Source organism: Stomoxys calcitrans, chromosome 3 (genome assembly GCF_963082655.1).
Source record: "Stomoxys calcitrans chromosome 3, idStoCalc2.1, whole genome shotgun sequence".
Lineage (NCBI taxonomy): Eukaryota > Metazoa > Arthropoda > Insecta > Diptera > Muscidae > Stomoxys > Stomoxys calcitrans.
Genome location: NC_081554.1, coordinates 181,363,977 through 181,436,065, shown reverse-complemented (window position 1 = coordinate 181,436,065; position 72,089 = coordinate 181,363,977). Strand labels below are relative to the sequence as shown.

The 72,089-nt window shown below is 39.2% G+C and overlaps 4 protein-coding genes across 4 annotated transcripts; 2 read left to right on the top strand and 2 right to left on the bottom strand.

The window, feature by feature from the left end:
* Positions 1 to 10,428: 10,428 nt before the first annotated feature.
* On the top strand, positions 10,429 to 12,207 carry LOC106087527 (uncharacterized). The gene has a single exon (XM_013252584.2). It carries the CDS (start codon positions 10,429 to 10,431, stop codon positions 12,205 to 12,207), a length of 1,779 nt encoding a protein of 592 aa, XP_013108038.2.
* Positions 12,208 to 16,515: 4,308 nt separating this feature from the next.
* LOC106087528 (uncharacterized) lies at positions 16,516 to 18,375 on the bottom strand. Its single transcript, XM_013252585.2, has one exon. The coding sequence runs from the start codon at positions 18,373 to 18,375 to the stop codon at positions 16,516 to 16,518; it is 1,860 nt and encodes a 619-aa protein (XP_013108039.2).
* A 22,400-nt stretch (positions 18,376 to 40,775) lies between these two features.
* Positions 40,776 to 42,839, top strand: LOC106087534 (uncharacterized). Its single transcript, XM_013252592.2, has one exon. It carries the CDS (start codon positions 40,846 to 40,848, stop codon positions 42,703 to 42,705), a length of 1,860 nt encoding a protein of 619 aa, XP_013108046.2. The 5' UTR covers positions 40,776 to 40,845; the 3' UTR covers positions 42,706 to 42,839.
* An 8,022-nt stretch (positions 42,840 to 50,861) lies between these two features.
* Positions 50,862 to 52,637, bottom strand: LOC106087529 (uncharacterized). The gene has a single exon (XM_059365718.1). The coding sequence runs from the start codon at positions 52,635 to 52,637 to the stop codon at positions 50,862 to 50,864; it is 1,776 nt and encodes a 591-aa protein (XP_059221701.1).
* Positions 52,638 to 72,089: the final 19,452 nt, after the last annotated feature.

The window sequence follows — 72,089 nt, the reverse complement described above, 5'->3', positions numbered from 1 at the left end:
CATATTGTACTTCCAATCACTTCTATCAGGAATAGTGGTACATTATTTTGCTAAGGCAAGACAATGTGTTATCCGCGCTGCCTGGAACATCGCGCATGGTATCAAGGATAACACAATGTCCGTAGGCGCCACATGATATTGTAATAGGGAAAGCTCTGCACCCGTTTGAACATGACGAGGAAAGTACGACCTGACACTGCAAGGAAGCTGGACAATGAAAAGCTTCAAACAAAACAGACGGCAACGGCAACCGACCCAACTGCTTGATGAAAGCACTCCTTGTTCCGATGATATAATGGCGCTGTGGAAAACCTTTGCCAACTCCATGGAAAATGCCGCAAAATCCGTACTTGGGTACCGGAAGCCTCCCCCAATAAGCCCATGATACGACCAAGAGTATCGAGATGCTGCTGAAGCCAATAATGCGTCATGTAGAGCAACCCTGCAATCAGTAAAGGAGAGTGAAGAAACGTCAATTCCGCACAAAGAAAAAAGAAATGGAAAGACGTGAGTGTGAGCGAATTGAGATGTACAAGAGTCGGAATGAAGTGAGGAAATTTTACCAAAGAATTAAACATCAAGCCGATGGCTTTGGTGCAGGCACAGCCTCCTGCAAAGACAAAGAAGGAGTTCTGGTAACTGACACGCATAGCATGCTGAGGATATGAAAAGAACATTTTACCCAACTGCTAGTGTCCGACGATGGTTGAGAAGAGCATACCGTAGAACCAATCCCTGATGATGGTATAGAATGTTTACCTCCTAGTCAGAATGTGATTCAAGTAGCAGTGACCCGATTGAATAACAACAAGGCAGCAGGAGCCGACGGGTTGCCCGCTGAACTATTTAAGACCGGAAGGGATACGCTGATAAGGCGTATGCATCAGCTTATCTGCGCAATCTGGCTAGAAGAACGCATACCCGATGATTGGAACCTCAGCATACTATGTCCCGTACACAAGAAAGGAGACAAGACGGAATGTGTCAACTTCAGAGGAATATAAGATACTCCCTTCGCATACAAGATACTACCGAGCGTACTGTGTGAAAGATTAAAACATAAAATCAATGAGATAATTGGGCCCTATCAATGCGGCTTTAGACCAGGTAAATCCACACTAGACCAGATATTCACACTGCGCTAAATCCTGGAAAAGACCCGAGAAGGACAAATCAACACCTACCACCTCTTTGTTGATTACAAAGCCGCCTTCCATACTCCTTTACGTTCAAAGGTATTTCAAGCCATGTCTGAGTTTGGTTTCCCTTCAAAATTAATAAGACTCTGCAGGATGACACTTGCTGATATGCATTCCTCAGTAAGAATAGGAAAGAATCTCTCCGAACCATTTAATACCAAACGAGGTTTCAGACAAGGAGACAGCCTATCGTGTGATCTCTTTAATATTCTGTTGGAGAAGATTATACGAGATGCAGATGTGAAGAATGATATGACACACTAATCACAAGAGAACATATGCTACTCGCCTATGCCGATGATATCGATATCATAGGTCGGTCACCGGAAGTAGCAACTGCAGCCTTTGAAAGAATCGAAAGAGAGTCTGTGAAAATGGGTCTGGCAGTAAATGGAGATAAGACGAAATGGATGGTCTCCACTCCCAAAAAGCCTTGTACAACCGAGCAGATAAAGAACATGGAGAAAGTTGGGAACCACAACTTTGAGATAGTCAGTAACTTTATCTACCTCGGCACCGCCATAACCGAAACGAATGACACCAATTTTGAGATAAAGCGAAGAATAATACTGGCAAATAGATGCTACTTTGAACTAAGTAAGCAGTTTAGAAACAAAGCCACCTTTCGACAGACGAAGACTACACTTTACAAGACACTGATACTACCCGTGCTGTTATATGGTTCTGAAGCATGGGTACTTGTGAAAGCAGATGAGGCAGTGCTTGGAGCATTTGAGAGAAAGATTCTTCGTAAAATATATGGACCAGTTTGCGTTAACGGAGAATATACGACGACGTATCAACCACGAGCTGTATAAGCTGTATGAAGACGATAGCATAGTTACACGCATCAAAATACAACGGCTGCTTTGGCTAGATCATGTTGTTAGAATGGATGAAGAAGCTCCAGCAAAGAAGTCTTTTGAAGGCGGTACACGCAAACCGGTGGTACACGCAAACCGGGAAGACCAAAAGCCCGATGGAAAGATCAAGTTGTGGGAGACACCTCGAAACTTGGTGTCAGAGATTTTAGAATGAGCGCCGAAGATCGAGGCGCTTGGAACGCTATTCTACGTTCGGCTAGTGGAAGAAATATTCTGTCATAGCCAATTGAAGTAAAGTAAAGTATCCTCCCGAGGAAATAGGTGCCACTGTAGGTAAAGGTAACTTGTATCTCCTGCTGAAAAGAACTACTTCTGTCCTGAACGTATTTACATCTAGACCACTTTCGGTAGCCCACTTCCCTGACGTATTTAGAGCTTCCTGTAGTATATCTCTAAAGTGCTGAGGAACTTTCTACTGACCATAATAGCCACGGCATCAGCATACGCATGTATGTATGGTCTGAATCGGTACATGCAGTTGGCCCCAACAGAGTCTCCTTGCCTTCGAGGTTTTATTATTCATTTGTGAGAAACCATGCCTTGTAAAAACTTCTCCCCAAAGAAGTGTCGCACTGAGGCAAGCCGTTTGGACTCTGTTATAAATAGGAGACCCCTTATCATCGAGCTTAAACTTGAATCGGACAGCACTCATGGATATGTGAAAAGTTTGCCCCCTGTTCCTTAATGGAAAGTTCATGGGCAATATTGAATTTGCAAGATTGAGGTGATACAAACGGAATGGCCAAATTAGTAGATGTCCCTCCTATGGTGAAGGTGACAAAAATATTTTTATTTAACAAATCCTTGCTTTCTATTAAATATAAGTACCCATATAGAACTCAATAAAAAATATAAAACCACTTGCCAACCAACCAGTGGCAACTATTACCCATATCCAAAAGTAATCCTCAACGCTTAGTATTTTGCTACTCGCCAGTGCATCGTCATCGTGTAGTGTAACATTCTTCAGTTTAACCATATCATAAAATGTGCTAGAATACCAGGCCTTGCTAAATCCTAAATCATTGATGCGATTTATCAAATAGTCCAAGGGCTCTTTGAGAGGCGAATGAGGAGGTAGAACAATGCCATAGGGTATGAACTCTATAAACTGAACACCGCTGACTATGCAAAATTTCTTTTGAGCATAGAATTGTTGCCGTAGCTCGAAAAGTTTCCATTTCTTGGAGCTGACAATGTAACCATAAGAGTTGTTAAATTGCCTAATGTGTTCATAACTCAAGGTGGCATTTTCAGTGATAAGCAAAGCATTTCCAAACAGAGGTAAAAGTGTTTTCATAGTCCCGGCAGTTACCGCTGGTAAAAGAATTTTCGTGTTTGAGTGCCTCAAGTCGTCATAGCCATCAATTTTATCATGGTAAGGTGGGGTAGTGAATAGGGTATTTATATTGGCTGAGAACTGTGTGTAAATATTGAGTCCAACAAATGAGACCAGCAGGTAGACAATCTTCAAACTGCGCCAAGGAGCATGGCGGGAGGCAAAAGATTGGCCTAAAACTCCAGGCATAATTCTCGCGTTTAGTATGAAATTCAAGCGATGCAACAAGCCATCCATAGCGTAGTCTATAAGGGAGTGAGCGAAGGATAGTACCAAGCAGCATATGAGAATAGAGACAAAAAAATATCCATTCAACAGCAGGCCAAAGACTTCCTGTATAGTCAGAGGCGTGGCACAGGGTACAATCAGTAGGGGTTTGCTTATTTCATAGTACATGGAATTTCGCAGTGTATCATTCTCGGTAAGAAATGTACCCAGAGCCATGGGTATGTCTAATTCTTCAGTCCTGGTCAATTCATTGAGGTGGCGATAGGGGACAATTTGCTCCGAGTTCAATGGCTTGTACATCTGCAAGCGGCAATTGAATTTCTCAGCAAACAGCAGTATAAGCCTTGACACATAGCCATTGATTTTCAAATGTCCTGTGGCATCGTAATAGATTAAGGCTCCCGCTGGATCCTGGCTGGTGTAGGTGATCAATGAGGCATTCTGCATGTTACGCCAGTTATGAGGATAATACATGCTATCCAAGGACTTTTGAAGCCAATGATATTTGCGATAAGGCTGAAGAGTGTAGTATTCCTCCTCATACCCCTGCACAAACACCAGGAAGACCTTGGTTATTTTAAAACTTTCACATGCAAGCAGCAGCTCAGTTTTAAATTCCTCTCTATGGCTGATGTTGGGGACCAGAACCAAGATTCTGGTTTGACGTCGATAATCCAAAATTTCTGCCGTTGCTTTTAGCAACTTGTAATCCAAAAACCCATTGGTCAAGAAAACGGTTAACAATCGACTGTTGAATTTTCTGCGGAAAATGAAATCTTGGCAGTGGTAGCCTATCACCAACTTAGGTTTGGGATATTTAAAAGTTTGCTCAATTCAGCTGTCTTCCAAGGATCCTGGGTATATAAAAAGCATTGAGGCAATAAAATCTTCCTTATCGATTTCAGAAATAAGTTGCAAAAATGGATTGACCCCATTGGTGAAGTTTTCGTTCTTGGGAAGTTTTAAGCCAAATTCTTCCTTTGATGCCATTGAGCGTAAAGCCTGATGAAATTGTAGAAAAATCAAAATAGTTAAGTGCCAGTGTACCATTTTAAATCAATTTTCCTTTCAACAGCTACAGCCTTAAGTTTCAAGAGTACAATGTTGGGTTTTTTTATTAGTCATATTAATTATTTTTTGCCCCATGACCATCAATCTTTTTGTATGCCAATGTTTAGGATCAAGATAGCAATAGTCGTTAATTACCCACAGCACAACATTTAATAAGTAACAACAAGTAATAGCGTGCTAAGGTTCAGCCGGGCCGAATCTTATATACCCTCCACCATGTATCGCATTTGACAAAATATTCCCTTTTGCATGCATTTGAACCAATTGTCTAGGCACTTTTGCCAAACATGCATTCTGAACGCATCAACAGCTTCTTCTTCGGGTGTCGAAAACTGGAAGGGAATAAAAAGAAGTCACGCGGTACCAAGTCGGGACTATACAACGGATTACTCATGACATTTGTATTTTTGGAGCATTACATTCGACCAATCGACACGGGCCTTTTTTTGAGCGATTGACAAATTGTGTAGGATCCAAAGAGAAAAAAAATTTTTTGACGGTCTAGTGTTCATGCAATGTTGAAAGTATGCTGGTCCCACTAATGCCTAAGGCAATCTCACCATAGGTCACATGACGATCTTGCAATATCAGATGGCGCACAGCGTCAATGATTTTTTGGAACAGCAACTAATTTTGGACGACCTTCACAAAATTCATCTTGGAGTGAAGTACGACCTCGGTTGAATTCACCATACCATCGATAAACACTGGCCCTTGAGGGAGCTTCATCGCCAAAAATTGATTTATCATCGATGCACTGTTGTCGAGTTAATCCAAGTCGAAAGTTGAAAAAAATAATAGCACGAAAATTTTCACGATTTAATTCCATTTTTTTGGGCGAGATGAATCTTTAAAGTTACTGTAAAAAACACAAATAGCGCTCGTATGTCAAAACCTTTTGCATTCGTATAAACTTAAAAATGTCAAGCTTTACGATAGAGCTATCAGTTGACAGATTGCAACACAAGGGTTGTCCAGTCCCGAAATATAAAAGTCAACCCTCGTATTTATGAGTGCCACCCGATGCAAGTTTAAGCTCAATGACAAGGGTTCTCCTTTTTATAGCCAAGTGCGAACGGCGTGACGGAGTAGTTCTTACATGGCATAGTACCTCACAAATGTCGCCAGCATAAGGAGGGGATAACCATCGCTGAACATTTTGATACCCACCATCGAAAGATGAGGGTATATTCATTTTTCGTCATTCCATGCTGCAACATTGACCCCATTGAGTATATATATTCTTGATCATCGTAAAAATCTTAGACGATCTAGCCATGCCGTCTGTATGTCTTTTCGTCTGTCTGTCTGATTAAATCACGCTACAATCTTTAAAAATAGAGATATTGAGCTGAAACTTTTCACAGTAACCATAAGCAGGTTAAGTTCGATAATGGGCTATATCGGACTATATCTTGATATAGCCCCCATATAGCGATCTATATGCCGATTTAGGGTCTTAGGCCCATAAAAGCCACTTGTATTGTATTATCCGATTTTCTTGAAATTTGTGACAGTGAGTTGTGTTGGGCCACATTCTTCTCTAATTTGGCCCCGATCAGTCCAGATTTGAATATAGCTGTCATATAGATCGATCTCTCGATTTAAAGTCTTGGGCTCATATAAGGCGCATTTATTGTTCGATGTGGCCGAAATTTGTGACAGTGAAATACAACTCACTGTCCCAAACTTCGGCGACCTTCGACATCCTTCTTCAATTTGGCTCAAAACGGTCAAGATTTGGATATAGCTGACATATATACCGATCTATCCATATAAAGTTTTGGGCACATAAAAGGCGCATTTATTGTCCGATTTTGCTGTAACTAAATATGTTACAGCAATTTCAAACTCACCTTGATTTTTTTTAGCATTTTTCGGAAATTAATTATGCGATTTTAAGCTTGTTTTTTGAAGAAAAAACATAGGAGTTGCACTAATCCGAATTTTTTGCCATTATCTTCAATACTGCTCAATACTCAACTCGAAAATTTTTTTCGCATCAAAAATTGCAAATTTTCATAAGGGGTTAGCCTTTGCTAAAAAAATGCAAAAAAAATAAAATGTGAAATTTTAAGTAATTTTGTTAATTGTTCGAATCTTCTTCGAATTTCGAAATGCTGGAAAATTTTCGAAATTCGAAAAAATTAAGGAGTTACAGCGTTTTTGGTCTTGAAAACGACCTTGAATTTTTACGCCCAAAAAAAAAATTTGGTTTTAGCAATGTTTTTCACAGAAAACTTTACAGTATTGCTTCATCCAGCACCTCTACGGAAAGAATTTTTCCTCACGAATCCAACGGAATCCAACGAATCCAAAATTGTGAAGATTGCAAAACTAATGAAGTTACAGCACTTGGAAACTCATGTTGTTTTTTTTTTGTATTTTCTGGATATGAATTATGCGTTTTTGACGCAATACTGTATAGTTTTTAAGGAAACTGAAAAGAGTATTGCTTCGTCCAACACCATTACGGAAAGACATTTTCTTCACGAATCCAACGGTGTCCTCAGAATTTTGAAATTCGCAAAACTAAAGATGTTACATCAATTTGAAACTCAGCTTGATTTTTTTAGCATTTTTCGGATATTAATTATACGATTTTGAGCTTGTTTTTTGAAGAAAAAACATAGGAGTAGCACTAATCCGAAAGTCCGAAGTCTCCGAAATTTAGAACAGTGAGTAAAGCTAAGCCCCTCGACATATATCTGCAATTTCGCTTAGATTTGTTAAGATTTGGTTATAACTACCATATAGACCGACCTCTCGATTTAAAATCTTGGTCCCATAAAAGGCGCATTTAATATCCGATTTCACTGAAATTTGACACAGTGACTTATGTTAGGCTTTTCGACATCCGTGTCGTATATGGTTCAGATCGGTCTATATTTGGACTCCGACCCCTAGATTTGACTTCTTGAGTCTTTGACATCTTGAACCTTGAGGCTTCAATTTTCATTCGATTTGAATAAAATTTGGAACAAAGGCTTGAGTTAAGACTTTCTAATACGATACGAATCGGTCAATAAACCATTAAAGTCCCCTTAAAAACCGATCCCCAGATTTGACTTCTTGAACCCTTGGAAGCCTCAATTTTCAACTGATTGGGCTGAAATTGGGAACATAGACTTGCGTAACGACTTTCAACAACCATGCCAAGTATGATCCAAATTGGTCTATAAACAGATATAGCCACAATATAAAGCGATCGCCGGATTTGATTTCTTGAGGCCTTTGAAGCCTCAATTTTCATCGAATTTGACTGAAATTTGTAACAAAGACTTGAACTAAAATTTTCAACATCCATGCCAAGTATGATCCGAATCGGTCTGTAAACAGATATAGCCCCCACATAAACCAATCGCCGGATTTAACTTCTTGAGTCCTTAGAAGCCTTAATTTCCATCTGATTTAGCTAAAATTGGGAACAAAGGCTTGAGTTATGACTTCCAACATCCATGCCAAGTACGATCCGAATCGGTCTATAAACAGTTATAGCCCCCATATAAACCGATTCCCGCATCTGACTTCTTGAGCCTTTAGAAGCCTAAATTTTCATTCGATTTGACTGGATTTGAAACAAAGACTTGTGTTATGACTTTCAACATCCACGCCAAGTACGATCGGAATCGGTCTATAAACAGTTAAAGCCCCCATATAAACCGATCCCCGGATTTGACTTCTTGAGCGCTTAGAAGCCTAAATTTTCATCCGATTTGACTAAAATTTGAAACAAAGGCTTGAGTTATGACGCCTGAATTTTTATCCGATTTGGTCTTGAGTTTTTCAACATCAATGTCGAGTATGATCCGAATCGGTCTACAAACAGATATAGCCCCCATATAAACCGATTACCGGATCTGAATTCTTCACCCCTTAGAAGCCTCAATTTTCATCGGATTTGGCTGAAATTTATAACAAAGACTTGAGTTACGATTTCCAACATCCATGCTAAATATGATCTGAATCGGCCAGTAAACAGATATAGCCCCCACATAAACCGATCCTCTATTTGACTTCTTCGCCCTTTGGAAGACTCAATTTTCATCCGATTTAGCTGAAATTGGGAACAACGACTTGCGTTACGACTTTCAACATCCATGCCTTAGAAGCCAGAATGTTCATTCGATTTGACAGAAATTGGGCACAAGAACCTATTTTATGACTTAAAACATCAGTGCCAAGTTTTATCCGAATCGGTCAATATGGTGATATAGGCTGCCCCAACTACCAATATCCCGATATGACTTGTTCAGACCAAAACAAGTAAAAGCATGCCAAGTTCGGCCGGACCGAATCTTGTGAAGCCCTTAAAAGCTTAATTTATTATCCGATTTCGCTGAAATTTATTGAAATTTGGTTTAGTGAGTTGCTATTAGCCTCCCGCTAACAGCAAATAACAAATAGGGTTCTGATCGGACTATATTTGGATATAGCTCCCATATAGACCGGTCTGCAGATAAAGGGTCTGATGCCCACAAACAACGCTTTATTTATTACACGATTTCGCTGAAATTTTAAACAGTGAGTAGTTTAAGGCCACCCGCCATCTGATCCAATTATGGTAAAGATCGGACTGTATTTAGATATAGCTGCCATATAGACCAATTAACCGATAAAGGGTCTGAAGCCCATAAAAGCATTATTTTTTAACCGATTTTAACCTCCCAACATAGGACCCAAATATGGTTCAGATCGGACCTTATTTAGATAAAGCTGCCATATAGACCGATCTGCCCATAAAGAGTATGAAGCCCATAAAAGCTTTATTTTTTATCCGATAACACTGAAATTTGAAACAGTAAGTAGTTTGAGGCCACCCTCCATCTGACCAAAATATGTTAGAAATCGGACTGTATTTAGATATAACTGTCATATAGACCGATATGCCGATTAAGGGTCTGAAGCTCATAAAAGCTTTATTTATTGTACGATGGTGGGGTATCCAAAGTGCGGCCCGGCCGATCTTAATGCCTTTTTACTTGTTTTTTCTGGTTCATTAGGGGGTGGAATAAACAAAAAAGGTTTGGTACTAAAACCAATAACGGTCTGGTGATAAAACCAATAACGTATTGGTATTAAAACCAAATACCATTTCGGTAATAAGGCTAGTACCAAACGGTACTAATCATTTTACGTTTCATCCGTACCATCCGGTATTGGTTTTGTACCATACGGTGTTGCTTTGCCATCAATACCGTATGGTACTGTAATTGGTATTAAAACCAAATACCATTTCGGTATTAATGCTAGTACCAAACGGTACTAATCATTTTATGTTTCATCCGTACCATCCGGTATTGGTTTTGTACCATACGGTGTTGCTTTACCATCAATACCGTATGGTACTGAAATGAGCACAATTGGTATCAACTTTTCGCTGGGTGTATTTTGTAACCACTGTGCCACATTCAATTTGAAAGCTATATTTACCTACAGGAAACTAAGAATTATAACACATTCATTAATTTTCGGCCTTCTTAATATTCGATGGATATCGTAAATTGTTGACAATCAAAATATTTCGGTTGGTTGTTTGCTCTCACAAACTGGTAGACCCTTAAATAGGTTGCTTGTTATTTCAAACAGTTGAAAATTATTAACCCCAGCATAGTAGTGACAATAGCTAGATGAATAAGTCAATTTGGAGAAAAAGCAAGTCACAATGGAGTTGTGGCACAAAATAAGTCAGTGTCTGCTCTTAACTATGGCCTTTAAAATGCATTATACAGCCACAAAAAAATTTGCCTTGAGTGTGGATGAATACTCTCGCAGTGCTGACTATAATGGGCTTTTGCAAAATGTATTTAAGCAGCGACCATTTTCTTCCATACTACTGCTGCAACGCCAAAAGGACTATGAGGATATACACCATCAGGCTTTTTATCAGTTTGATATACCGAAAGTTATCATCAGCCAGGAACAGACATTTGCCTTCAAAGATTTCTACAACTCTGAAATGTTAGTGATTTTCATAATGTCTCAAGGCTTGGACTTTGAGATGATGCAGACTGCTGCCGACACCATGAACTATATGCGCCAAAGCAGAATTCTAATGGTAGCGGAAAATATAATGGATGAGAATAACTTCAAGAAGGAATTTTTGCTAGTATGCCAAAGTCTAAAAATGACCAATGTGTTTTTGGTTTTTTCTTTGGAACCAAAAGAAAAACTTGCTGAATATTTCACACTCAATCCCTATCCTGTATACCATTTGAGGAAATGGCTCAACAAGGATATCACCTTTTTCCCAGATCATTGGCGCAATATGCATAACAAATCCCTGAAGACTTTTGTGGATCAATCTTCTAAAGGCAATCTTGTTTTCAAGGATCTAAAAGGAAATATCCAAATCACTGGCTATGTGGCCAACTTGATTCTATTATTTGCCCAGTATTATAATGCCTCTCTGAGTATGCTCTACCCCTTGGTTGTGGGAGACAAGTTGCATTTTGATGTTGTGCATCAAATGGTTTTGGATAATCTATTGGATGTGCCCATAGCTATGACTCCCATGGCACGTACCTTGACGCGCAATGCCACAGATTTCTATGAAATCAATCAGCTGATAATGATGGTGCCACTCTCCCAGCGTTTGACGGTGCACGAGATATATGGTGTTCTGATGAATGGCTATTTCTTTGCTTATGTCTTATTGGGCTCGTTGCTGTTGTCCATAGTTCATTGGCTAATCCATTATATGGGCTATGGTGCCAGTGACGGCCTTGATATGTTGTTCAATAGCAAGGTACTTCCTGGAATTTTGGGTCTATCATTTTCCTCGCCACCCCATCCTGCCATTAGTATGAAAATTGTTTACTTGCTGCTGGGTTTTGTTGGCCTATACACTACCACTTTGTTTGGGGCCACCAATAAAACCCTCTTCACCACTTATCCTAGCCATGGGGAAATTCAAACCTTTCAGGATCTCATGCATACATCCCTCGAACTATTGGCCGTTGAGCAAGATGTCATACATTTCTATCAAATGACCGAGGGTGCTCCAAAAGTTCGCATCAAACTGGGTAATGTATCCTATGTGCAAGAGCAACGTACGAAACTCAATCCTGCGTTTTGTTATAGCAGCACCTCAACATTCTATGATACACTCAGGCGCCAACAACAGTTTTGGTCACGTCCCACTTTCTATGCCCCCAAGGATATGGTGCTGCTGAGTTTGCTGCCCTGGAGTTTTCCGCTGCAATTTAATTCGCCATACCTGCAACCTTTAAACTATCTAATTCATCGGGTGCATGCAGCCGGTTTGGTTCAGGCTTGGCGCAACAGTTTATTCTATGATTTGTTGAAGCTGAAAGAAATCTCCATAAAAGACCGAAATCCTTTGCCAGGCCCAAGGGTGCTTAAGGTGGACGATTTGTTTTGGGTTTGGATGATTATGGTCATTGGCTTGGCAGCAAGCACTTTGGTTTTGGTGTTTGAGTTGTGCCATGCTCGTCAAAGTCGGTTGTGGGTTAGTGGCACTTAAAGGGAAGATGTGTAGTGTATGAAGACTTTTCACTGTAAATTACTGTTAGTAATAAGAAGTCATTTATGAAATAAATATTTTTCCATTCACATATAGTTGTTGCCTCTTATGGTTACCATAAAGGGATGGGGGCTTTTAGTATTTTTCAAATTTTCTCTGGCTACTTGGTACTAAATTTTACACCCTCAACACCAGCATTGCCGTTTTGGGGTTTTTCTAACCAATATGGTAGGGTTTACTTTCAACTTTAAGAGTTTGGTTGGATGAAGGGCCCGTTTAGATTTTTAACGAAATTGTATTTTTATACCAATCACCATGGAATAGGGGGCATATTCAGAGACGTCAAGAAAAGCGTTGTGCAAATTGGTCAATAAATGCACTTGCTGTGACTCTAGAAGTTAAAATCGACCGATATATTTTTATGAGAGCTATATCTAAATCTGAACCGATTTCCATAAAACTCACCAGTAATGTCGAGAGTCAAGAGAAAATCCTTCCTGCCAAATTTCGAGAGAATCGGATAACAAAACACTATTTTATTGCTATAGCTATATTCAATTCTGAACCGATTTTTTTCCAATTTCAATAGGCTTTGTCTCGGATGGAAACTACTACCTGTAGTTTGTACACAAATTAACATGGACGGACAGATAGACGGACATAGCAAAATCGAATCAGAAAGTGATTCTGAGTCGATCGGTATACTTATCAATCGGTATACTTATCTCTTCCTTCTGGGTGTTACAAACAAATTCACTAAGTTAGAATGCCCTGTACCACAGTAGTGGTGTAGGGTATAAAAACGAAATTGTTGCGCTTTGTTTGTTTGTCTGTTTCATATAGAATCGAAAACAGCTAAACCGATTAAATTTTCACAGATGGTAGAGTTTGAGGCCCCGGTGAAAATAGGGTACTTAATTTTTTGATATCCGAAGGGGGGCGGACCCTCCCCCCTTAGCACAATATTCAAAAACGCTATATCACGGAGATGGGTGCACCGATTTAAGGCATATTTTGCATTCAACCTTATAGAAACAAGAAATTGGTGTAACATTTTTGGATCATCTTAACTGGGGGGGGCGCCCCATCCCAAAACCCACCCGAACGGACATGCTTACCAACTGGGCCAATATGGGTATCAAATGAAAGGTATTTAAGAGTAGAGTACGATCTTGGCATGAATGAGTCAACTGAACCCCGGGGGTACACCCTCCCCCCCCCCCCCACCCACCACAAAAAAAACACCACCCAACAGGACTCTTCTACCGCCTTGGGCAATATGGGTATCAAATGAGAGGTATTTAAGTGAAGAGTACGTACGTGGCATAAACATTTCACCTTAAGTGTCGGGGGTGAAGTTGAGTACATATCTGTTATAAGAATTTGGTCCAAGATGTCTTCGTGTCCTCTCCAACCTGAAAAACCCCCAGAACGGGAATGAATGTCCAAGGTCACAAAATTGTTATGAAATGAAAGGTCGTTGATAGTTGACTACCAATCTGATATACACATTTGGGACAGAGTGTCGGACCGGCCCAACCACCGAATACGCTTCATTAAGACGTGTAGTTCGATCGGGATAATATGGGAATTAAACGAAAGGTGTATGACAGTAGAGTTCGCATCTACTGTTGACCTATGGATCTTTAAAAATGTGGTATCCCAAGTGGTAGTTCTGAAATAAACCACACATATATACCGACTATCGCAATATATAGCACAAATGTGGTTTTTGGGAGTAGAGTATGAATCTGATATCCTCTTTCGAGGCAAAAGGTTTGGCTACTCCGTTTCACCATTAAAATCCACAAGAATGATGTACCATAGATCTAACATCCAAACTTTAATGGGTGGACCCTCCTCTAACCTATTTTCCAAAACGCCAGTTCTAGGAGATGGGTAGAGCGATTTAGGCGAAATTTAGTTTGTTTATAATAACTCAAAACAAGAAATTTGGTATACGTATTTAAAGTTGGATGTCTAGGGCAACTGCCCCCTTAAAGCCCGTCAAATGGAAATTTGAACCAATAATGACAATATTAGGCTCAAAAGAAAAGTATTTGAGACTATAGCGCGAATATGATGCACTGGGGTCCATCTCACCCCCAAAAACACCCTCATACCGGACATATTTACCGACCATAGCAATATAAAGCTCAATTGAAAGAAATTTGGGAGTAGAGCGCCAATTTGATATCCACATTGGGGCGAAATATTTTAAAGGTCGTACCAGCACCCCCAAACAGGACTTTTTTCATGACCATGCCAGATAAAATAAGAGAGCGAAAGATGGCAAGGCGGAGCGGGCCCAGTCCAGCTAGTAAAAAAAATTTAAAATTTTGCCCATCAACATTCCTCTAAGGAACAGGGGCAAACTTCTCACATATCAATGAGTGCAGTCCGATTCAAGTTTAAGCTCAATGATAAGGGGCCTCCTTTTTATAGCCGAGTCCGAACGGTGTGCCGCAGTGCGACACCTCTTTGGAGAGTAGTTTTACATGGCATATTAGCTCACCACAAATGTTGCCAGAATTAGGAGGGGAAAGCCAACGCTGAAAATTTTTTCTGATGTTCTCGCCAGGACTCGAACCCAGGCGTTCAGCGCCGTAGGTGGACCTGCTACCCTCTGCGCTACGGTGGCCTCCAGTTCAGCTAGTATTATAGTATAATATACCTAAGTCAATTAACGGAACAAGATGTTTTTGGATAATGGTCAAAATTTTTCGACAGTAGCCTTGAAAATATAACATTATATGGCATATTCATGCGAAATTTCAGCCAAATCGAATAATAGTTGCGCTCTCTAACGGCTCAAGAAGGCAAGATCCGAAGCTATATCAGGTTATAAACCGATTTGGACCCCATTTTGCACAGTTGTTCAAAATTGTTAAAATAAAACTTTACTTGCAAAATTAATTAAGAACTGCGCCCTCTAGCGGCTCAAGAAGTCAAGATTCGAGATCTGTTTTTATGGAAGCTATGGAAGTTATAACAGAACAGTCATGCAAAATTTCAGCCAAATCGGATAAGACTTGCGCCCTCTAGCGGTTCAAGAAGTCAAGATCCGAGATCGGTTTATATAGCAGCTGCTTTAGGTTATGAACCGATTTAGACCGATTTGGCTGAAATTTTGCACAGAGTCTTCTGTTATGACTTCCAACAACTGTGCCAAGTCCGATTCAAATCGGTCAAGAACCTGATATAGCCATACCATATAAACCGATCTCCCGATTTGATTACTTGAGCCCCTGGATGCCTCAATTTTCATGCGATTATGCTGAAATTTTGCACACACTATTCTGTTATAATTCCCAATAACGGAGTCAAGTATGGTGTAAATCTGTGTATAACCTGATATAGATCCCATATAAACCGATCTCCCGATTTGATTTCTTGAGCCCCTAGATGCCTCAATTTTCATCCGATTTGGCTGAAATTTTGCACACACTATTCTGTTATAATTCCCAATAACGGAGTCAAGTATGGTGTAAATCTGTGTATAACCTGATATAGATACCATATAAAGCGATCTCACGATATGACTTCTTGAGCCCCTGGAAGCCGCAGTTTTCATTCGATTCGATTGGCTGAAATTTTGTACATGGTGTTCTGTTATGACTCCCAACAACTGTGCCAAGTACGGTTCAAATCGTTCAAGAACATGTTATAGCTACCATATAAACCAATCTCCCGATTTGACTTCTTGAGCCCTTATAAGCGGCGATTTTTATCCGAATTGGCTATAACTAGATATAGCTCCCATATTTTTGCAGAATTCATTGTGGAGGGTTCCCAAGATTCGGCTGGCACACTTTTACTTGTTCTTTCTAATTTCTCTCACCTTTTAGTTATCACCATGGCCAAACTGGCCTTCGAGTAACCCACCCACCTTTAAGGTGGGCTCCCCACTCGACCTTAACCTAAACTTTGACTTTAGCTTATAGAATTAATAACAGCAAGACTGGATTGTTGGGATACTGGTTGGCACGCACTTAGGTCATGGATTGGTACTTCTCCGGCAGAGGCACATACATGTGGTTCCTTACTCCCTACTCTTTGCCTTTTCCTTTGCCTCTTTATCTCCTTTTTTCGCCTCTTTTTCGTGTCTGGCAACGTTCAGCTTGTTTCTTTATAACCTTAAGGTTACCACAATAGGCCAAACTGGCCTGCTAGAGAACTTACCTTAACGATGGGCAACCCATTTAGTTTTAACCCAAACCAGGGCTTCAGCATACAAACATAATTTCAGGGAATTTTTAAAAATTTTCATAGAATTTTCTCTCTCTCTGTTCTGTTAACAACAATTTCCTATTTATTTTCATTTAATTTGGTTTTCCTCAAGATTTCAGCTTTAGAGTTGATCGATCGCCTTTGACGACAACCCATAAAATATTCCAGGAACATCACCAACGTGCTGCAGCTCAAACCAATGATACCAATCATCCAAATCCAAAAGAGGTCCATCACAGTAAACACACTGGGACCTTGAGGAGGATTGGGATCCTTGATGAAGACCTGCTTTAATTTTAGCAAATCCGAAAATAGACTATTGCGCCAAGCTTCAACTAAGCCCGCAGCGTGAACTCTATGTATGAGGCAATTCAAATCATCCTTGTAGGGCGAATTGTATTGTAGCAGATAACCCCAAGGCAGCAAATCGAAAAGCACCATATCTTTGGGAGCATGAAAGGTGGGACGGGACCAAAACTTCTGTTGCCTCCATACAATGTCAAAGGTGGTTGAGGTCGCCCCATAGCAGTATGAGGGATTGAAGTTAATGCGCTGTTGTTGTATGTACGACAGGTTGTCCGACAATTCCAGCGAATCTTCAATCAATTCCAAATTAAAACGAAAATGTCCAACATCCTGCCTGGCATAGAGTAGCTTGATGGGAGATTGCCTAAGATCTTGGAAAGTACGAATTTCCCGATGACTGGGGGGTGAGGTGAAGAGCGTATTATTGGTGGCCGCAAATAGAGTGCTTAGATATAGGCCTGCAAAACCCACCAAAAGGTAAACGATTTTGAGACTTATCCTGGGATTTGGTCTTGAAGAAAACGATAGGCCCAATATGCCTGGCAAAACTTTGCTGTTGATTAGCAAATCCAGAAAGTGTCTCAAATCATAGCCCAGGTAATCGATTAAACTATGCACCATAGACAGCATTAAGGAGGTCAGCGGTATGCAGGCAAAAAAGTATTCATTGACCAAAACCCCAAATATCTCGGGCACAGTGAAACGCTGGGCCAGAGGCACCAAAATCATTATCCGATTGATGTCATAAAAATCAGTGCCATTGCGCGTCATGGTAATGGGTATGGGTGTCAGAGACATGGGCACATCCAATAGATTATCCATCACCATTTGGTTGATGAACTGAAAGTGCGTTTTGTCACCCACCTGCAAAGGGTGCAGCATACTGAGGGAGGCATTGTGGAGTTCAGCAAACAATAAAACCAGTTGGGCTATAAAGCCATTTAGTTGAAGATTACCCTGCGCATCGACATAAACAAGATTTCCCGCTGAGGATTGATCAATGAAAGTTCTAAGGGTTTTGTTATTATAATTCCTCCAACTTTGGTTAAAATATTGGCTAGAATTCTTGGAGACATGCAACCAATGATATGCCGCATAGGGTTTGAGTAAGAAATATTTCTGCTCGTCTTCATGCTGGCCATCAGAAATAACCACAAATACATTTGTCATTTTGTAACTCTCGCATAATAACAATAACTCTTGCAGGAACTTAGGCTCATCCTCTACATTCTCTGCTAGCATTAGAACTCGCTTTTGGCGCATGAAGTCTATTGTCTCTGCTCCAGTCTGCAGCAGCTCCAAGTCCAGATTATAGGTAAAAAAGAAAATCACCAAAATCTCGCTATTGTAAAAATCACAGTAGGTAAAGTTTTGATTTTCACTCATGATGACTTTGGGCAAGGATAATTCTAGGAATGGCTGTAGATGATGTTCTTGGCTTTTATGTTGACTATGCAGCAATAACAATGAATCGAAATGTTTCTCCTTATATATATCCAGCAATAGACTTTGGTAGTTTGTTTGAGGCATATTGTCGTTAGTTATGGTAAACTTTTCGCTTAAGTTGGCAGTTGTATGCCCCACTATTAACACAAATAGGTAGTAGTGAATATTGCTCGGCGCCATTGCCATTGCGACTGTTGTCCTTTGATAATTATTTCCGTAATTTAGCTTTAGAGACTTTGGCATAAACTAAACAAAATCATATCTTAACGCCGTAGACAATCTGAGGCCATGATTTTCAAAATTCCCAATTAATACACTTTGAGAAGAAACATAATATTGGGTTGCCCAAAAAGTAGTTGCGGATTTTTTAAAAAAAAGTAAATGTATTTTTAATAAAACTTAGAATGAACTTTAATAAAATATAATTTTTTTACACTTTTTTTTTCTAGAGCAAGCTAAAAGGAACAGCTGATAACTGACAGAAGAAAGAATGCAATTACAGAGTCACAAGCTGTGAAAAAATTTGTCAACGCGACTATATGAAAAATCTGCAATTACTTTTTGGGCAACCCAATATAAATATATGTAATATGTAATATATGTAATGGGTTGATTTGTAGGTGCTAAGTTCGGCCTAGGCGAATCCTATATATACCCTCCACCATGGATCGCATTTATCAAACTTTTTGGCCGGTATCCGTTTCAGGAAAACAAAGGATAATGGATATAAATTGTCATCTATTGCAGCCATATCAGATTATGGACCGATTCGAACCATATTTGGTTTGGATGTTGGTGAGCATAGTAGAACTCAAACTTTGAGCCAAATCGGAAAAGAATAGCGCTTTTTGGTACTCAGGAAATAATATCGACAGATCGGTTTATATGAGGGCTATATGAGGTTATAGACCGATTCAGACCATATTTGATACGCACGTCATAGAAAAAGTTGTTGTACAAAAATTCAGCCAAATCAGATAAGAATTACGCCCTCTTTAGGTTTGAGAAGTATAATCGGGAGATCCATGTATATGGGAGCCATATTAGGTTATGAACCGATTTGTAGCATACTGAGCATAATTGTTGGAATTCAAAACAAAAGATCTCATGGGAAATTTTAGATAAATCAGATAATATTTGTGCGCTCTAGAGCCTTAAAAAGTCAAAATCCGATATCGGTTTATATGGCAGCTATATGAAGACATTGACCGATTTAGACCACTTACAATTCCAACCAACCTACATTAATAGGAAGTATTGGTGCAAAAATTCAAGCGCCTAGCTGTATTCCTTTGGTGTGTTAACAACGGAATGATGAAAGAGGGTATACAAATCATATAGCAAACCAGTAGGGCAGGGCAAAAGTGAGACGGTGGCGACTGTATAATACCCTACACCTACCTTATAAGTACAATGTGGGAGCTATATCCAATTCTGAACCAATTTGGATGGTCTTCGGCGGATGCTTTCAGATGGGTTATTAAACAATCCCTACCAAATTTCGAGCAAATATAATCAAACGGTATTGCTAATTACCCAAAATCTGACGAACATATATATGAGAGCTATATTCAAATCAGAACCGATTTGAAACAAACTTTTCGGATATTGTGGTAGTTGACGACGAAAGCGTTGTACAAAGTTTTGGAAAGATTGGTCAATAAATGCGCTTGTAGTGACTCTAGAAATGAAAATCGGGCAAAATACATATATGACAGCTATATCTAAATCTGATCCGATTTCTATAAAAATCACCAGTAATGTCCAAAGTTATAAGAAAATCCTTCCTGCCAAATTTCGATTGATTCGGTTGACAAGTGAGCACTTTATTGCAATTTTTCTCAAAATCAGACGAACATATATATGGGAGCTATACCCAAATCTGAACGGATTTCGAGCAAACTTCTCAAATAATATGGTAGTAGTAGAGGAAGGCGTTGTGCAAAATTTTGGAAAGATTGGTCAATAAATGCGGATGCAGTGATTCTAGAAGTGAAAATCAAGCGATGTACATATCTGGCAGCTATATCTAAATCTGATCCGATTTCTATGAAATTCATCAGTAATGTCGAGAGTTATAAGAAAGACCCTACAGCCAAATTACAGGAGATTCGTTTAACAAATGAGCACTTTATTGCAATATTTCTCGAAATCGGACGAACATATATATATGGGAGCTATATCCAAATCATAACCGATTTCGAGCAAACTTCTCTAATATTGTGCTACTTGTCAAGGAAGGCTTTGCGCAAAATTTTGGAAAGATTGGTCAATAAATGCGCTTGTAGTGGCTCTTGAAGTGAAAATCAAGCTATATACATATATGGCAACTATATCTAAATCGGATTCGATTGAATTGGTTAATAAATGACCATTTTATTGCATTATTACTGAAAATCGGATGAACATATATATGGGAGCTATATTAAAATCTAAACCGACTTTTTCCAATTTCGATGGGCTATGTCTCTAGGTTGAAAAACATGCTTGTACCAAATTTGAAGATGATCGGATGAAAACTGCGACCTGTAGTTTGTACACAAATTAACATGGACAGACAAACAGACAGACGGACAGGGGGACATAGCATAATGAATCAGAAAGTCATTCTAAGTCCATCGGTATTCTTATCAATGGGTCTATCTCTCTTCCTTTCGGGTGTTACAAACAAATGCACTAAGTTATAATACCCTATAACACGGTAGTGGTGTAGGGTATTAAAAGTAATCTATGTAAAATTCTAAGAAATTTCTCCGAAGAAACCATGTATCTAAAATCAAACTCTAATCCGCCCCTCCCGACTTGGAAAAAGCTAATATTTCTAATATTTCTTTTGCAAAGGCGGGCATATACATTTTCTAGTCGAGAGGAGCGGATTAGGATTTTATTTTAAAATGAACACACCCTTATATTGGGTTGCCCAAAAAGTAATTGCGGATTTTTCATATAGTCGACGTTGGAAATTTTTTCACAGCTTGTGACTCTGTAATTGCATTCTTTCATCTGTCAGTTATCAGCTGTTACTTTTAGCTTGATTTAGAAAAAAAGTGTAAAAAAAGTATATTTGATTAAAGTTCATTCTGAGTTTTATTAAAAATGCATTTACTTTCTTTTAAAAAATCCGCAATTACTTTTTGGGCAACCAATATGATTATATATATATCCATTGTGGTGGGTATCCAAAGTTCGGCACGGCCATACAAAACATGTTTTTAATTGTTCTAAATTCATTTCATGATAGACATAATGAAATTATGTGAATGATATTGCAAATAACACATGGCGTATTGAAATAATAACTTCATAATAAGCACCATTGTTTAACATACCAACAATGTTGGTCACTAATAAGCAACTCTAGTTGGGGTGTACGGGATATGAAAACTATGTGCATATGTAATGCTAAGAATTAAGAATGATAAATTCATGTTTAACAAATATATTGGGACATGCCTGTCATTCTTGCTGTCTGTCTCTCTGCTTGTGTGTCTATCTTTGAATTTTTGTAGTTAAGAAAATTTTTGGCTTTTAAGAAGATCGAGATGATTTTTCAGTTCTTGTAGTACTATAGGAAAACCATTATGCAATCAATCTTCGCAAGACTTTGGGAAAAAGATTATTTGAATACTTATGGTGAGTTACGCAGAAGAAGAAAACCAACGTTCAACTCTATAACAGCTATTCGTGTTAACTCATATGCTTTGGGATTATATGGTTGCCCAAAAAGTAATTGCGGATTTTTTAAAAGAAAGTAAATGCATTTTTAATATAACTTAGAATGAACTTTAATCAAATATACTTTTTTAACACTTTTTTCTAAAGCAAACTAAAAGCAACAGCTGATAACTGAAAGAAGAAAGAATGCAATTACAGAGTCACAAGCTGTGAAAAAATTTGTCAACGCCGACTATATGAAAAATCCGCAATTACTTTTTGGGCAACCCAATAGTACGGTAGTAACATTTTTGACCTGGGCCCGCTCCGCTGGGCCTTCTTTTACTTTAAATGGAACAAAAGTTTCCTTGGAATATTTATTTTCGACAATTAAAGATCTTTTACTGAAATACCATGCTACGAAAATAGTATATCGCTTGATTAACAGTTTAACCATATAAGTGCCTTTATCTGAATCTCATATCTTTATTGGTCTACGAATTTATTTGGATGTAAGGTGTACTCCATTCTTAAAATACTTTATTTCAGCCCGATATTCTCATGATGTTTGATTTAGAGATCTTTTCGGGGGAGAGGTGGTCCCCCAGATACTTGGCCCTGGAAAAATATCAGCATCGTGCTCTTCTTTCAAATATCATTTATTTAAACCCCATATTGCCATTGGTTTAGGGGAGTTTACACGATGAGGCGGCCCCAAAATAGGTTATGAAATTCGTTTTCTAATATTAAATACCTTTCATTTGAGCCACATATTGGCATGGTCGAATTTTTTTTTTCCTTTTGGGTTGTTTTGGGAAAGGGATGATGCCCTAAATACAAGGTTCTACATTTGGATATTAAATACGTATTCTACTCCCAAATACCTTTATTTGAGCCCCATATTGCGATGGTCAGTAAAAAATTGCTGTTTGTAGGGTATTTTGGAAAAGGGGTAGACTCTCAGAAAATTGGTCCCGAAAATGGGTATCAATTCTTACTCTTCCCCCCATTACCTTGTATTTAAGCTCCACATTGACATGGTAGGTAAATAAGCCCGATTTGGGGGTGTTTTGGGGATTAAGGTGGTCCCCCCATATTGCAAATTCAAATTTTGCCCATGAACATGCCACTAAGAAACAGGGACAAACTTCTCACATATCAATGAGTGGAGTCCGATCAAGTTTTTAAACTCAATGATAAGCGGCCTCCTTTTTATAGCCGAGTACAAACGGCATGCCGCAGTGCCACACCTCTTGGGAGAGAAGTTTTACATGGCATAGTACCTCATAAATGTTGCCAGCATAAGGTGGAGAAAACCACCGTTGAAAATTTTTTTCTGATGGTCTCGCCAGGATTCGTTCAGCGTCATAGGCGGACATGCTAACCTCTGCGCTACGGTGGCTTCCAACATTATCCAAGATGGTCCCCCTACATAAAGCCCTGAAAATATATCAGCAACGTGGTCTATTCTCATATACAATATCTATATATCATTTATTTGAAACGTATTGCCATTGCCCTCAAAAATTGATATCAAAATCGTTTTCTAGTCTCATTTAAACTCCTTATTGCAAAAGTCAGCAAATATGTCCGGTTTGGGGTATTGACCCGTCAAAACTATAAATATTTAGTTCCACTCTCTTTAAGAGCCAAATTGTCTTGGTAAATACATCCTATTTGGGGGTTGTAATGGTGGTGGCAAGTCCTCTAGACAATTGGTCCCTAATGTTGATATCAGACACGTGGCTATTCCCAAATACCTTTAATTTGAGCCCCATATTTCCATAGTCGGCAAACATGACCGGCTTGGGGGTGTTTTGGTGGATGGATGGCCACTCAGTTAATTTGCCTTGAAAATATATATCGGATTCGTGTACTACTCTGAAAACCCTCTTATTTGAGCCTCATATTGCAAAAGTCAGCAAATACTTACTATTTGGGTGGAGTTGTGGGGGTGGCGTGGCCCCATAGACACTTTTCCCAAATATTGATTTCAGATTCGTGCTTTACTCCCAAAGACCTTTCATTTGATCCCCATATGGCTATGGTCGTAAATTTGTCCCCTTTGGGGATGTTTATGGGGAGGGGCGGCCCCCCAAACACTTGGTCCCATATTTGGATCAGATTCGAATTCTACACTTAAATACCTTTTATTTAAGACCCATATTCCCATGGTCTGTAAATAAGTCCTGTTGAGGGGTGTTTTGAGGAAGGGGTAGGCCCCCAAAAACATTTGGATATTAGATTCGTATTCTACTCGCAAATACCTTTCATTTGAGTCCCATGTTGCCATGATCGGTAAATATGTCCGATTTAGGGGTGTTTTGGGGGTTGGGTGGTGTTGTGGGGGAGAGGTGTCCCCATAGACACTTTTCCCGAATATTGATATCAGATTTGTGCTTTACTCCCAAAGACCTTTCATTTGAGCCCCATGTGGCTATGGTCGTAAATGTGTCCCCTTTGGGGGAGGTTTTTGCGGAGAGGCGGCTGCCCAAACACTTAGTCCCATATTTGGATATCAGATTCAAATTCTACATTCAAATACCTTTTGTTTAAGCCCCATATTCCCATGGTCAGTAAATAAGTCCATTTGGATATCAGATTCGTATTCTACTCGCAAATACCTCTCATTTGAGTCCCATATTGCCATGGTCGGTAGATATGTCCGATTTAGGGGTGTTTTTGGGCTTGGGGTGGTCCCCCTAGCACTTGGTTCGACAAATGGATATCAGATACGTTTTCTTATCCTTAATACCTTTCATTTGAGTCCCATATTGTCGTGATTGGTCTAAATATATGTTCGGTAGGTTTTAGGGTGGGGCAGCCCCCCTGGGTACCCCATCCGAAATTTGGATACCAAATTTTGTATTTTTAGGGTATGAGAGCACACAAAATTTTGCTTAAATCGCACCACCCATCTCCCATTAGTATAAGCGGGACAAAATTTTGCACATGTCAGTTTTTTGGTCCAAGGACGAACGCTATTGACTTTGAACAAAATCGGTTCAGATTTAGATATAGCTCCCGTATATATCTTCCATCCGATATGGCCTTTGAAGGCCATAGAAGTCACAATTTTAGCCCGATCTTTACAAAATTTTGCACAAGATGTTTTATTTGTCGTTGCAATGTGTGTGCAAAATTTTCTAAAAATCGGTTCAGATTTAGATATATCTTCCATATATATCTTTCATCCGATATGTCCTATTAAGGCTGTAGAAGCCACAATTTTGGTCCGGTCTTTGCAAAATTTTGCATGAAATGTTTTGTTTGACGTTGCAATATGTGTGCAAAATTTCATAAAAATCGGTTCAGATTTATATACAGCTCCCATATATATCTTCCAACCAACAATTACTCTGCTTCCATGGTGCACATGATTCTTTGCACCTGTTGAAAGTTGTATTGAGAGCCGTTGCCGTTGTCTAGCATTCGAAGCCATCAATACATTTTAAAACAGATGCACAGAATCATATGAACCATGGAAGCAGTGTAATTGTCGCAGAAAAAAGAGACTGTCATTACACGAAAACAACAGCATTGACTATAGTACGATTTGGCTGAAATTTGGTGTGCATATGGTGTTCTGTTATGACACTCAACAACTGCTCCAAGTATGGTCCAATTCGGTCTATAACTAGATATAGTTCCCATATTTTTAGCAGAATCCATGGTGTTGAATTCCCAAGATTCGGTCCAGCTGAACTTAGCACGCTTTTACTTGTTTGCATTACAGTCTCCTACGAAAGGCAACTCTTGCCCTATACACCTGCAAGAGAACCATTGGCAAAAGTTGGGCATATACTGCAGTTGTCAAACCTATAATACTATATGGTGTTGTGGTCTGGTGGACGGCGCTTCAAAAGTCCACCTACTGCTCAATACTTAAACGGATCCAAAGGATGGCTTGTTTGTGCATCAAAACCGCACTGAGGACGGCACCATCTGATGCACTGAATACTACATCTAATTCCTCTGGACATTGTGGCTACCCAAATTGCCGCGACCACTGCCGTGAGGTTAAGGGAACTTTCTCATTGGTCATGAGGCGGCTACGGACACTGTGTTACCCTTGATACAATATCCAATGTCCCAGGCAGTGTGGATTACACCCTACCTGAGCCGTTTTTTGATAAAAATTGCTGTACCACTATTACTATAACAGAAGTTATATGACTTTTATACGGATTTTTCCAAACTAAACGACCAGGTGGGCTTTGGGTTGTACTCTAAAAATCTAGAACTGGTCATATCGAAAAGGTTACGCGACCACTGCAGTGTGTATCAAGCGGAGGTCCTTGCAATTAAAGAAGTGATGGTATGGCTAAGATATAATGCCATTACGACGATTGGCATAATGTGTCTTCTCAGACAGTGTTCTGGATGCCGGGCCACAGAGATATCCCAGGGAACTTTAAAGCGGATGAGCTTGCAAGACTAGGAACTACCCTAAACATTCCAGGGGTACTGGAATCTGTGGCATACCCACATGTAAGCAAAATTTTTAGGGCCAGGCCCGAATAACAATGAATGATGGATGGTCACAAAGAGGGGGCTGTGAGCATTTCAAAACTATGTGACCTAATCTAGACTTGAAGAGGTTAACTGCTTTGCTGTCATTGCCTAGAATAGACGTCTCAGTCATTGTGTCCCACATGACAGGTCACTGTCTAATCAGAGAACATGCTGACAGACTGAAGGTTGCCAGCAACAATTTTTGTAGAAGCTGTGAGGACATGGTAGAAGAAGAGACTATAGAACACCTTCTGAGTGTTTGTGTCCCCCAGTAGCAGTCAGAAGGAGTTCCACTTTAGGCTCTCAATTCTTTGAGAACCTGTCTGATTTAGTGGATGTGAACATTCGCAAGTTAATGGGCTTTTTAAAGCGATTTGGATGGTTCAACGGTAGGAAGTAGAAGGCATCTTCCTTCCACAGACCACCATAGCGCAGAGGTTAGCATGTCCGCCTATGACGCTGAACGCCTGGTTTTGAATCCTGGAGAGACCAACAGAAACATGTAAGAGCGTGCAAAGTTCGGCCGGGCCGAATCTTATATACCCTCCACCATGGATCGCATTTGTCGAGTTCTTTTCCCGGTATCTATTCTTAGGCAAAAAAGGATATAAGAAAAGATTTGCTCTGCAATTAGAGCGATATCAAGATATGGTCCGGTTTGGACCACAATTAAATTATATGTTCGAATAAAAATTGCATCCTTTGGAGGCTCAAGAAGTAAAATAGAGAGATCGATTTATATAGGAGCTGTATAGAGCTATAGACCGATTCAGACCATAATAAACACGTATGTTGATGGTCATGAGAGGATCCGTCGTACAAAATTTCAGGCAAATCGGATAATAATTGCGACCTCTAGAAGCTCAAGATGTCAAGATCCCAAATCGGTTTATATGGCAGCTATACCAGGTTATGAACCGATTTGAATCTTATTTGGCACAGTTGTTGAAAGTAAGAATGAAATACGTCATGCAAAAGGAATTGCGCCCTCTAGAGGCTCAAGAAGTCAACACCCAAGATCGGTTTATATGGCAGCTATATCAGCTTATGGACCGATTTGAATCATACTTGGCACAGTTGTTGGATATCTTAACAAAATATTTCGTGCAAAATTCAAATCGGATAAGAATTGCGCCCTCTAGAGGCTCAAAAAGTCAATATTCAAGATCGGATTATATGGCAGCTATATCAGTTTATAGACCGATTTCAACCATACTTAACACAGCTGTTAAAAGTCATAACAAAACACCGCATATAAAATTTCAGCCAAATCGTATAGGAATTGCGCCCTCTAGTGGCTCAAGAAGTCAAGATCCCAGATCGGTTTATATGGCAGCTATATCAGGTTAGGGTCCGATTTGAACCGTACTCGGCATAGTTATTGGATATCATAACAAAACACGTCGTGCAAAATTTCATTCCAATAGGATAATAATTGCGCCCTCTAGAGGCTCAAGAAGTCAAGACCCAAGATTGGTTTATATGGCAGCTATATCAGGTTATGGTCCAATTTTAACCATACTTGGCACAGTTGTTGGGTATCATAACAAAACACGTCGTGCAAAATTTCATTCTCATGGGATACCACTCTAGAGGCTTAAGAAGTCAAGACCCAAGATCGGTTTATATGGCAGCTATATCAAAACATGGACCGATATGGCCCATTTACAATACCAACAGACCTACACTAATAAGAAAATTTCAAGCGGTTAGCTTTACTCCTTCGGAAGTTAGCGTGCTTTCGACAGACAGACGAACGGACGGACATGGCTAGATCGACATAAAATGACGCGACGATCAAGAATATATATACTTTATGGGGTCTCAGACGAATATTTCGAGTAGTTACAAACAGAATGACGAAATTAGTATACCCCCCATCCTATGGTGGAGGGTATAAAAATTTTCAGTGGTGGTTTTCCCCTCCTAATGCTGGCAACACTTGTGATGTACTATGTTATGTAAAACTTCTTTCCAAAGAGGTGTCGCACTGCGGCACGCCGTTCGGACTCGGCTATAAAAGGAAGGCGCCTTATCATTGAGCCTAAACTTGAATCGGACTGCACTCATTGATATGTGAGAAGTTTGTCCCTGTTCCTTAGTTGAATGTTCATGGGCAAACTTTGCATTTTGCATCTTCCTTCTTCTTTTCCTGTGGTATCACAATGGACGAAAACGTCAAAGTGAGTCAGATGGCAGACTGCCACTTAAACCTATTCAAACCTCCACCGATAATAAAGCTGTTTCCAAAAACTTTGAGTAAGTTTGAATAATGATCATATTTATTGGGTTGCCCAAAAAGTAATTGCGGATTTTTTAGAAGAAAGTAAATGTATTATTAATAAAACTTAGAATGAACTTTAATCAAATATTATTTTTTTACACTTTTTTTCTAAAGCAAGCTAAAAGTAACAGCTGATAACTGACAGAAGAAAGAATGCAATTACAGAGTCACAAGCTGTGAAAAAATTTGTCAACGCCCGCTATATGAAAAATCCGCAATTACTTTTTGGGCAACCCTAATTGAGTGCCTTGTAGGCAAATAAATGGCACCAATTCTTAAAGGGATGTTTTCTTTTAGAGTTATAGACATACTAGCTACTTGGAACATTTCACTTTCGATCTTGACTTCTTCGTAGTGATTTATGTTGTTGTTCAAGGTAATTGAGGCTAATATGAAAGAATAAATCGATATAAAGAAAAGGAAGACATTTCAGTATTTGTAAAGGGTGATTTTTTGAGGTTAGGATTTTCATGCATTAGTATTTGACAGATCACGTGGGATTTCAGACATGGTGTCAAAGAGAAAGATGCTCAGTATGCTTTGACATTTCATCATGAATAGACTTACTAACGAGCAACGCTTGCAAATCATTGAATTTTATTACCAAAATCAGTGTTCGGTTCGAAATGTGTTCATTCACCGTAACGTTGCGTCCAACAACATCTTTGAAAAAATACGGTCCAATGATTCCACCAGCGTACAAACCACACCAAACAGTGCATTTTTCGGGATACATGGGCAGTTCTTGAACGGCTTCTGGTTGCTCTTCACTCCAAATGCGGCAATTTTGCTTATTTACGTAGCCATTCAACCAGAAATGAGCGTCATCGCTGAACAAAATTTGTCAAAATTTGAACACATTTCGAACCGAACACTGATTTTGGTAATAAAATTCAATGATTTGCAAGCGTTGCTCGTTAGTAAGTCTATTCATGATGAAATGTCAAAGCATACTGAGCATCTTTCTCTTTGACACCATGTCTGAAATCCCACGTGATCTGTCAAATACTAATGCATGAAAATCCTAACCTCAAAAAAATCACCCTTTATAAGGAATGAAATCACACAACCTTAAGCTAATACTTACCTTAGTTGTGGTAATCTTCTACTCATAGAAAGTCCTTTGCATGTCCATTTAACAATTGCTCATTAAAAAAACCAATGTAAGTAAGTGGCTTAAAGCCGTTTACATTTTATTTCATTCCATTCAATCATTGAGTGCTGCTACACTTATTAGTATTGTATTGTGATAATAATGATAAAATATGATACTTTTTATATGTTACTCAATGCATGGTGCATAAGAGCATATCTTTCTGCTCTTCTCTGACGCATGTCCCTAATATATTCCTCATCATTGAAAAATTGTGAAGTAAACAGCTCATGCAGATCTATAAGAATGCTCAATAATAAGAAGAGCAAACACAATATAATTGCAGACATGATGACAATCTTGATGAAATCCTCACTATGTATGAAAGCATCCATCCCGGATATGCTTAACTTGCGGCCTTTTTGTAATTCGTAATCATTGTAAATATCCATCCATGCATTTGGTGCTGTATAAGGATTATGAACATTGTGCTCCGAAATATTTTTCAAAATCTCAATCAATTTATTCACATATTCAATATTGTCTTCAAAAAGGAAAATAAAATTCAATTTATTGCGACCCTGTGATTTAGAATATTTTTCATTGATATCCTCTTTATACAGAGCTTCATCTCTCAGTTCCACAATGGTTTCATTGCTCATATATCGCATATGAAAAGTTATATTGTGAAGAAAAGTGTCATGCAGATATGTTGTTATGTTATTAAAGGAACAGGGACTTTTAGCAATATCGCTGATGTAAATCACAACATTTGTTACATTGCAATTATCACAGTTAAGTTCAATATCCTTTGAAATTTCTGCCTTAACATCATTACTATCATCATCGTTTAGTTTTTTCATAATCATTATGTTCATTGACCATTGATTAGACAAAGTTTCTTCCAGATTAAAAACAAAGTTCAGCAACACTATGGGCCACTTATCGGATTCGGCTTGTTCCGAGTGTAATGGTAACTTGTATTCCATTTCCTTTTTGATTGATGCATAGCCAGAAATATATTCTTTTAAAAATTTTGTTGCCTTTTGGGGCCCATATAGAATTTGAAAATCACTGTCATTTTCTTTACAAGAAGTTGCATTGAATAACTCATCAATGCTGTCATTAATCCATAAACTATTGTCCATTAGCCAAGTTGAAGTTGTAACAATAGATTCACTTTGCTCCATTACGGTAAGAAATGAAGAGAAATTGAAGATAACCCAGCAAAATGACATTTGCATTGCGTTTCTTTAAAACTTTGCTAATACACTGTCGAGGGTTTGCTTTGAACTGATTATTGAGGGATTGAGAATTCAGCTGTTCTTTATTCTATGCCGCATAAAAGAAATTGCAGAGTAATTAACTTTGACACAAATAACACTGCAACAGCTGTCTTCAAGGCAATATTTTTATCATAACGTCAGCGAGATATTCAATTTTAATAGTTTCTTTTTATTGTAAATGTTCTACTGACTCATTTTCATACCCACAGCTAAAGGATGGGTAAGAAACTTATCTAATCATTCCATTTGTAATACATGGAAAATCTAAGAAAAATAAAGGCGAGCTGTTAAAGGTGCAAAACAAATATGGGTGGAATTTTATAGCTAGGTGGAGAATACTTCCGAGGCCTGTAGTCTAAGGGAGATTCTATCCTCGAAATCAATTGCGGTGGGATATATTCAGAAGTCAGAGAATGTATGGATAATATCTAGTGAGAAAACTCTTGGTGATACATATTTCGCAGGAAACTCTACAACATAAAACGCACAGTGTAGCCAAATCAAAAAAAAATTGGAAATTATTCAGAAACTTTTGAATGAATAGAGATTTGGACATAAAATTTAATATTCTCATTATTCAAAATTTGGGACCCTTATCGGATTCTCCCTTCAGAATGATTCAAATGCTTGATGAACGCTTCAGTAAGTTAAGCGATAAAAATCGGTTCACAAATCACAAAACACGGGGTCAGACTAAAAGAATTTAAGACAGCCCCGGAGGAATTTTTCAACTGAGGTTAACAATTTTCAAATAAAATTAGAGGAAGAACGTTATACCTTTTAAACAAGTATCTTAAATATATATAACTCAATTTGTGTTTGTTTGTTTCGCTTAGACTCAAAAACGGCTAAACCGATTACCTTGAAATTTTCACAGATTGTGAAGGTTGGTCTGGAAGAAAACATAGGCTATATAATTTTTTGATATCAGAAAGGGGGCGGACCCTGCACCGTTTCACCAAAAACACCACCCAAAATCAAAAATGGACCGATAAGGTCAATATGGGTATCAAACTATGCGGGAGTAGATAACGAATCTGGCATACAAATTCATGTCGAAGTATAGGGGGTTAACCCACCCCCACAAAAACGCACATTACTCAATCACGGATATATGGATCTCGGTTTGTTTGTTCCGAATAGACTAAAAATCGGCAGAACCGCTGTTCACGAAATTTTCGCATATTGTGTAGGTTGGTCTGGAAGGAAACATAGCCCAAATAATTTTTCGATATCGGAAGGCGGACGAAATCTCTCCCTTATGCCAAAAACACCACCCAAAATCAAAAGTGAACCGATCGGGACAATATAGGTATCAAAAGAAAGATATTGAAAAATAGAATACGAATATGGTATGGTAAATTTGAGCCTTAGTACCCCCCCTCCCCCCAGACAGACAAATTGGACGTTTATGTCAATATGGGACTCAAATGAAAGATATTCGGGAGTAGATTTTGAATTTGGCATACAAAATCAGATCGAAGTATAGAGGGTCACGACATCCCTCAAAAACGCTATTAGACCCATTATGATCAAATGAGACTTGGCTGAACCAATTTTCCTAACATTTTCATAGATTGTGAACGTTAGTCTGCAAGGAAACATAGGCTATATAATTTTTTGATATCGGATGGAGGCTAGAACAGACGTCTCGGTCATTGTATCAGTCAGGACAGGTCACTGTCTGATCGGAAAACACGCTGACAAACTGAAGTTTGCATGTAAGGGCTTTTGCAGAAGCTGTAATCTTGAGCTCCTATCGTCCGATTTGGTTGGTGATGACTTCCCATATGTATGGTAAGTATGGTTGAGGTGTATCGTGATATGGCTTTTATACACTGATCTCCTGAATAGCCTCCTCGGGTCCAATAAATTTTATATTTGGGCTGATTTGGTAGAAATTTTGTATGAACAGTACATAAGTGCCCTTCAACTAAATTCAATTTTGTAAATTTTTCAGTAAAATAAATGATGATAGGTTCCAAGAGTCGGCGCGGCCAAACTTAGCACATTTTTATACCCACCACCGAAGGATGGGGGTATATTCATTTTGTCATTCCGTTTGCAACACATCGAAATATCCATTTCCGACCCTATAAAGTATATATATTCGTGATCAGCGTGAAAATCTAAGACGATCTGGACATGTCCGTCCGTCTGTCCGTCTGTCTGTTGAAATCACGCTACAGCCTTTAAAAATAGAGATATTGAGCTGAAATTTTACACAGATTCTTTTTTTGTCCATAAGCAGGTTAAGTTCGAAGATGGGCTATATCGGACTATATCTTGATATAGCCCCCATATAGACCGATCCTCCGATTTAGGGTCTAAGGCCCATAAAAGCCACATTTATTATCCGATTTTGCTGAAATTTGGGACAGTGAGTTGTGTTAGGCCTTTCGACTTCCTCTGTTAATTTGGCCCAGATCGGTTTAGATTTGGATATAGCTGCCATATAGACCGATCCTCCGATTTAGGGTCTAAGGCCCATAAAAGCCACATTTATTATTCGATTTTGCTGAAATTTGGGACAGTGAGTTGTGTTAGGCCTTTCGACTTCCTCTGTTAATTTGACCCAGATCGGTTCAGATTTGGATATAGCTTCCATATAGACCGATCCTCCGGTTTAGGGTCTTAGGCCCACAAAAGCCACATTTATTATCCGATTTTGATGAAATTCGTGACAGTGCATTGTGTAAGGCCCATCGACATGCTACGTTAATTTGGCTCAGATCGGTACAGATTTGGATATAGCTGCCATATAGACCGATCCTCCGATTTATGGTGTTAGGTTCATAAAAGCCACATTTATTGTCCGATTTTGCTGAAATTTTGGACAGTGAGTTGTGTTAGGCCCTTCGACATCTTTCTTCAATTTGATCTAGATCGGTTCAGATTTGAATATAGCTGCAATATAGACCGATTTCTTGATTTATGGATTTGGGCCCATAAAATGCTCATTTATTGTCCGATGTCGCCGAAATTTTGGACAGTGAGTTAAGTTAAGCCCCTTGACATACTTCTTCAATATCGCACAGATCGGTCCGGAGTTGGATATAGCTGCCATATAGACCGATATCTAGGTTTTAGATTTTCGGGCCATAAAAAACGCATTTATTGTCCGATGTCGCTGAAATTTGAGACAGTGAGTTTGGTTATGCTCTTTGACGTCCTTCTTCAATTTTGCCCAGATCGGTCCAGATTTCAATATAGCTGTCATATAGACCGATCTCTCGATCTAAGGTTTTGGGCCCATGAAAGAGTCATTTATTGCCTGAAATTTTGGACAGTGTTACAGTTACGCTCTTCGACACTTTTATGCAACTTGACCCAAATCGGTCCAGATTTGGATATAGCTACCATGTAGACCGATATCTTGATTTAAAGTCTTGGCCCCATAAAAGGCGCATTTATAATCCGATTTCACTGAAATTTGACATAGTGACTTATGTTAGGCTTTTCGACATCCGTGTCGTATATGGTTCAGATCGGTTTATTTTTAGATATTGCTAGTGTACTTATTAGTATTTGGTCCAAATCGGAACATAATTTGATATAACAGATATGGGACATAAGGTATGAAATTTTCACCGAATTTTGATGAAAAGAGGTTAACATATATAACCAAGGTGGTGGGTATCCAAAGTTCGGCCCGGCCGAACTTAACGCCTTTTTACTTGTTATTCTTATGTTTTATATAACAAATCATTATTATTGCGTTGCCCAAAAAGTAATTGCGCATTTTTCATATAGTCGGCGTTGACAAATTTTTTCACAGCTTGTGACTCTGTAATTGCATTCTTTCTTCTGTCAGTTATCAGCTGTTACTTTTAGCTTGCTTTAGAAAAAAGTGTAAAAAAAGTATATTTGATTAAAGTTCATTCTAAGTTTTATTAAAAATGCATTTACCTTCTTTTAAAAAATCCGCAATTACTTTTTGGGCAACCCAATATAAAATGCATCAAGCTGGTATTAATGCTAGCTTTACCTAAGAAATCTTGGAAATATAATAATTGCCAACTACTGAATGAATAATTCTGAGCCCCATATAAAGAGCACCAAAACCAAACTTGCATACGTGACCCTCGATGTTGAGTTAATGGTATGAAATAATTACTCCAATAAATCAATACTTCGTAATACTACTTAGACAATGGTACCTCATTTACAAAACAATTAACACAAGAATTGTTGATGCATGAAAGAAAAACTGTGGTGCAATTAATTGCATATAATTTTTTGTCTTTTTATAAGCATATACGTATTTTCCATAACTCAAGGGTTGCTCAAATTGATGCAGTTCTTGGCTTTCAAAAGGACCTTGACAAACCTTTTTCCACGAACTATTCGGAAATGGTTTCCAATAGACTTTAGTATACTAGTCTTTAAATGTTTTCCCAGAGCTGCTTCTTCTCCTATTTAAAGAGATAAAACATTGTCACACACTCGGTTGCATATCATGAATGTAACTGGGAGCGTATGACGAATATTAGTGTCGGGTAATAAAACTCATACGCTACGGTGGTCATGAAAGCTTAAAATTTCAATATTAAATAATGGCACCATGATTATTAGAATTTTATACACTCCATCAAAGGCTGGGAACATGTTATGTCATTGAGTTTGTAACTCATCTTATTTTTATACCCTAGCTATAGCGGTAGGTATATCATCCTATGGTGGGATGGGGGTATACTTATTTCATCATTCCGTTTGTAGCACCTGGAAATATGCGTCTAAGATCCCACAAAGTATATATATTCATGATCGTCATGGTATTTTGAGTCGATCTAGCCATGCCCGTCCATCTGTCCGTCCGTCCGTCAGTCTGTCGAAAGCACGTTAATTTTCAAACTAGTAAAGCTAGGCGCTTAAAATTTTGCACAAAAACCTTTTTTGGTGTAGGTCGGTTGGGATTGTAAATGGGCCAAATCGGTCCTTGTTTTGATATAGCTGCCATATAAACCCATTTTGTGTCTTGACTTCTTGGGCCTCTAGAGGGCGCAATTCTCGTCCCATTTGACTAAAATTTTGCACGTAGTGTTTTGGCACCACTTCCAATAACAGTGTTAATTATGATTCAAATCGGTTCATAATCTGGTATAGTTGTCATATAAGCCGATGTTGACTTCTTGAGCCAATGGAGCGCGCAATTCTCCTTCGATTTGGCTGACAAATTGTTTTGTTATGACTTCCAATGACTGTGCTAAGTATGGCGCAAATCGGTACATAACCAGATATAGTAGCCATATAATTCTACCTGGGATCTTGACTTCTTCAGCCTCTAGAGGGCGCAATTGTCATCCGATTTGCAGAAATTTTGTATAACGGCTTCTCTCATGACATTTAACATACGTGTCTCATATGGTCTGAATCGATCAATAGCTTTATACAGCTCCTATGCAATATCCTTTTTTGCCTAAGAAGAGATGCCGGGAAAAGAACTCGACATATGCGTTCCATGGTGGAGGGTATATAAGATTCGGCCCGGTCGAGCTTAGCACGCACTAACTTGATTTTTTTTTTTTTTTCATTTGTTACTTTCATTTTATATCCACACCACTTCTGTGGTACAGGGTATTAGATCTAAGTGCATTTTTGTTTTGTAACACCAAAAAGGAAGAGAGATAGGCCGATTTATAAGTATACCGATCGACTTAGAATCAATTTCTGATTCGATTTAGCTATGTCCGTCTGTCCGTCCGTCTGACCATGTTAATTTGTCAGGACGCAATTTTCATCCAACCGTCTTCAAATTTCGAACGGGCATCTTTTTCGGCCTAAAGAAAAAGTCTATTGAAATTGGAAAAAATCGGTTCAGATTTTGATATAGCTACTATATTTATATTCGTCCGGTACAGAATTAGATATAGCTTCCACGTTGTACCTAAAGTGTCGGTTTAGGATATTTTCCGTCCGACTTTTGCCTTTCCTTACTGGTTTTATTATGACTTATATTCATAGATGTTGTGACAGTGGGAGAAAAACCTTTGGGCACAATTTTTTTCGGTTGATAAATGCGCTTGCAAAAGCTCTAAAAGTAAAACTCTGGCGATACTTATATTTTAGCTTAGCCGATTTCTATAAAATTAACCAGTAGTGTCGGGTGAATCCCTCGTGTAAAATTTCGTGGGAACCGATAAAAAATTACGATGTTATTTCGATAGGAGTAACGTTGGGAGATTGTTCCTCCTATTGGTTAAACAAGTCCGGCCGGGTCGAATCTTATATTCATGGATCGCATTTGTTGAGTTCTTTGCACTGTATCTCTTTATAGGCAATCAAAAGGATCATGGATAAGAATTGCTATGCTATTGGAGCTATACCAGGTCATGAACCGATTCGGGTCATACTTAATTTTGATATTGGAAAGCATATTTTCAGCCAAATCGGAAAAGAAGCGCGCCCTATACGGGCCAAGTCATAGACCGATTCAGACCATATATATCAGTTAAGTTAAAGGTCATAGAGGAAATCGTTGCCCAATATTTCGGTCATATCGAATGAGAACTGCGCCCTCTAAAAGCTCAATAAATAAAGGATGATTTTTTAGCTATATTTGGCCACATAGGTTTAAACAGCTCACGCACGTTTCGTGTTTTGTTTCACTTCAGTTTGGTCTATAATATAGCCATGAATCGTCTTTGAAACGAGCAATGCTTATACATTATTGAATTTTATTATCAAAATGCGTGCTCTGTTAAGAAAGTTCATTGCCATTTTATGGACGAAACTCCATTTTATGGAGCTCCAAGAGCTACCAATGCATTCAGAAAAAGTTACAGTTTGATAAGGTTTGGTAAGATGATGCGAATCGTAACGCAACTGTAAATGATGAGAGCTATCATGAGATGATATTCAGCTTTTTTATACCCACCACCGACGGATGGGGGTATATTCATTTTGTCATTCCGTTTGCAACACATCGTAATATCCATTTCCGACCCTATAAAGTATATATATTCTTGATCAGCGTAAAAATCTAAGACGATCTAGACATGTCCGTCCGTCTGTCAGTTGAAATCACGCTACAGTCTTAAAAAATAGAGATATTGAGCTGAAACTTTGCACAGATTCTTTTTTTGTCCATAAGCAGGTTAAGTTCGAAGATGGGCTACATCGGACTATATCTTGATATAGCCCCCATATAGACCGATCGGCCGATTTAGGGTCTTAGGCCCATAAAAGCCACATTTATTATCCGATTTTGCTGAAATTTAAGACAGTGAGTTGTCTTGGACCCTTCGACATCTTCCGTCAACATGGCTCAGATCGGTTCAGATTTGGATATAGCTGCCATATAGACCGATCCTCCGATTTAGGGTCTAAGGCCCACAAAAGCCACATTTATTTTCCGATTTCGCTGAAATTTGGGACAAGGATTTATGTTAGGCCCTCCAACATCCTTCGTTAATTTGGACCAGATCGGTACAGATTTGGATATAGCTGCCATATAGACCGATCCTCCGATTTAGGGTCTTAGGCCCACAAAAGCCACATTTATTAACCGATTTTGCTGAAATTGGGGGCAGTGAGTTGTCTTAAACCCTTCGACATCCTCCGTCAACATGGCTCAGATCGGTTCAGATTTGGATATAGCTGCCATATAGACCGATCCTCCAATATAGGGTCTTAGGCCCATAAAAGCCACATTTTTTATCCGATTTTGCTGAAATTTAGGACAGTGTGTTGTCTTAGGTCCTTCGATATCCTCCATCAATATGGCTCTGATCGGTTCAGATATAAATATAGCTGCCATATAGACCGATCCTCCAATTTAGGGTCTTAGGCCCATAAAAACCACATTTATTATCCGATTTTGCGGAAATTTAAGACAGTGAGTTGTCTTAGGCCCTTCAACATCCTCCGTCAATTTGGCTCAGATCGGTTTAGATATGGATATAGCTGCCATATAGACCGATCCTCCAATTTAGGGTCTTAGGCCCATAAAAGCCACATTTATTATCCGATTTTGCTGAAATTTGGGACAGTGAGTTGTGTTAGGCCCTTCAACATTCTCCGTCAATTTTGCTCAGATCGGTTCAGATTTGGATATAGCTGCCATATAGACCTATCCTCCGATTTAGGGTCTTAGCCCCATAAAAGCCACATTTATTATCCGATTTTGCGGAAATTTGGGACAGTGAGTTGTCTTAGGCCCTTCGACATCCTCCGTCAATATGGCCCAGATCGGTTCAGATTTGGATATATCTGCCATATAGACCGATCCTCCAAATTAGGGTCATAGGCCCATAAAAGCCACATTTATTATCCGATTTTGCTGAAATTTGGGACAGTTAGTGGTCTTAGGCCCTTCGACATCCTTCGTCAATTTGGCCCAGATCGGTTCAGATTTGTATATAGCTGCCATATAGACCGATCCTCCGATTTAGGGTCTTAGCCCCATAAAAGCCACATTTATTATCCGATTTTGCTGAAATTTGAGACAGTGAGTTGTGTTAGGCCCTTCAACATTCTCCGTCAATTTGGCTTAGATCGGTCCAGATTTGGATATAGCATCCATATAGACCGATCCTCCAATACAGGGTCTTAGGCCCATAAAAGCCACATTTATTATCCGATTTAGCTGAAATTTGGGACAGTGAGTTGTCTTAGGCCCTTCGACATCTGTCTTCAATTTGGCCCAGATCGGTTCAGATTTGGATATAGCTGCCATATAGACCGATTTCTTGATTTAAGGTTTTGGGCCCATAAAATGCTCATTTATTGTCCGATGTCGCTGAAATTCGGGACAGTGAGTTAAATTAAGCCCCTAAACATACTTTTGCAATATCGCACAGATCGGTCCAGATTTGGATATAGATGCCATATAGACCGGTATCTAGATTTTAGGTTTTGGGGCCATAAAAGACGCATTTATTGTCTGATGTCGCTGAAATTTGAGACAGTGAGTTTAGTTAGGCTCTTCGACGTCCTTCTTCAATTTTGCCCAGATCGGTATAGATTTGAATTTAGCTGCCATATAGACCGATCTCTCGATTTAAGGTTTTGGGCCTATAAAAGAGGCATTTATTGTCCGATTTCGCTCAAATTTGAGACAGTGCTTTAAGTAAGGCTCTTCGACATTTTTATGAAACTTGGCTCAAATCGGTCCAGATTTTGATATAGCTGCCATGTAAACCGATATCTCGATTTAAAGTCTTGGCCCCATAAAATTCGCATTTATAATCCGATATCACTGAAATTTGACAAAGTGTAATGTTAGGCTTTTCGACATCCGTGTCGTATATGGTTCAGATCGGTTTATTTTTAGATATATCTACTGTACTTATTAGTATTTGGTCCAAATCGGAACATATTTTAATATATCTGATATGGGACTGATATGGGAATTTTTCACCGAATTTTGATGAAAGGCGGTTTACATATATACCTGAGGTGGTGGGTATCCAAAGTTCGGCCCGGCCGAACTTAATGCCTTTTTACTTGTTAAATGAATCCATGGTGGGGGGTACCCAAGATTCGGCCCGACCGAATAGTACACTTTTACTTGTTAACATTCATATCATCTTTTAGCGCCTCAAAACGTAGCTGTGTACAAAAGAACAGTAGAATAAATAAACACAATGCATTACACTCCCCAAACAAAATTAGTCTAATTAAAATGTAGGCCTTCAAATAAAACTCAATGCGTGGGTGTTTTCTCACCTCTTGGTGTTCATGGTACTACCTTTAAAAGCAATTCCCAAGACATTTGAGTCTCATCATTCAAAATACGGACATAAATCGATACTTCGGCTGCTTTAAAAAATCACATATTAACAAAATAAAAAACTTTCAATACTCGTAGCTAAACGAAAAACATGTTAGCATTAACGATAGTTTATATATTTTTGACTTCTGCAGTGGCATTAAGTCAAGCCTTTTCTCCAGTAGGTGTCAATGTAAGTTCAACTCAAATTTCTTCAATGGCTGCCAAACATTTCTATGCAACATTGCTGAAGGATATTCAAAAGGAGCAAACATTCGATGCCATTCTGCTATTGCATCAGCAACTAAGTCCTCCGGAAACCCTAATACAGGCCATACAACAACTGCAAATTCCTCAAGTGATTTTAAGCAAAAGACTCAACAATTTCGTTTGGAAGAAAATATACAACTCAGAAATTTTGGCCATATTGCTTATGCAGTCTTTGGTTGATAATGAGCTTATGAAGATTTTTGCTGATATTTTAAATTATATACGCCAAACGAGAATACTCCATATTGCCCAGGAAGTCAACACTCAAGAGGAATATCAGCAAACCTTTTTATTATGCTGCAAAAATTACAACATGACAAATGTTGTGCTGCAATTTGTGTTGCCCCAGCAGAACTTCTTGACAAGCAGTTTCCATTTTCTCAAACCCTATCCCATATACCACTGGGATACACAGCAGCTTGAAGTTAATCAAAGCATATCCCCTTATTTCTATCAACATTGGAAAAATTTGCAAAACAAAACACTGCTGACATATGTGGATAGTCATCATATGAAATCCCTGTATTTCAAAGATGGACAAGGCAACTTGAAGCTCAATGGCTATGTGGCTCGTTTTGTTATGCTTTTCGCTGAGCGTTTTAATGCCTCCTTGCAGATGGCCTATCCTTTGAGCCTTAGCAATCCGAAACATTATTCGGCCATACGAAAGGAAATGGTCAACAACAATCTCTTGGATATACCCATGATCTTGGATACCTCAGCTAACGGTGAAGAATGGCTTGACTGGACCGATGTCTATGAATATGATCAGGGTTTGCTTATGGTGCCGTGTGCCCAAACTCTTACCACTCGTGAGATATATGCCATACTACTGAATGAGTATTTCCTGGGATGCATCTTGGCCAGCATTATTGTGCTATCTTTGGCCCACGCCCTAATTGATTACACTTTTGATGGGCTGCTGCAGCCAACACGCATTCTCTTCAGTGACCGAATTTGTCCCGCAATTTTGGGTCAACCCTATGCCGCACGCCTTAGCCACAGTCGCAGCCTCAAGATTCTCTATATGCTTCTATTCATTGTGGGTCTCAAAATCAGTTCACAATTTTCGGCAAAAGTCAATACCCTTCTTACACATCCTCCCTATCATCGGCAAATTGAAAACTTTGAGGATGTGTTGAAATCACCTACGAAAATTCTCTTCTTTGAGGCAGAAGCTGAAATCATGTCAAACTTCATGGGCAACTACAAAAGTTCGGTGATCACAACCAACAACTACAACTACATGAAGGATTTGCAGCTGCATCTCAACACCAGCTACAGTTACTACACCTCATCGGGTCTTTGGGAGATACTGATGAAGCAACAGGAATTCTATACCCACAAAGCATTCTGCACCTATGAAAACCTGACTATCTTCACAGATCAACCCTGGGCCATACCGCTGCAGCAGAACTCACCCTATAAAGAGGGCTTGAATTATTTAATCTCTCAGGTTCACAATTTGGGTATAATGGAATCCTGGGTCTCAGACACATTTTCCGATATGCTGAAGCTGAAAATAATGTCTCTACGTGATCCCCATGTGGATAAGGGGCCCAAGCCACTAACTGTGTATGACTTATTTTGGACTTGGATAATTGTCGCAATTGGTTTGCTTGCAAGCTGCTTGGCATTTTTCCTGGAGATGTTCGTTTGGAGTTGTATTCAGCGCTTAAGGTTAGGAAAAAAACGGAGTTGAGTTGACTTTTCCCAAACGACAAAAGGAGTTGCTAGGCATCGAGAGGATTGTGTTGAATAAAAATTATTTCAAATCCAATTGACCGAAATGTATAGCCATCGAAATGTATTAGAACAAGTAAAAAACATGCTTGGATACCCATCACCAAGAATTCCGATGAAAATTTGCCTTTATTAACTCAGTTGGTATTTGAATTATTTTACAACAATCAAATTGGGAATTGGGAATTGGTTGCGGCTGCTATGGTCTCAATTAATAATATTGGGGAATAGATATCTAGGGGGCCTTTATCATTATGTAAGGATGCACCGGTAGCCGAGTTGCTAGCGTGCTTAGATTACCAGTGCAGGGGTCGGGGTTCGATTCCCGCCAAAAGCCTTGGTCTGTCTCTAGTGTGGTATCAAAATGGACCTAAAATTGTCTAAGTGAGTCTGTAAAGGACTGTCACTCTTACCTAATCTAACCTTATCATTATGTAAACCGATTCGGATCATACTTGTCAGGGATGTTGGAAGTCATAGCAGAAGTCTTTGTGCCGTATTTCAGCCAAATTGGATGAAAATATTGGCTCAAGAAAACAAGTTTTTCATGGGGCTATTTCTATATATAGGGGGTTTTTATGGGGGCTTTTCTATATATTGACCGATACTTGTCGTGGATGTAGGAAGTCATAACAGAAGTTTTCGTATCATATTTCAGCCAAATTAGATGAAAATTGAGGCTTCCATACGCTCCAGAAGTCAAGTCCCGGAATCACTTTATATGGGGGGTATACCAGTTTATTGACCGATTTGGTTCATACTCGTCAATGACGAAGAAATTCAGAACAGAAGTCTTTGTGCCAAAGGCCTCTAGGAGCTCAGGAAGTCAAAACCAGTATTCGGATTATATGGAGGCTATTACAGTATATCGACCGATTCGGATCATACTGACCATGGATGTTGGAATTCATAGCAAAAATCTTTGTGCCAAATTTCAGCTAAATTAGAGCAAAATTGGGGCTATCTGGGGCTCAAGAAGTCGAATCTGGGAATTGGTTGATAAGGGAGATATACCAGTTTATTATCCGAATCAGATCATACTCGCCAATGATGTTGGAATTCAGAACAGAAGTCTTTGTGCCAAATTTCAGCCAAATCGAGTGAAAATGGTGGCCTGTAGAAGCTCAAGAAGTCGAATACGGGAATTGGTTGATAAGGGAGGTATACCAGTTTATTGAACCGATTTGGTTCATACTCCTCAATGATGAAGAAATTCAGAACAGAAGTCTTTGTGCCAAATTTCAGCCACATCGGGGGAAAAATGGAGGCCCCTAGGAGCTCAAGAAGTCAAAACCAGGGATAGGTTTATATGGGGGCTATTTCAGTATATTGACAGAATCAGATCATACTGACCATGGATGTTGGAATTCATAGGAAAAATCTTTGTGCCAAATTTCAACTAAATTAGAGCAAAATTGGGGCTATCTGGGGCTCAAGAAGTCGAATCCGGGAATTGAGAGATATACCAGTTTATTGACCAAATCTGTTAATACTCGTCAATGATGTTGGAATTTAGAACCGAATTCTTTGTGCCAACTTTCAGCCAATCGGGTAAAAATAAAGAGACCTCTAGGATCTGAGGAAGTCAAAATCAGGGATCGGTTTATATGGGGGCTATTTTAGTATATTGGCCGAATCAGATCATACTGACCATGGATGTTGGAATTCATAGCAAACGTCTATGTGCCAAATTGTAGCTAAATTAGTGCAAAATTGAGGCTGTCTGGGGATCAAGAAGTCGAATCCGGGAATTGGGTGATAAGGGAGGTATACCAGTTTATTGACCGATTCGGTCTTTCTCGCCAATGATGTTAGAAATCATTGCAGAAGTCTTTGTGCCAAATTTCAACCAAATCGGGTGAAAATGGTGGCCTCTAAGAGCTCAAGAAGTCAAAGCCAGGGATCGGTTTATATGGGAGCTATTTCAGTATATTGATCGATTTGGATCATACTGAGCATGGATATTGGAATTCATAGCAGAAGTCTTCGTGCCATATTTCCGCCATCTAAAATGAAATTTGAGGCTTTTATAGGCTCAAGAAGTCAATTCCGGGAATTGGTTGATAAGGGAGGTATACCAGTTTATTGACCGATTTGGTTAATACTCGTCAACGATGTTGGAATTTAGAACCAAATTCTTTGTGTCAACTTTCAGCCAAATCGGTTGAAAATGGTGGCCTCTAGGAGCTCAAGAAGTCAAAACCAGGGATCGGTTTATATGGGGGATCTTCCAGTATATTGACCTATTTGGATCATACTGACTGTGGATGTTGGAATTTGTCGCAAAAGTCTTTGTGCCAAATTTCAGCTATATTAGATGAAAATTAAGGCTGCCTGGGGCTCAAGGAGACAAGTGCGGGAATCGGATATAAGAAGGATATACCAGTTTATTGACCGATTCGGTCTTTCTCGCCAATGATGTTAGAAATCATTGCAGAAGTCTTTGTGCCAAATTTCAACCAAATCGGGTGAAAATGGTGGCCTCTAAGAGCTCAAGACGTCAAAGCCAGGGATCGGTTTATATGGGAGCTATTTCAGTATATTGATCGATTTGGATCATACTGAGCATGGATATTGGAATTCATAGCAGAAGTCTTCGTGCCGTATTTCCGCCATCTAAAATGAAATTTGAGGCTTTTATAGGCTCAAGAAGTCAATTCCGGGAATTGGATGATAAGGGAGGTATACCAGTTCATTGACTGATTCCGATCATACACGCCAATTATGTTGGAATCTAGAACCGAATTCTTTGTGCCAACTTTCAGCCAAATTGGGTGAAAATGGAGACCTCTAGGATCTCAAGAAGTTATAATCAGGGATCGGTCAATATATTCTATATTGACCGAATCAGATCATACTAACCATAGATGTTGGAATTCATATCAAAAGTCGTTGTGCCAAATTTAAGCAAAAGAAGATGAAAATTGAGGCTTCTATAGGCTCAAGGTGGGGGGTATGGGGGGGTATAAAAGTTTAGTGACCGCTTCAGATCATACACAGCAAAGATGTTGAAAGTCAGAACAGAAATCCTTGTGCCAAGATTCAGATAAAGTTGAGGAATCTAGGGGTTTAAGAATTGCCCTTGAACATTCCATTAAGGAACAGGGGCAAACTTCCCACATATCAATAGGATAGGTTAGGTGGAAAAGAGGTTGCAGACATTAGTCCACTCCATGCCACTATGGACATACACCCAAGCCAGTAATCGGCTTGTTGTGCGCTTTAAAAACTATAAAGTAACCTCTAACAAGTAAAAAGGCGTTAAGTTCGGCCGGGCCGAACTTTGGATACCCACTACCTCGGGAATATAGGTAAACCATCTTTCATCAAAATCCGGTGAAAATTGTATACCTTTTGTCCCATAGCAGTTATATCAAAATATGTTCCGATTTGCACCAAATACTTATAAGTACAAGTCATTGTTCAATTGAGTATAACAAAATATTGGTCTTTTAAGTAGCTTTATCTAAAAATAAACCGATCTGAGCTACATACGACACGGACTTCGAAAAGCCTAACATAAGTCACTGTGTCAAATTTCAGTGAAATCGGATTATAAAGGCACCTTTTATGGGGCCAAAACTTTAAATCGAGATATCAGTCTATATGGCAGCTATATCGAAATCTGAACCGATTTGGCCCAAGTTTCAGAAAAATGTCGAAGAGCCTAACTCAACTCACTATCCCAAATTTCGGCGAAATCGGACAATAAATGCACCTTTTATGGACCCAAAACCTTATATCGAGAGATCGGTCTATATGGCAGCTATATTCAAATCTGGACTGATCTGGGCCATATTGCAGAAGGAAGTCGAAGGGATTAACCTAACTCACTGTCTTGAATTTCGGCGACATCGGACAAAAAATGCACCATTTATGGACCCAAAACCTTAAATAGAGAGATCGGTCTATATGGCAGCTATATCCAAATCCTAACCGATCTGTGGAATATTGAAGAATTACGTCGAGGGGCTTAACTTAATTCACAGTCCTGAATTTCGGCGACATAGGACAATAAATGAGCATTTTATGGGCCCAAAACCTTAAATAGAGAGATCGGTCTATATGGCAGCTGTATCGAAAACTGGACCGATCTGCACCAAATTGATGAGGGATATCAAAGGGCCTAACGCAATTTACTGTCCCAAATTTCAGCATAGTCGGATAATAAATGTGGCTTTTATGGGCCTAAGACCCTTAATCGGAGGATTGGTCTATATGGCAGCTATATCCAAATCTGGACCGATCTAGGCCAAATTGACGAAGGATGTCGAAAGGCCTAACATAACTCACTGTCAAAAATTTCAGCAAAATCGGATAATAAATGTGGCTTTTATGGGCCTAAGACCCTAAATCAGAGGATCGGTCTATATGGCAGCTATATCCAAATCTGAACCGATCTGAGCCAAATTGACGAAGAATGTCGAGGGACCTAATGGAACTCACTGTCCCAAATTTCAGCAAAATCGGATAATAAATGTGGCTTTTATGGGCCTAAGGTCCTAAATCGGAGGATCGGTCTATATGGCAGCTATAGCCAAATCTGGACCGATCTGAACCAAATTGACGAAGGAAGTTGAGGGACCTAACACAACTCACCGTCCCAAATTTCATCAAAATCGGATAATAAATGTGGCTTTTATGGGCCTAAGACCCTAAGTCGGGGATCGGTCTATATGGGGGCTATATGAAGATATAGTCCGATATTGCCCATCTTCGAACTTAACCTGCTTATGGACGAAAAAATAACCTGTGCAAAATTTCAGCTCAATATCTCTATTTCTAAAGACTGTAGCGTGATTTCAACAGACAGACGGACAGACGGACGGACATGTCTAGATCGTCTTAGATTTTTTCGCTGATCAAGAATATATATACTTTATGGGGTCGGAAATGGATATTTCGATGTGTTGCAAACGGAATAACAAAATGAATAAACCCCCATCCTTCGGTGGTGGGTATAAAACGAAAGTTTTAAGTTTGGAATTCCGTGCTACTTACAAAATCCTTAATTGTATTCAAACCACTCCCCTAAGTTGGTTCACGTCTAGCATTGTGTATCCACCTAAGTGCCGGTATATGTTAGACGAGAAAGCCGGGCAATGACAAAGGAAATGCTCCAACGTCTCATCAACTTCCCCGCATGCCCTACACATGCTATCACCTGCCGCACCGATTTTACATAAGTGAGCTCATAGTCCTATGTGTCTCGTTATGATACCAATAGCTAAACTGACCTCCTTTTTTCTTCCTTTTAATAAAAGCCTCGTCTTCTCACGATCTGGATCCCCCCCTTAGGATTTTCGCTGTTCCACAATGTTCCATGCGCATTCGTCGCCCACTCCCTTAACTCGGTCTGCGTCGACCTGAAAGGCTTCGGGTTAACCAAGTTTATTGACGGCAGTCCTCTGCCCTTCACCGCCAAATTGGCTGCCCTTTCATTTCCCCTTACTCCGTTATGGCCCGGCACCCATACGAAGCGGATTTTGCCATTCTCAGAGAAGGCGTTTAACTCCTTCTTACACTGCAAGACTGTTTGTGACCTTACCGTTCTGGCTGTTATTGCCCTTATAGCAATTTTACTATCCGTAAAGATGTTCACACTCGACGTCCTAGCGTTAGCACCACACCACTTCATGCATTTCTTGATCGCCCGAATCTCCGGCTGCAGGACCTTATTATGGTGTGGGTTGTCAATGTTGACCCACTCTGTCTTCTAGCTTTGATCCATCCGTGTAACACGATCTTCCAGATGGCAGGACCTTATTATGGTGTGGGTTGTCAATGTAGACCTGGCCCACTCTGTCCGCTAGCTTTGATCCACCCGTGTAACATGATCTTCCAGATGGCAATACCAAGCTTTCGTCAATCCAGGAGTGTGCCGCTGGCAGCAGTGCCTCGCACTCGACTTCAAGGTTCATCTCAGGTATCCGATCGGAAACCTTTTCTCTTCCTTCCAGGTTTTCTATTGTCGCCACATATCAATAAATACTGTCCGATTCAAGTTTAAGCCCAATGATAAGGGGCCTTCTTTTTATAGCCGAATTTGAACGGAGTGCCTCAGTGAGACGCTTCTTTGGGGAGAAGTTTTTACATGGCAAAGTACCTGACAAATGTCGCCAGCACTAGGAGGGGATAACCATCGCTGAAATTTTTTTCCCTTCTTTTCGGCTTTTTATAGCCGAATTTGAACGGAGTACCTCAGTGCGACGCCTCTTTGGGGAGAAGTTTTTACATGGCAAAGTACCTCACAAATGTCGCCAGCACTAGGAGGGGATAACCATCGCTGAAAATTCTTTTCTGATGTTCACGACAGGTTTCGAACCCAGGCATTCAGCGTCATAGGCAGACATGCTAACATTTGCGCTTTGCGGTGGCTTCCGGGGATCGGTTTATATGGGGCTATATCCAAACCTGAATCGATATGGCCCATTGGGAATCCCAAACGACCTACATCGATAAGAAACATCTGTGCAAAATTTGTCATAGTATATTCCCAATTTTGATTTCTTGGACCTTAATGACCCAAATTTTCATCCTTGGCACAGGGACTTCGTTTTGACTTCCAACATTATTGCTGAGTATGATTCGACTTTTGCTATGACTTCCATCATCCATGACAAGTATGATCCGAATCGGTAAATATGCTGATATAGCCCCCATATAACCGATTCATGAGCTCCCAGAGGCCTCCATTTACACCTGATTTGGCTGAAATTTGGCACAAAAACTTCTGCTATAACTCCCAGCGTCCGTGCAAAGTATGATCCGAATCGGTCTATATACTGATACTAGCTGGACTGGGCCCGCTCCGCTGCACCTTCTTTCACTCTCTTATTTTAAGTGAGCCCTATACTGGCACTGTCAGGAAAAAAGTCCTGTTTGGGGGCACTGGTATGACCTTTCAGATATTTCGCCCCAATGTGGATATCATATTGGAGCACTACTCCCAAATTTCTTTCATTTGAGCCTTATATTGCTATGGTCCGTATATAAATATGGCACCCCCAAGTATCCGTTTGGTGATCTAGTCTGAAACACTTTCATTTGAGCCAAATATTGTCATTATTGGATTCAATTTCCTCGGCGGGCATTGCGGGAAGGCGACCGTCCTAGACATTCCACCTTAAACAAGTATATCAAATTTCTATTTTTGAGTTATTATTGGGTTGCCCAAAAAGTAATTGCGGATTTTTTAAAAGAAAGTAAATGCATTTTTAATAAAACTTAAAATGAACTTTTATCAAATATACTTTTTTTACACTTTTTTCCTAAAGCAAGCTAAAAGTAACAGCTGATAACTGACAGAAGAATGAATGCAATACCAGAGTCATAAGCTGTGAAAAAATTTGTCAACGCCGACTATATGAAAAATCCGCAATTACTTTTTGGGCAACCCAATATAAACAAACAAAATTTTGTATAAATCGCAAGTTTTTTTTTGGGGGTGGGTGCCCCTTCGAAGATTCTTCTTAAATACCTTTCATTTGTTACCCATATTGTCCCAATCGGTAAACATGTTCTTAAGGGGAGGTTTTGGGTGGTGGGGAAGCCCCTCGGGCACCAAGGAATAAAGATTTATGACAGATGTGTACTCTACTTTTAAGAAACTTTCATTTGATATCCTGTTGGGGGGTTTTTTGGGGGTGGGGACCGCCCCCCCAACACTTTGGATGAGATTTGTTAACCAAGATCATTCTCACCTCTTAAATACTTTTAGTTTGATACCCATATTGACAAAATCGGTAAACATGTCCGTCCTGGTGGGTTTTGGGATGGGGCGTCCCCCAGGTTATTTGACCCAAAAATCTTATACCGATTTCGTGTTTTTGGGGTACCATAAGGTGGCAGACAAAAGTTCGCTTATATCGGTGCACGCATCTCCGAGATCAGGCGTTTTTGAAAATTGAGACATGGGGGAGCGTCCGCCCCCCCTTCGGATATCATAGTACCCTATTTTCACCATTTGTGAAAATTTCATGAATATCGGTTCCGCCACTTTTGAGTCTATAAGGAAGAGGCAAACAAAGTTACAAACAAAACGCAACAATTTCATTTTAATATAATAGAAGAAGAAGATACACTTGTATACAAAGAAATTAACATGCCTATTATTCACAATCTATTCCTTTGAGAAATGCGAATCCACATAATTTCTACCAAAAACACAATACTGCTGACCAGCAAACCAACGAATACCAAAATCCAAGTCCAAAATAAATCATTGACTGTCAGTGGCTTTGGCCCTTGCTCCTTATAGGGATTACGTAAAGTTATTTCTTTCAATTTCAACATATCGGAAAAAGTACTGGAAATCCAGGCATCTTTGAGACCAAACGCATGCACTTGATGTATCAAATAGTTCAAGGCTTCGGCGTAGGGCGAATTCTGTTGCAGTGGTATGCCCCAAGGTAGATTTTCAAATAGAGTTAGATTGTCAAAGGTGCAGAATACTTGATGGGTATAGAACTGTTGCTTTCTTCTCAAGATTTGCCACAATCCCAATGAAATGAAATAGCCAAAGGTAGTATTCAAATTTTGACGAATGTCCATAAGGTATGTGTGATTGCTGGTTGTCACAATTGAGTCGACATAGTTGGTGGTGAAGATACTCATGGCCTCGGCCTCGGCTTCCTGTAGTAGGATTTTAAGCGGTGAGTTTACAATGTCCTGCATGGTTTCCAGTTGTCGATGATAGGGAGGACTTGTGAGTAGAGTGCTGACTTTTACCGAAAACTCAGTGTTGAGATAGAGGCCAACAATGAAGAGCAGAATATAGACAATTTGAAGACTTCTGCTGTGGGAAGAACGAGCAGCAAAGGATTGACCCAAAACTCCAGGAAATATTCTATCACTGAACAGCACATGTGAAGGCTGCCACAAATCATCAAAAATATAATCGATTAGAGAATGCAGTGCCGATATAAGCATAATGCTTATGAAAATACATCCCAGAAAGTATCCATTCAATAAGATGGTATATACCTCACGGGTATTTAGGGTCTGGGCACATGGCACTATAAACATGCCCTGATTAAAATCATAGACATCTGTCCAATTCATCCAAATACCTGCATTGGCACTTGTATCCTGCACCATGGGAATATCTAACAAGTTCTCTCTGGCCATATTTATCAAGATGACGCTGTAGTGTGTGGGACTCTCCAGGCTCAAGGGATATGCCATACGTAAAGAGGCATTAAAACATTCGGCAAATAGCAAAACAAGTCGTGGCACATAGCCATTTAGTTTCCAATTTCCTTCATTATCCTTGAAGTACAAAGATCTTGGTACGCTTTGGTCCACAAAAGTCAATAGGGATTTGTTGTGCATATTCTTCCAATGTGGCTGATATAATTGACTCATATTCTTCTGACTAAACCAGTGATACTCTGGATAGGGTTTTAGCACGTAAAGTTCATCCCATAAAATTTCTTCTTGGTTGTCAATGAATTTTAATACAACATTTGTCATGTTGTAACTTTTCCAGCATAACAAAAATTGCATTTTTAAAAGCTCCTTGTCTGGCACATCGCTGGCAAGCGTTAGTATTCTGGTTTGACGCATATAATCCAAGGTGATAGCCAAACTTTTCATTAACTCCAAATCCATTGAGATGTTTATAATGAGTATTGCCAAAATGTTTGCATTGAAATTTCCTCTAAAGAAAAAAGCAGCTTGAAGTTCTGTAATAGAAACTTGTGGTACTTGCAATGTTTCTATTGCATGGCTTAAGGCCTCGGGGAGTGAGTGCGTTTTATATGCCAATAGAATTGATTCAAATTCTTTTTTATTGTAAATATTTTGCAACAATTTTTGGTAGTTGTTAGTTCTATCATTTTGAGGGGTCCAATGATTTTCACCAACTGTTGCTAAGTCATTGAGAGCCATGACTATTAGCAACGTTCTAAGCATAATATCAGTAATTTTTTTGCTTTGGTTAGAACTTCTTGGAAAACGTCGATAAAATGTGTCTATTTTTACACTGATCTTGCTTGAAATTTGTCAACACACTAATTGTATAACGTCTTCAGCTGTATGTTAAATACCGAAATACAACATTTAATACTACTACGATGAATACAGTTGAATAATGTATATTGAATATTAAACAATTACGGCCTTATTCACAAAACTTTATGAAGCCTTAAAATAGGTTCATTTGACAGTTCTATAAAGAAGATATTAAATTGCTACTCTTAAGGACTTTAATAGCACGTGCAATAGAAAATCCAGGTATGTATTTTAAAAATCAATTACAATTTGTGGTAGGCCATCTTAAGGTCAGAATTTGTTGAGTAATGGACTAATGAAGTTGGAGTAGTGTAGGTTTAAGTGGTACTACACTGAACAATTGATGCCATTGTGGCAATACAAGTTTACTAATAATTATATCTTACACTGAACCATGCACTGAAACATACGCTAAATAAAAAATTGTTTGCCTACTTCAGAGATTTACTTAAATTGTCTATAACAGAACATTTGCTTTTACTAACCCTATTCAGAATAGATTTCCAAGCGCCCCGATCTTCAGGGATTTTTCTCCAATATCGGACGTCTAGTTTGAAGAAATCTTTCTCCACCTGATTTTTCCAATGAAATTTTGATTTTCGCGTATTACGTGTACCACAATGTTTACCATTTGAAGATTTCTTTGCTCGAACTTCCTCATTCACTGTGAGAATGTGACCAAGCCAACACATCGTTGCCCTGTACACATGCGAGATGGCCATTAGGAAAATTTGGGAGTTTAAACCGCATGTCATTCACTGGGTGTATACTGCAATTGTCAGACCTATAAAGCTATATGGTGTTGTGGTCTGGTGGAGGGCGCTTTAAATGTTCAACTATTGTTCAATACTCAGCCGGATCCAAAGGATGACTTGTTTGTGTATCACATCTGCATTGCCACCATCTAAATTTAATGCTACACCTAACGCCTCCACTATACCTTATAGAACCGATTGGAATTACGATATCCCTGGTAATAAGAGTCTCATAGACTTCTGTACTGCATTATGTATCAAGCATGGATCCTTGCAATGAAAAAAGTGGTATAATAGTTGAGATATAACATCATTACTACCACTGGCATAAATCTCAGACAGCCAGATAGCCATTAAATCTTTGGGGAACATATTTCTGATGTCCAAAAACAGCTCTCGACTGTCGCAGATCTCACAACGAGATGGCTGAACATTTCAAAAATCACCTGTTCTAGGTACCGGGACACAGAAATATCCCAGGGAGTTATATAGCTGACAAGCTTGCGAGACTAGGAACTACCTTACACATTCCAGGGGAACCCAGGAATTCCAATGGACACTGCGGGTATGCCTCTAGCGACATATAAGCTAAGTTTTCAGGTTAAAATCCAAATCGCGACATATCCTAAACCTAACTAAAACCTAATCGAAACCTAACTTAAACTGTATCCAAACCCAATCTAAACCTAATCTTAGCCTTACCTAAATCAAACCTAAACCTAAACTAAACCTCTCCTTAATATAACCTAAACCTAATATAACCCCATCCTAAACCTAAAATAAACCTAACCTAAGCCTAACTTTATCTAATCCTAACCTTAAACTATCCTAAACCTAACCTAAACCTAATTTAAACGTAACCTAAACCTAAATTAAACCTGACCTAAACACAATCTAAACCTAACCTAACCCGAACTTAAACCTTAACAAAACCTAAACTAAGCCTTACCTCATCTTATCCTAACCTAAACTAAACCTAACCTCACCTTAATTAAACCTAACATAAACCAAGCCTAAACCTTACCTAAACCCAAACTAAACCCAACCTAACCTCTACCTTCCTTATACCTAACCTGTACCTAACTTTTACCTAACCTATACCCAACCTTGACATAACTAAATCTAACCTAATCTAAAAATAACCTTAATATAACCTAACCTAAACCTTCTCTAAACCTAGCCTTGACATAACTTAACATAAAACTTACTTAAACTTAGCCTAAACCTAACATTATCTAAACCTAAATTAAACTTTACCTAAACCCAATCTAAACCTAACCTAAACTTAAAGAACCCTTATCTGTACCAAACATAAAATCAAACCAAACCTAACATATTCTTAATATAACCCAAACCTATCCTAAACCAAACCCAAACCTAATCTTAACCTAACCTAGGTATAATAAAACCTTACACAAACCTAACACGTACCTAGCCTAAAATTGATCTAAGCCTAAACCAAATCTGACTTAATCCTATCCTAAACATAATCTAAACCTTATCTTAACTATAAATTAACCTAACATAAACCTAATCGTAACTCAGTTCTAACCAAACCTAAACTTTACATAAACTTTACCTAAACCTAACCTAAATCTAATCAAACCATATATAAACCTAACCTAAACCTAAACCTTGGCTTAACCTATGCTAAACATAAACTCAACCTTAACCTAACCTTAACTCAACCTAAACCTTAACTCAAATAAAGCCTAACGTAACTTTAACTTTAACTCAACCTTAACCTAACCAAAACCTTATATCAACCTAAACTTAACCTTAACCCAACCAAAATCTAACCTAAACCTATCCTTAACCTTACCTAATCCTAACCTCAACCTTAACCTAATATCAATCTTACCTAAACCTAATCTGAAACTAACCTGTTGTTAACCTTACCTAAACCTATCTTAAACCTAACCTTTACCTAATCTAATCCAAACCTTTACCTAACCTATACCTAACATAAACCTAACCTTTACCTAACCTTAACAGAACCTAAACCTGAACTAACTTGACGTAAACCTTACATAAACCTAAACTTAACCTAACCTAAACGCAACAACTTAAGCCAAACCTAACCTAAATATAACCTAAACCTAACGTAAACCTAGCCTTAAACTAACTTTAACCTAACTTAAACCTAACCTAACACCTAAACCTAAAACGTAACTAACAATATTATCGCATTTACTTGACCGAGCGCACCTACTAGAATTTGAGCCTACGAATGGTGACCCGTAGTAATTTTTCAGATCAACGGATGATATTGTCTGCTGTGACCGCCGATGGCCGCTCTCCGTTCGATTTCGTCGATTCTGGCGTCAAAGTAAATGCGACGTAATTTCGCGGGCATGCTAGACCTGAATGGGTTCGTAGGTCCACAACTCGGACACGATTGTCGCGCCTATAATGAAGATTTTCGACCCATCCCAATCGCCATTCAGCAAAAGTAAGCGACTCATTTCGTAATACAACCAAGTCGTTTATTTGGAGGACCTCTTGGTCTCTCTTCCATTTCGTACGTTTGTGAAGTTCGCGTAAATACTCGGTTTTCCAGCGTCTACAAAACTCTTGCTGTATCAACTTCACACGCCTCCACCTATTCAACAAAGTCGTCTTACAGTCTACTTCATCCGGAGCGGCTGGAGCCAACAATGAAGAGCCAATTAAAAAATGACCTGGGGTCAGCGCACTAGGGGTTGCCGCCAGTGGTCAACTTTTCCAGATTGCCTCCTTGATGTTGCCCCAATAGATACATGTTGCTGGACCAAGTTGTCCTCTGTCTTTGTGGCTGTCCATGGGACAATGAGATGCGTCACACCAACAGAATTCCATAAAATACGAGATGTTTGCACTGCGGTTAATTTGTAAACTTCACTAAGATTACTATGCCGCGCCACTAACTCGCCGCCGGCAGGGCGAGGGTGACATTCGTGCAGTGTGGCCATTCCTGCGGTTTATGGCATGAACATTTCCTATTTGGATACTCTTCGATATAGTCTCATATTCAGTTTGGACTTCTTTGTCTTCTTTCTCCATATCCCTGTTTTTCGCCTACAACAAGGCTTAGAGAGCTTGCCTCCCTATTGTCTCTTAGCCGCTGGTTTAACGCAACAGCTTGCATAAGATTGGTTCTTAGCCCTTTCCAAGTTTAACGAAAGGATATTCTTCCTCCATTTTATGGCGGATCAAGTGACTCTAATGATCTCGAAAGTCGTTATCCTTCTCTTTCCTGTTTCCAAAAAGCAGCGGCGATATAATGGCCGGATTTGGAGGAGTTCTCCTCACTGCATTACTCGATCCGAAAGAGTTACGCACCGTTAAATTTTCCCCGTTTATTTTTTTGGTATTAGTCTTGTCCATGCATCAATGGATTCAAACTTAGAGCCGTTATCTATGTTCGATGTGCAGTTATGTATTTCTGGTCACATGGTTGTCTATGCAAGCAGGGAGGTCATGCGAGGGTTGACACAGAACCCTTATGAGATTTTGTATTCAGAGCCAGACCCGTGTTAATAATCAGGGTGATTTTTTAAGAGCTATAGGAAAGTTTTTCAAAAAAAAAAAAAATAATAAAACTCAAAAAAATTCATGAAATCTTTATTTGAATCGATAGTGCGGTCCATATAATTTAAAGTTTGAAGATTATTTCATGGAAATGCTGACCGTGACTGCGCCTCAAATGGTCCATCCGCTTAGTCCAATTTTGATATACTCTTTACAACATTTCGACCAGTATCTCACGAATAAATGCTTCAATGTTGTCTTCCAATGCGTCAAATATAACAGACTTGTGTTTATAGACATGAGCATTAACGTAACCCCACAAAAAATAGTCTAAAGGTGTTAAATTGGACGATCTAGGCCGGTCCCTAACGTGAATAAAATGTTCACCGAACTCGCCTCTCAATAAGTCCATTTTTACGCATGCTGTGAGGCATGTGGCACCATCTCGTTTAAACCATATGTCATGCAAGTCAAGCTATGTGCATTTTCGGCCAAAAAAAGTTGGATATCATCTAACGATAGCGCTCACCATTCCCGGTTACGTTACGATTCATATCATCTTTGAAGAAGTACGGTCCAATGATGTCACCAGCCCATGAATCGCACAAAACTGTGACACTTTCTAAATGGTACCTCTTGCAATGCTTCTGGCTGTTCTTCACTCCAAAATCGACAATTCTGCTTATTTACGTGCCCATTGAGCCAAAAATGAGCTTCGTCGCAGAACACAATTTTTCGATAAAAGAGTGGATCTTCGGCCATCTTTCGAATAGCCCTGTAACGACAGATTTCCCTTAGCACTTGGGTAACCCCAAGGACTCGTAACAGAAATCTCTTAATTGTGAGAAGAGTAGACGAGAGAGGGCTGGTTTTATATTAATCTTTATTGGTATGAGATGACCTAAGGCTACTTTTTTTAGGAGAAAATATAGATCAAATCTGTAGGGATTTGATCCAGGCTTCCGAGACAACTGGTTTGGCATTCTTCCTAAAATGTCCTGAGATTGGTGATAAAGACCTTGGAAAGTACTCTATCCCGGAGGAGCCCTCTCGTTGGGTTCACGGTAGAAGTCGGGAATCTTGATAAGTACTCTAGTAGGACTCAGAAAGGGAGCGGGGTTCCCCGACTCGGCGATTGTAATTTCAAACGGCGGAAACCAAGGGAACGAGGGGTCAATCTGTGGACATTTATGGTCTAATGCAACAACCAGAGACTATAAAAAAAATACTCACGCAAGGGCAAGGAGGAAAACTATGGCAAGAGACCTGGTAAGTACTGAAGCAAGGACAATGGGAAAAACTACAGCAAGGGAACCTAGTAAGTGCTCAAGCCAGGACACTGCAGGGAACCAGGATACCGTGGATAGTACTCCAGCAAGTATATGGAAGGATTCCACAGAATAGGCAGTAGACCGTGGATAGTACTCCAGCAAGGATATGCTAGGATTCTGCGAGATAGCCTGGAGACCGTGGAAAGTACTCCAACAAGGATACGAAATAATTCTACAGGAGAGGCAGGAGACCGTGGTAAGTACTTCCGTAAGGATATGAAATAATTCTACAGCATAGACAGAAGACTGTGGTAAGTACTCACGTGAGAATATGAAAGGATTCTACAGGATAGGCAGGAGACCGTGGTAAGTACTGCCGTAAGGATACGCAAGGATTATACAGGATAGACAGGATACGCAAGGATTTTATAGTATAGTCAGGTGACCGTGGTAAATACTTCCGGGAGGATATGCTAGGATTCCACAGAATAGCCAGAAGACGGTGGATAATACTCCAGCAAGGATATGCTAGGATTCTGCGGGATAGCCTGGAGAACGTGGTAAGTACTCCAACAAGGAAACGAAGTAATTCTAGAGGAGAGGCAGGAGACCGTGGTTAGTACTTCCGTGAGAATATGAAAGGATTATACAGGATAGGTAGGAGACCGTGGTAAGTACTACCGTACGGATACGCAAGGATTCTACAGGATAGACAGGATACGCAAGGATTCTACAGTATAGCCACGAGACCGTGGTAGGTACACCCGTAAGGATAGGAAAGGATTCTACAAGATAGGCAGGCGACCGTGGTAAATGCTCCTGTAAGGATACGCAAGGATTCTACAGGATAGGCAGGAGACCGTGGAAAGTACTCCAGGGAGGATATGAAAGCATACTAGAGTATAGGCAGGAGACCATGGTAAGTACTCCCGTAAGGATACGCAAGGATTCTACAGAATAGACAGGGTAAGCAAGGATTCTACAGTATAGACAGGAGACCTTGGTAAGTACTCCCGTGAGGATATTAAAGGATACTACAGGATAGGCAGGAGACCGTGGTAAGTACTCCCGTTAGGATACGCAAGGATTCTACAGAATAGACAGGGTAAGCAAGGATTTTACAGTATAGACAGGAGACCTTGGTAAGTACTCCCGTGAGGATATGAAAGGATACTACAGGATAGGCAGGAGACCATGGTAAGTATTTCCGTTAGGATACGCAAGGATATCCTTAGTAAGTACTCCCGTGAGGATATGAGAGGATTCTACAGGATAGGCAGGAGACCATGGTAAGTATTTCCGTAAGGATACTTAAGGATTATACAGGATAGAACAGGATAAAGTGGTAAGTACTCCCGTGAGGATATGAAAGGATTCTTCAGAAAAGGCAGGAGACCATGGTAAGTACCCCAGTGAGGACATGAGACCGTGGTAGGCCCTCCAATCAGGATAAGGAAAGGATCAAAGGCTACGTGTTATGGAAACCTGTGTAAGTACTCCAAGGATACTATCAGAATATTAGTACTTACCGCTGCCCGACTGAATGACCTTACAACAACAACATCTCCATCCATGATAGAGATGCGTCGTCGTCGTTTTGTTGTTGTTGCCTAACCGTACATAACAATGGATAGACACAAGTGTTAAGCTGGCAGAGTTTATTGATAATTTTTTAAAAGAAAATTAAAAAATACTTCAAAGGTGTGAACGAAAATGAGTACGCCGATTTTCGTCGTCACAACCCATTCACCCAAAATTCTCCTTTGCGGTGGGTCGTTCGGCTTCAATTCTTGCATCAGCTCTATTTTGAAAGGCTTCGCACCTTAATCCTTCCCCACATTATTCTACGTTGTTGAGTAACAGAGGCCCCATTGCCCATCTTCACTTCGCACTGTACCTAAGCGTGTTTGTGGTTTGATGTCCAACAATGTACAACAATTTGGTGCGAAATTTAGTCTCAATAGCCCGAATAGCCGCTTCAGTGGGTCGATTAAACTGACCATAAAATGAAAGAAGCGAGCGATGAACTTTCTTAACAGAGCACGCATTTCATAATTTGCAAACGTTGATCGTTTGTAAGGCGATTCATGGTTAAATTATAGACCAAACTGAAGATGTTTGACAGTGAAACAATTCACGAAACGAGCTGTTTAGAACAGTGTGGCCAAAAAGATAATAGTTAGAAAATCACCCTTTAAGAGGTATCTACACTTGTTTACAAATAAATTAAAATGCCTATTATTCACAAACTATTCCTTTGAGAAATGCGAATCCACATAATTTCTACCAAAAACACAATACTGCTGACCAGCAAACCAACGACTACCAAAATCCAAGTCCAAAATAAATCACTGACTGTCAGTGGCTTTGGCCCTTGCTCCTTATAGGGATTACGTAAAGTTATTTCTTTCAATTTCAACATATCGGAAAAAGTGCTGGAAATCCAGGCATCTTTGAGACCAAAAGCATGCACTTGATGTATCAAATAGTTCAAGGCTTCAGTGTAGGGCGAGTTCTGTTGCAGTGGTATGCCCCAAGGTAGATTTTCAAATAGAGTTAGATTGTCAAAGGTGCAGAATACTTGATGGGTATAGAACTGTTGCTTTCTTCTCAAGATTTGCCACAATCCCAACGAAGTGAAATAGCCAAAGGTAGTGTTAAAATTTTGACGAATGTCCATAAGGTAAGTGTAATTGCTGGTTGTCACAATTGAGTTGACATAATTGGTGGTGGAGGGACTCATAGCGTCTGCTTCGGCCTCATGAAGTAGAATTTTTAGGGGTGAGTTCATAATGTCCTGCATGGTTTCCAGTTGTCGATGATAGGGAGGACTTGTGAGCAGAGTGCTGACTTTTACCGAAAACTGAGTGTTGAGATAGAGGCCAACAATGAATAGTAAAATATAGACAATTTGAAGACTTCTGCTGTTGGAAGAACGAGCAGCGAAGGATTGACCCAAAACTCCAAGAAATATTCTATCACTGAACAGCACATGTGAAGGCTGCCACAAATCATCAAAAATATAATCGATTAGAGAATGCAATGCCGACATAAGCATAGTGCTTATGAAAACACATCCCAGAAAGTATCCATTCAATATGATGGTATATACCTCACGGGTATTTAGGATCTGGGCACATGGCACTATAAACATGCCCTGACTATAGTCATAGACATCTGTCCAATTCATCCAAATACCTGCATCGGGACTTGTATCCTGCACCATGGGAATATCTAACAAGTTCTCTCTGGCCATTTTTATCAAGATGACGCTGTAGTGTGTGGGACTCTCCAGGCTCAAGGGATATGCCATACGTAAAGAGGCATTAAAACATTCGGCAAATAGCAAAACAAGTCGAGGCACATAGCCATTTAGTTTCCAATTTCCTTCATTATCCTTGAAGTACAAAGCTTTTGGTACACTTTGGTCAACAAAAGTCAATAGGGATTTGTTGTGCATATTCTTCCAATGTGGCTGATAGAATTGACTCATATTCTTCTGCCTAAACCAGTGATACTCTGGATAGGGCTTTAGCACGCAAAGTTCATCCCATAACATTTCCCCGTGGTTGTCAATGAATTGTAACACAACATTTGTCATGTTGTAACTTTTGCAGCTTAACAAAAATTGCATTTTTAAAAGCTCCTTGTCTTGCACATCGCTGGCAAGCGTTAATATTCTGGTTTGACGCATATAATCCAAGGTGATAGCCAAACTTCTCATTAACTCCAAATCCATTGAGATGTTTACGATGAGTATTGCCAAAATGTTTACATTGAAGTTTCCTCTAAAGAAAAAAGCACCTTGAAGTTCTGTAATAGAAACTTTTGGTACTTGTAATGCTTCTATTGCATGGCTTAAGGCCTCGGGGAGTGAGTGCGTTTTGTATACCAATAGAATTGATTCAAATTCTTTTTCATTGTAAATATTTTGTAACAATTTTTGGTAGTTGTTAGTTCTATCATTTTGTGGGGCCCAATTACTTTCACCAACTGTTGCTAAGTCATTGAGAGCTATGACTACAAGCAACGCTCTAAGCATACTGTCAGTCATTTTCTTGACTGATTTCTTCTTGGAAAACGTGGAATAAATGTGTCTATTTTTACATTGATCTTGCTTGAAATTTGTCAACACACTAATTGTATAACTTCTTCAAGGGTATGTTAAATACCGAAATACAACATTCAATACTTCATAATGAATAATGTTGAATAATGTGTATTGAATATTAATCAATTACGGCCTTATTCACAAAACTTTATGAAGCCTTAAAATAGATTCATTTGACAGTTCTATAAAGAAAATATTAAATTGCTACTCTTAAGGACCTTAATAACATGTGCAACCGAAAATCTAGGTATGTATTTGTTGTGCAATGACAAATGAAGTTGAAGCAATGTAGGTTTAAGTGGTACTTCACTAGACAATTGAAGCCATTGTGGCAATACAAGTTTACTAATAATTATATCTTTCACTGAAACATACACTGAACAAAAATTTGATTTATAACAGAACGTCTATAACAGAACGTTTGCTTTTACTAGCCCTATTCAGAACATATTTCCAAGCGCTCCGATCTTCTGCAACTTTTCTCCAATTTCGAACAACTGGTTTGTAAAAGTCTTTCTTCACCTGATATTTCCATTGAAATTTTGATTTTCGCCTTTTACGTGTACCACAATGTTAACCATTAGAAGATTTCTTCGCTCGAGCTTCCTCATTCATTCTGAGAATATGACCAAGCCTACACATTGTTGCCCTGTACACATGCGAGAGAGCAATTAAGAACATTTGAAAGTTTAAACCGCGTTTCATGCACTGGGTGAATATTGCAGTTGTCAGACCTATTATCCTATATGATGTATGTACATCACAGCTGCATTGTCACCAACTGATGCACTAAATTGCTACATCTAATGCCTCTACCAGATAGAACCAATTGGAATTATGATGTCCCTGGTATTAGGAATCTCTTAGACTTCTACACGAAAGATTTCAAACTAGACTGGACTAATCCACAACAGTAAGCATCAAGCAAAGATCCTTGCGACAGGGAGCCGAAGGGCAATATATCTTGAATCAAACCTAGCATAAACTTTATCCAAACCCAACATAAATCCAATCTAAACCTTAACCTAATCTTAACCTTGCCCAAACCGAACCTAAACCTAACATAAACCTTAATTGAACCTCACCTCAATATAACCTAAACCTAACCTAAACGTAGTAAAGGGTGATTTTTTTGAGGTTAGGATTTTCATGCATTAGTATTTGACAGATCACGTGGGATTTCAGACATGGTGTCAAAGAGAAAGATGCTCAGTATGCTTTGACATTTCATCATGAATAGACTTACTAACGAGCAACGCTTGCAAATCATTGAATTTTATTACCAAAATCAGTGTTCGGTTCGAAATGTGTTCATTCACCGTAACGTTGCGTCCAACAGCATCTTTGAAAAAATACGGTCCAATGATTCCACCAGCGTACAAACCACACCAAACAGTGCATTTTTCGGGATGCATGGGCAGTTCTTGAACGGCTTCTGGTTGCTCTTCACTCCAAATGCGGCAATTTTGCTTATTTACGTAGCCATTCAACCAGAAATGAGCCTCATCGCTGAACAAAATTTGTCAAAATTTGAACACATTTCGAACCGAAAACTGATTTTGGTAATAAAATTCAATGATTTGCAAGCGTTGCTCGTTAGTAAGTCTATTCATGATGAAATGTCAAAGCATACTGAGCATCTTTCTCTTTGACACCATATCTGAAATCCCACGTAATCTGTCAAATACTAATGCACGAAAATCCTAACCTCAAAAAAATCACCCTTTATAACCCTAGCCTAAACCTAATCTTAACCTAACATAAATCGAACCCAAAGCTGTCCTTAACCTAACCTAAATCTAATTAATACGTAACCTTAACCTAACCCAAACCTAAATTAAATCTAACATAAACAAAATTTAAACCTAACCCAACCCGAACCCAAACCTTACCTAAGCCTAACTCTATCTCAACCTAAACCTAACCTTCCCATTAACCTTAACCTAAACTTAACCTTCACATTAATCTAAACTAAACCTAACCTAACCTAAACATACCCTTAATATTATCTTAACCTTACCAAAACCTAACCTAAACCTTAAATGAAATTAAACCTGCTTATGGACAATTCTGATTGTTAAAGCGCGGGTGTCAAATTTGTTATGACGTGCTTTATAAGAAGGGAATGCAAAAGGAACAAATTTACAAAAGGCATGTGGTGTAATCATATGGAAACCTTTAGTTCTAAATTGTTCGTAATGTGTATCGGGTTTTGGATAGGTTTAGGTTAGGTTTAGGTTAGATTTATGTTAGGTTAGGTTTAGGTTAGGGTTTGTTCAGGGTTATATTAGGTTTTGGTTATGTTTAGGTTAGGTTTATGTTAGGTTTATGTTAGGTTTAAATTAGGTTTAGGCAAGGTTTAGGTTAGGTTTGGGTTAGGCTTAGGTTAGATTTAGGTTTGAGTTTAGGTTAGGTTTAGGTTTGGGTTATGTTTAGGTTTGGGTTAAGGTTATGTTTAGATTAGGGTTAGGGTTATGGTTGGGTTAGGGTTAGAGTTTAGGTAAGGTTTAGGTTAGGTTTGGGCTAGGCTTAAGTTAGATTTAGGTTTGGGTTTAGGTTAGGTTTAGGTTTGGGTTTAGGTTAGGTTTACGTTTGGGTTTAGGTTATATTTAGGTTATGTTTAGTTTTGGGTTTATGTAATGTTTAGATTAGGGTTAGTGTTAGGGTTAGGGTTAGGGTTAGGGTTAGGGTTAGGGTTAGGGTTAGGGTTAGGGTTAGGGTTAGGGTTAGGGTTAGGGTTAGGGTTAGGGTTAGGGTTAGGGTTAGGGTTAGGGTTAGGGTTAGGGTTAGAGTTAGGGTTAGGGTTAGGGTTAGGGTTAGGGTTAGGGTTAGGGTTAGGGTTAGGGTTAGGGTTAGGGTTAGGGTTAGGGTTAGGGTTAGGGTTAGGGTTAGGGTTAGGGTTAGGGTTAGGGTTAGGGTTAGGGTTAGGGTTAGGGTTAGGGTTAGGGTTAGGGTTAGGGTTAGGGTTAGGGTTAGGGTTAGGGTTAGGGTTAGGGTTAGGGTTAGGGTTAGGGTTAGGGTTAGGGTTAGGGTTAGGGTTAGGGTTAGGGTTAGGGTTAGGGTTAGGGTTAGGGTTAGGGTTAGGGTTAGGGTTAGGGTTAGGGTTAGGGTTAGGGTTAGGGTTAGGGTTAGGGTTAGGGTTAGGGTTAGGGTTAGGGTTAGGGTTAGGGTTAGGGTTAGGGTTAGGGTTAGGGTTAGGGTTAGGGTTAGGGTTAGGGTTAGGGTTAGGGTTAGGGTTAGGGTTAGGGTTAGGGTTAGGGTTAGGGTTAGGGTTAGGGTTAGGGTTAGGGTTAGGGTTAGGGTTAGGGTTATGGTTAGGGTTAGGGTTTAGGGTTAGGTTTAAGTTAGGTTTGCTTAAGGTTTAGCTTTGGTTTAGATTGAATTAAGGTTAAGTTAAGGTTAAGGATGAGTTTAGGTTTAGGTTAAGTAAAAGTAAGATTAGGTTAGGTTTATATAAGGATTTATTAGATTTAGGTTAGGTTAAGATTAGGTTTAGGTCAGACTTAGGTTCATTTTAGGCTAGGTTTTGGATAGGTTTATGTAAGGTTTAATTATATCTAGGTTAGGTTAAGATTAGATTTAGGTCAGGTTTAGGATAGGTTTCTGTTATATTAAGAATATTTTAGTTTTGAGTTAATTTCATGGTAGGTTTATGTAAGGGGTTCTTTTAGGTTAAGGTTAGGCTTAGATAGGTATTCAGGTATTGTTTAATTTAGGTTTAGGTTAGGTTTCGATTAGGTTTAGGCTAAGTTTTGATATGGTTTATGTTAGGTTATGATAAGGCTAGGCTTAGATTAGATTTAGGTTAGGTTTTATTAAGGCTAGCTTTAGATTAGGTATAGGTTAGTAATAGATTAGGTTAAGGTTGAGTTAAATTGATGATGTGCTATATCGGACTATATCTTGATATAGCCCCCATAAACAGCCACATTTATAGTCCGATTTTACTGAAATTTGAGAGAGTGAGTTGTGTTAGGCCCTTCGACTACCTTCCTCAATTTGGCCCAGATCGGTCATGATTTGGATATAACTGCCATATAGACCAATCCGCCGATTTAAGGTCTTAGGCCCATAAAAGCCACATTTATTATCCAATTTTTCTGAAATTTGGTACAGTGAGTTTTGATAGGCCACTCGACAACTTTCTTCAGTTTGGCCTAGATCGGTCCAGATTTAGTTTTAGCTGCCATATAGACCGATCTCTCGATTTAAGGTATTGCGTCCATAACAGGCGCATTTATTGCCCGATGTCGCCGAAATTTGGGACAGTGAGTTGTATTAGGCCCTATGACATCCTTCTTCAATTTGGCCCAGATCGGTCTAGATTTGAATATAGCTGCCCTAAAGACCGATTTCTCGAATTAAGGTCTTGCGTCCATAACAGGCGCATTTATTGCTCGATGTCGCCGAAATTTCAAACAAGGAGTTGTGTTGGGCCCTTCGAGATTCTTCTTCAATTTGGCACAGATAGGTCTAGATTTGAATACAGTTGCCATATAGACCGATTTCTCGATTTAAGGTTTTGGGGCCATAAAAGGCACATTTACTGTCCGATTTCGCCGAAATTTGGGACAATGAGTTGAGTTAGGCTCTTCGATATTTTTCTGCGACAAATCTGTCAAGATTTCGACATTCTTCTTCAATTTGACTCAGATCGGTACAGATTTGGATACATATAGACGATCTCTCTTTGGGACAGTGAGTGAATTGGCCTAAATCGGTCCAGATTTGGATATAGCTGCCATATAGACTGATCTCTCGGTTTTGGGGCCATAAAAGACGCATTTATTATCCGATTTCACGGAAATTTGACCCAGTGACTTATGTTAGGCTTTTCGACATCCGCGTTGTATAAGATTCAGATAAGTGACTTGGCCCAAATCGGTTCAGATTTGGATATAGCTGTCATATAGGCCGATCTCTCGGTTTTGGGGCCATAAAAGGCGGATTTATAATTAGATTTCACTGAAATTTGACACCGTGACTTATGTTAAGCTTTTCGACATCAGTGTACTATATGGTTCAGATCGGTTTATTTTTAGATCTAGCTACTAAAAAGACCAATATTTTGTTATTCACAATTGAACAATAACTTGTATTTATTCGTATTTGATCCAAATCGGAAAATATTTCAATAAGTTATGCATTTTTCAGTGGATTATCACGAATGGTGGTTTACACATATAACTGAGGTAGTGGGTGTCCACAGTTTGATCCGGCCTAACTTAACGCCTTTTTACTTATTTGTTTGTTTTGTTTAAACAGATTTAGTTCGGAGATGGACTATAATGGTCTATATTTTGATAAGCCCCCATATAGATCAATCTGTCGACTTAGAGTCTTAGTTTTTTAAAGGTACATTTTTAAGCCGATTAAGTTAAAAATTGGCAAAGCGAGTTTCGTTAGGCCTGTCATTATCCGTACCAAATATTATGTAGATCGGGTTTTCCGACCTACAATAGTACCGACTTAAGATCAAGGGCCATAAAAGACGCATTTAAGTTCTTCGACGTTCATGCAGAGAATGGTTCAAATCATACCATATTTAGACCGATCTGCTTACTGAAGTTCCCTCATCCAGTGAATCGTCTTTGGGTTACATTCCACTTTATTCCATTCCAAATTGTCTTGCAGCAGCACCTAACGGATTCGGGAGGCCATCACCCTTCTCATAGAGCTTAAACTTGAATCGGACAGCACTCATTGATAAGTGGCAAGTTTTCCCCTGTTCCACAATGGAATGTTCATGAATACAAGTTGTATTGGCTTCGGCATTGCCAGCTTAGAAATATTAAAACCCAATTCGTCTGAATTCAGCCTCGAATTTGACCCACCAATAAAGTTCAATACCCAGTCAAAAGTTCAATTGAATATATGTTTCAGTTTATTCTCATTACCAATTACACCGAATGTACAGTTTGTTGTGATAGCTCATTGAAAACTGGTGATCCATCAAATAATTACATTGGCAATGGAAAACTTTGTATTTACATCAAGTATCATTGGTTTCATTGGGGAGGGTTTCAATGTGTTCTCATTTCTTCACCTTGCGAACAATTTCACCTTCGACACGTAACTTGGCAAATATTTCTTGATTTTCCAAATAGTCAATGGAAATATTTATATTCATTGGATATGGGGTGTAGTCAGGGAAATACGAATCATCGATGATAAAATTAGAAACATTGTAGACATAATTCTGGGGAAACAAGAACAACAAAAGTATGTGTGTTATATAAAAACAGGTAAAAGCGTGCTAAGTTCGGCCGGGCCGAATCTTATATACCCTCCACCATGGATCGCAGTCGTCGAGTTCTTTTCCCGGCATCTATTCTTAGGCAAAATAAGGATAAAAGAAAAGATTTGCTCTGCTATTAGAGCGATATCATGATATGATCCGGTTCGGACCACAATTAAATTATATGTTGGAGACCTGTGTAAAATTTCAGCCAATTCGAAAAAAAATTGCGCCCTTTGGGGACTGAAGAAGTAAAATAGAGAGATCGATTTATATGGGAGCTGTATCATGCTATAGACCGATTCAGACCATAATAAACACGTATGTTGAAGATTATGAGAGGATCCATCGTACCAGATTTCAGGCAAATCGGATCATAATTGCAACCTCTAGAGGCTCAAGAAGTCAAGATCCCAGATCGGTTTATATGGCAGCCTCATCAGGTTATAGACCGATTTGAACAATAATTGGCACAGTTGTTGGAGGTCATAGCGAAACACGTCGTGCAAAATTTCATTCCAATCGCATAAGAACTGCGTCCCCTAGAGGCTGAAGAAGTCAAGACCCAAGATCGGTTTATATGACAGCTATATCAGGTTATTGACCGATTTGAATCATACTTGGCACCGTTGTTGAATATCATAACAAAACACGTCGTGCAAAATTTCATTCCAATTGGATATGAATTGCGCCCTCTAGAGGCTCAAGATGTCAAGACTCAAGATCGGTTTGTATAGCAGCTATATCAGGTTATTGCCCGATTTGAACAATAATTGGCACAGTTGTTGGAGGTCATAGCGAAACACGTCGTGCAAAATTTCATTAAAATCGGATAATAATTGCGACCTCTAGAGGCTCAAGAAGTCAGGATCCCAGATCGGTTTATATGGCAGCTATATCAGGTTATAGACCGATTTGAATCATACTTAACACAGTTGTTGGATATCACAACAAAACAAGTCGTGCAAAATTTCAGACAAATCGTATAAGAATTGCGCCCTCTAGAGGCTCAAGGAGTCAAGACCCAAGATCGGTTTATATGGCAGCTATATCAGGTTATAGACCGATTTGAACCTAACTTAGCACAGTTGTTGGTAGCCATAGCGAAACAAGTCGAGCAAAATTTCATTCAAATCGGATAATAATTGCTATGGCAGCTATATCAAAACATATACCGATATGGCCCATTTACAATCCCAACCGACCTACACTAATAAGAAGTATTTGTGCAAAATTTCAAGCGGCTAGCTTTACTACATCGAAAGTTAACGTGCTTTCGACAGACAGACGGACAAACGGACGGACGGAGAAACGGACAGACATGGCTAGATCGACATAAAATGTCACGACGATCAAGAACATATATACTTGATGGGGTCTCAGATCAATATTTCAAGTAGTGACAAAGAGAATGACGAAATATGTTGGAGGGTTTAAAAAGAGATTTTAGTTATGTAATTTTTGTATATACATACCGCCTTCAGAGGACATTTACGGGGAAAATTGCTGCTCTTTAGGGCTGCCTTCATAATCTTTGTGGCCAGGGGCATTGATACGCCTGCATATAGGGTATCACAAACATTCAACTTCAAATCAAGAAATTTAATAATTTTTCCACGAGGTGCGGTGTGAACTTGGAAATGGACATCGAAATGTTTGTCCAGCTGTTGATTGAGCACAGCAATGGCATGACCAGCATATCGATTTGGTGCTAATTTCTCATAGGAACACTCAAGTCGTTTCATTATTTCAGGGTTGACAATTTCACATGCAACATGGCGACACTCCATATTGAAATTCTTTTCTTTGGCGGCCTATGAAAGGAATACTCCATAACTGTGGGGTAGATGATAAGGAGTTTACTTACCGGACTTATAATTAACCCATTAAGGGACATGAAAAAAACGGCAAGTCGTCTCCACATGCTTTAGCAAGTTTATGAAAAATTAGTTTCTGATAATGTTTCGAGGGTATGTGGACCAAAACTGTTGTGATTCTAAAACTTAACTTGACTTTAGATCTAACCTTGCTTGGAAAACTGAAGCCATTGAGATCAATGGGATTATGACTAATGATGCGTATCAAACCATTGAAAGTTATGACAAACGTATCAATTTTTGGTTTTTTAATCAGAGATTTTTAATCGTTAAAGTTTTTTTTTGTCAATGTTTTTCCCCAGGAAGGTAAATAACCAAATTGGGCAATTTTTAATTTGTTTGTAGATTAATTCTTTAGTTCTATGAGCCTGTAGATGTGTGTTATTCTTCAAACTCATTATGTTTATGTTATGGGTTTATGGTTAATTACACTGTAATACACCAAAATTATGAAGAGATTGATATATAAAGCAATTGTTTTTTAATGGAGCTCATGGAAAACGAAAACGCTTTAAAAGCTTATTTTTCCTCAGTCTCTATACTGCATAAAAGGTACCAATTAATGCATGTACTTATTACCGTGAACAAGAAACATTAAATAAATGGCTTTCCAAAACGGCTAATAACAACGTAATCGGTTAAAAAATATATGAAATATGCAATCTTTAGACCCACCATCATAGGATAGGTGGTATATTCTTTTAACCATTTCGTTTGCAACACATCGAAATTTCCATTTCCGACCCTACAAAGTATATATGTTCTTGATCAGAGTAAAAATCTATCTCTGTCTATCTAATCTCCGTCCGTCTGTCTGTCGAAATCACGCAACAGTCTTTAAAAATATTGATATTGAGCTGAAATTTTTACCAGATTAAGTTAAGTTCGAAGATGGACTATATCTTGATATATCGGACTATATCTTGATATAACCCCCATATAGAGCGATCCGCCGATTTAAGGTCTTAGGCCCATTAAAGCCGATTTTGCTGAAATTTGGAACAGTGAGTTGTGTTAGGCCACTCGACAAGCTTCTTCAATTTGGCCCAGATCGGCCCAGATTTGGATATAGCTGCCATAATGACCGATCCGCCGAATTAGGGTCTTAGGCCCATAAAAGGCGCATTTATTGTCGGCTTTTGCCAAAATTTGGCACAGTCAGTTGTGTAAGGCCCCTTAAAATACTTCTACAATATGGCACAGATCGGTTCAGATTTGGATATAGCTGCCATACAGACCGATCTCTCCATTTAAGGTTTTAGGCCCATAAAAGGCGCATTTATTGTCAGATGTCGCCGAAATTTGGGACAAGAAGTTGTGTTAGGCACTTCGACATTCTTCTTCAATTTGGCTCAGATCGGATCAGATTTGGATATAGCTGCCATATAGACCGATCTCCCGATTTGAGGTTTTGGGTCCATAAAAGGAGCATTTATTGTTCGATGTCGCCGAAATTGTGGACTTGGGCTCATAAAAGATGCATTTATAGTACGAAGTCGCCGAAATTCGGGACAATGAGATATATTAGGGCACTCGACACACTTCTTCAATTAGACTCTGATCGGTT

Coding starts and splice junctions, on each gene's coding strand:
- LOC106087528 (XM_013252585.2), bottom strand. CDS start 18,375: ATGGCAATGGCGCCGAGCAATATTCACTACTACCTATTTGTGTTAATA.
- LOC106087534 (XM_013252592.2), top strand. CDS start 40,846: ATGTTAGCATTAACGATAGTTTATATATTTTTGACTTCTGCAGTGGCA.
- LOC106087529 (XM_059365718.1), bottom strand. CDS start 52,637: ATGGCTCTCAATGACTTAGCAACAGTTGGTGAAAATCATTGGACCCCT.
- LOC106087527 (XM_013252584.2), top strand. CDS start 10,429: ATGGCCTTTAAAATGCATTATACAGCCACAAAAAAATTTGCCTTGAGT.